The 71,268-nt window shown below is 39.5% G+C and overlaps 5 protein-coding genes across 6 annotated transcripts; 1 reads left to right on the top strand and 4 right to left on the bottom strand.

The window, feature by feature from the left end:
- Nucleotides 1–1,340: 1,340 nt before the first annotated feature.
- Nucleotides 1,341–7,435, bottom strand: pcsk1nl (proprotein convertase subtilisin/kexin type 1 inhibitor, like). 2 transcript variants are annotated; one of them, XM_072449414.1, is made up of 6 exons: nt 7,277–7,435; nt 3,721–3,931; nt 3,171–3,411; nt 2,951–3,040; nt 2,380–2,765; nt 1,341–2,335 (listed from the first exon to the last, which is right to left on the bottom strand). In XM_072449414.1, exons 1-5 carry the CDS (start codon nt 7,331–7,333, stop codon nt 2,414–2,416), a joined length of 951 nt encoding a protein of 316 aa, XP_072305515.1. In that variant the 5' UTR covers nt 7,334–7,435; the 3' UTR covers nt 1,341–2,335; nt 2,380–2,413. The 2 variants fall into 2 exon arrangements, with proteins under 2 accessions (XP_072305515.1, XP_072305517.1); XM_072449416.1 differs by having other exon boundaries at nt 3,171–3,399.
- A 3,196-nt stretch (nt 7,436–10,631) lies between these two features.
- On the bottom strand, nt 10,632–17,971 carry sypa (synaptophysin a). The gene is made up of 7 exons (XM_072449413.1): nt 17,883–17,971; nt 14,066–14,131; nt 12,804–12,928; nt 12,484–12,682; nt 12,109–12,300; nt 11,033–11,245; nt 10,632–10,721 (listed from the first exon to the last, which is right to left on the bottom strand). The coding sequence occupies exons 1-7, from the start codon at nt 17,898–17,900 to the stop codon at nt 10,653–10,655; spliced, it is 882 nt and encodes a 293-aa protein (XP_072305514.1). The 5' UTR covers nt 17,901–17,971; the 3' UTR covers nt 10,632–10,652.
- Nucleotides 17,972–19,339: 1,368 nt separating this feature from the next.
- On the bottom strand, nt 19,340–54,198 carry cacna1fb (calcium channel, voltage-dependent, L type, alpha 1F subunit). Its single transcript, XM_072449412.1, is given in 50 exon segments — nt 19,340–20,456; nt 20,542–20,639; nt 21,091–21,153; nt 21,451–21,610; nt 21,706–21,815; nt 22,412–22,584; nt 22,680–22,787; nt 22,934–23,156; nt 24,319–24,364; nt 24,462–24,572; nt 24,691–24,821; nt 25,094–25,195; nt 25,697–25,799; nt 25,994–26,090; nt 26,231–26,358; nt 26,547–26,706; nt 26,901–26,992; nt 27,081–27,146; nt 27,837–27,965; nt 28,058–28,141; nt 28,244–28,354; nt 30,672–30,830; nt 30,937–31,138; nt 32,808–32,954; nt 33,029–33,081; nt 33,767–33,874; nt 33,955–34,042; nt 34,128–34,234; nt 34,297–34,356; nt 35,187–35,316; nt 36,526–36,773; nt 36,907–36,952; nt 37,051–37,126; nt 37,327–37,447; nt 37,663–37,870; nt 37,983–38,208; nt 38,389–38,549; nt 38,624–38,650; nt 38,857–38,938; nt 39,300–39,374; nt 39,597–39,748; nt 39,835–39,938; nt 40,122–40,318; nt 40,655–40,807; nt 40,955–41,100; nt 45,809–45,948; nt 48,989–49,094; nt 49,295–49,395; nt 50,777–51,057; nt 54,091–54,198. Coding segments are annotated over 50 exon segments (6,297 nt in total). The 5' UTR covers nt 54,113–54,198; the 3' UTR covers nt 19,340–20,180.
- A 2,209-nt stretch (nt 54,199–56,407) lies between these two features.
- LOC140363083 (CXXC-type zinc finger protein 1-like) lies at nt 56,408–65,392 on the bottom strand. Its single transcript, XM_072449410.1, has 14 exons — nt 65,211–65,392; nt 64,391–64,548; nt 64,055–64,155; nt 63,448–63,581; nt 62,879–63,034; nt 62,208–62,378; nt 61,695–61,793; nt 60,901–61,109; nt 60,242–60,449; nt 60,055–60,165; nt 59,925–59,974; nt 59,556–59,652; nt 58,288–58,440; nt 56,408–57,082 (listed from the first exon to the last, which is right to left on the bottom strand). Exons 1-14 carry the CDS (start codon nt 65,211–65,213, stop codon nt 56,936–56,938), a joined length of 1,797 nt encoding a protein of 598 aa, XP_072305511.1. The 5' UTR covers nt 65,214–65,392; the 3' UTR covers nt 56,408–56,935.
- A 1,056-nt stretch (nt 65,393–66,448) lies between these two features.
- On the top strand, nt 66,449–69,764 carry LOC140362438 (myoD family inhibitor). Its single transcript, XM_072448543.1, has 4 exons — nt 66,449–66,491; nt 66,866–66,969; nt 67,132–67,323; nt 69,492–69,764. Exons 2-4 carry the CDS (start codon nt 66,867–66,869, stop codon nt 69,752–69,754), a joined length of 558 nt encoding a protein of 185 aa, XP_072304644.1. The 5' UTR covers nt 66,449–66,491; nt 66,866; the 3' UTR covers nt 69,755–69,764.
- Nucleotides 69,765–71,268: the final 1,504 nt, after the last annotated feature.

The following is a 71,268-nucleotide window of genomic DNA, read 5'->3' as shown; positions in this document are numbered from 1 at the left end:
ACTTTGTGTTTTTGGCCCTCTATACAGTAATAATGTTCAATTTTTGCATTATATGCTTATATGCACGGAACATGCAAGAGATGGGGAACGTATTCGTGAGCTACTTAGCGCAAATGAGTGCTTTATATGGGGATGACGACCGCGAAGCGGTCGTCATCTCAATGTAAAGTGCTCGTTTAGTGCGCACTTTTGCACGGGCTTCGCCCGTTTACAACGGTAATGTTCCATTTTCCTACTACTAATTAGTATGCACGGGGCGTGCATGAGTGAAGGAGTGCGTTAGTGAGTGCGCACTTTCGCAGCCGTGCTTCGCACGGCCTTACGAGATTAATAGGCCTCTCGCCAGCTTGTGGCGCTCGGGCCTAATAATATTTTTAGCAAAAACAATATAGCCGTTTCCACTATAACAACAAATGATACATCGTTTGAAAGCTCTAAGCCTTCCCGATGCCGTCATGGGGTGGAATCATCATTACGAGCGCTTACGCGCTCGTCACTCCCTATTCCGTCGGGATGCCCCGCCCACTCCCCATAGACTTCCATTGATTTGAGCAGATACAAGCATGGCCCATGCCTGCGGCATGGACTCTCGCGTACGGGACGATGCCAGGAGTGTTTTTGGAGGAATGCAGCGCTTTGCGCTGCTGTTGTCAACAATGAGTGAATGGGCTACGCCCATTCACTCATTGTTGACGATTTCTGTCATAGCAGGAGTAAGTATGCATGATCCATGCCTTCGGCATGGGCTAGTTCACTGTACTTGCCAGGGGCGACGGGGTACCAAACATGCGGGCACAGCCCGCATGTTTGGTCAGACAGTTGCAACGCTGCCTTCGGCAGCGTTGCAACTGCAATAGGCCCTCCGCCCTGCTGGGGCTCGGGCCTAAATATGTAAAATCGCTCTCTTTTAGTTAGTTTGGGGTTTGTACATGAAATAAAGTCAGTGTTGTGAAGTATGATCAGAGGATCGGAGAAGTATCTATTTTCATCTGGATAACCACATTTTTGATCACTTTTCAACAATGTTAACATGTTGCCATATCGATGTTGAAGAATTTCAGATACACCTCATTGGACCCAATAGTAAAAAATAAATTAAAAATACTACAATTAAAATTTTAGTTGGATTGGAATACAGTACATCAAATTGTAGTTTTTCTGCGTGTGACGAAGTTGACAATAATTTAACTGAATCTGTAAATATGCTTTTTTAATTTGTTATTTTTAACCTTTTCCTTTATATTTCTGTACAGCTCAGACATTTACAAAAATATGTAACACATAAATGTAGAATGCTTTTTATTTTTGACGATAAACATTGAGACAAAATAACCCTGTGATAGAGGTGTTGTACTGACTTTATTGAAATAAAGGAATACACATTTATCACTTATCTAATCTCAACGAGACATGAAAACAGTGACACGTGAACATGAACGGACCAATCACAGCACAGAGAGAGAGAGTCTTATATGGAAACAGGAAACTGGCTCTTTTCACTGTGTAAAGCTTTAGGTTCAGAGAAGGAAATGAGAGAAACAGGTCAGAACTCAGCCAGTCCCAAGCGCAGGCGCTGGGCAGAATACATGAGCGTATTTACTATAGTTTTGGTTTATAATATTTGTGTTAATCCATCCAAATTTAGTTTAGTCCCAGTTTAAGATGTATTAAAGCATAAATACTGTATAGCAATACTGTGTTGACTGCACTGACTCTCAGAGCTTATGGGTCATATTCAACCTGATGCCCTACCGTCGTAAACAGTAATCTCTACACATTAAAATGCCGTTTCACACACATTTGTCTTTAGAACGTCAATGATAGTAGTTTTGTCTGATGCTGAGAAGATGCTGACAGCGTGTTCACTGACAGCTTTCTCAGATTCATTTACAATTCCATTACAATTAATACTGAGATAAAACAGTGAAATGTCTTCAGTTATGGCGGAAACTGGTCTGACCCTGCTCTTCTCAGCTCCAGCTCTGGTTTTATGCAGTTTCACCAAAAGCAGCAACGACAAAATTGAACCTAAAACAGGGAACACGCACCATCCTTCTCCCTCTTTGAGCCTTGTCTCTTACTGCACCTCCTTCCACATGTTTAACCACTTTGAAAAAACATCTACATGATCTTATTTGAGTAGTTTGGTCTGGTTTCCTCTTGATTTACTATGTCAAGCATTTAAAAAAGGATCAACATAAATGTGTTTGTTTTGGACATGGATTATCTGTCAAGGTCTAATTAATAAATCCAAACATGAAACTACTCAAATCAGAATCTAGAATCAGATCTAATTCTGTAGATATTTCTTTTGACCTCAATCCTCTTCTCACCCCTCCTCACCCTCCTCACCCCTCCTCACCCCCCCTCATCCTCCACCCCTCCTCACCCCTCCGTTGTGCCTCCTTGTCTCCTACTCCCTGATCAGCTCCAGCGCCTGCCTCAGAAGAACCTGAGGGTCATAGTTCACTATGGCTCGCCTCTTCCTCCTACGACTCCCATAATTCTCCTCTACGTCGATGCGTTTGATTCGCTGCAGGCCCTGAGATGGGCGGGGCTCAAGCTCATCCTCCTCCAATCGTTTCACTCGTAGCAGTGGCGGGTCGTCGCTGGGAGGTGTGTCCTCCAGGGAACGCCGGCTCCTCCTATAGGAGGGACTTATGGAGGAGGGGGCGGAGTCAGATAGATCCCTCTTCATTCTGTGAACTGATGGCCGCACAGCCTCGCTCGGACCCAGACTCGTGAGGATCTGACCAATCAGACGCCTAGTAAAGAGAGAGACAACAAATAAAGAACATGAAAAAGGCTCCTACAACAAAAATGCATATGAAATCAATGGATTGATTTTGTAGTAAAACTAAGGAGATCCCTTATAATGCTACAGTGACAAGATTTGCGATTATTTCAGAGCCAAAATATAGATGATATTTGAGTTGCTTTGTCTGCAAACCTGAGTGTCTCTGAGTCACTTTCTCTTTGTCCGGATCTCTGTGTTTGTTGGAGTTTGTTCAAAAGAGCTTCAGAAAAATCGGGGTCCAATCTGAAAATAGACAAAAACAGATCAATTCCTCCAAATTTCAATCAAGACCCACTAGTTATTCATCTAAACTTGTTCAGATCCACCTAAACCTGTTCAGATCCCACTGAGTTCCAGGGTTACATTCACTGACCTCTGGAGCAGTGCTTCTGCCAGCTGTGGTTCCACTAGTCTCCACCAGGGGGCTTGAGAACGGCTCATGGTCAGTCTTGGGCTTGTCTCGTCGTAGTCCGGAAGAGTCTTGATCTCTGTGGGATTTAGGTCTTCCTCCTGGTCCTGGTCCAGCTCCACCTGCAGCTCCGGGTTCACGAGGCCTGCTCTCTCTGCATCCGCGAGCAGTTGCATCAAGCTGGACATGTACGCTACAGAGACACCTAGAGATCAGGCTCAAGTACTGCAGGCGACTATTTTGAGATCGGAAAAAATAGACTTTCAAGAAGTCTGGTTTCTATAGCCATGAATCTAAAAGATATCTAGGAAATGTACACTGACATGTAGGGCTGGGTACCTTTACATTGATAGCACTTGATACCATGTTTTCAGTAGTGGTCCCTGACACTGCGGACACAATAAGGAAGTACTGAAAGGAGTCAGTCTGTGCTTGAGTAAGTATAATAAACGAATAATAACTTTAATGCCCGCCCCATCAGAACTTTTCCACTACAGTATACCATGGAATATACCTGCTCTCTGCTGCTGCTGCTGCTCCTGCTGCTCCCGCCTCTGGTCTCTCTCCACCAATCGCTGCAGGGCCTGCTCCAGGCCACGCCCACCCCAGTCTGCCTCCGGCACAGAAAGTGACATCATGCGGTCCTCGTAGGGCAGCGCGTCTCTCCGCACACGCCTGACTCCGCCTCCGTAGTCCAGGCCATGTCCTCTCCCAGCAGGAACACACTGAGACAGAATAACATAGGCTCATGTCAGAAATGCAGTTTCTTTATTTTCGGGCTGTTGATAAACTCTAATTTGGATATGCCAATGACTGATATATTGGCCTATATGATTCTTGTTTTAAATATTCATAGCACATGTCGGCTTTTGATCTTCAAACTAGGCGAACATTTATTTGATTGTTTAGTTTTTTCCAAATATAAGACATTATTAGACATGTGTGTTACATGATAATAATGATTACATTTACTATTACGCAAAGGAGAAGAAGGAAGTTGATGAGCACTATATCCAATCTTAAATTAACATGTTAATATGTCCATGTTGTCTGTGAAATATCCAAGCTTACAAACGAGGTTTAACCTGTAACATTTTCTCATGCAGCCTCCAGTGGATGCTGTCCTTTTAAACCTGTTTCTAAACCTGTTCAGTGACTCCCATTCACAGTCATTATCTCGTACCACATAGACTAAACACGGGTCCTGGCTGCTTCTGTTGCTGAACATTAATGCTTGACGCCCAAAATGTGTGGTATCTTTTATCACCATTAGTGTTTTATGGCCCATAGAAAACACACTTTTGCTTTGGGACAAATTGGCCGTTAGACATTGTTTTTTTCCCACTGAAATACCAGGAACATCCACTTGTTGCTGTAGCGACAAAGTAAACAGATTATAGTCAGCCTCATATCAGATTCTATTGATTTGTCTAAAAATACCTCAGAGTGCCATTGAGAGATATTTGAGATAATTAATATTGATTTATGGCCCTACAATACAGATATAGTTATTAGATAAACACAAGGACTCATTATGACTCTTAGGTCAGTACACACAGTATGTATTGTTGGTGTTTTATCCAGCATAATCTCAAAGTGGAATCTTAATGTATTTGATAAATTGTACATCAGCAAATAAAACTGGAGGTACTCTCAAGTTGATTTTATTTAAAGCAAGTTAGCTTTCAGTTTTTGTATCATCTGATTAGACCTCTGCTCAGAAGATCCACTCGACCTGGTTTGGATCAGATAATTACTCACTGTTTCTCTCGACCAGTCAATCCGATCGATAAGTGAACAGACCCCGGTGCAACCTCCCTCGTGCTTGTGCTGACAGAGTTCTTCTGCTGTCTCTATATCAAACCCCATCTCTCTAATCACTAATTATTATCTACATAAGTACTCAATAAATCTATCAGTAAACAACCTGTGATATTCTGTGGTGAACCTGAGAACCAGTTTATCACAAGTCGACACACACAGAAAAGATAAACGATAAAATTGAACACTACTGATAAATAAAGGAGGTTTATACATTTTTTGTGAGAACATAAATGTCAATAAATGAATGCTGATACGTGATTTAATGTCTGTCAATATGATAATCATTCATAATAACCTACTGCACAAATAGGAAAAGAAGCTCTTCCATGGTAGAAATCAAGGTGCATGTGATGAATATTGAGCACATTTATTGAACGATGAGTTGCTTATTGCGACAGGCCTTGCCAGTTTCAATTCTTGGACCTTTTGGAGTTTGCAAATTAGGGCAAAATGAATCACAATCGAATCAAAATCACAATTTCAATGGGCGCAAAGCCTGACATTTTTAAGTACCATCATTTCCGTCACAAACAAAATAATCCAGTGTTTTTCTGCATCTGTATGTGAAATACATGTGATTCTTTTATCAGTTCATATCTATGTAGCTTTTTTCATTTTTATTTTTAATCAGCTATTTTGCAGCATTTCTACTTCATAAATTAGCTGATTTTTTAAACTCTTTTTGTTGTAGAGCTTTTAATGCAACAGTTTAATACTCAATAATCAAATTCTTCAGGATATCTTCAAACCAACATTCACAATATTATCCACATGTTTATATATTGCCCACCACTACTTTGAACAGAATCCTATTATTAAACCATAAATTGCAAATCTATTCGCAAGTCTTGTCAGAAAAATCATAATTCGATATTTTTCCCAAATCTTGCCGCCCTCTTGCACATTCTTACTGCCTGGCCCTGTGTCCATCAACATTAAACATGCTCAATCCTCCAGCGAGGTGTTCCTGATAGGACTAGAGAAAGTGATGCTCACGTCACTGTCCTCACTGGGAAATCTCTTCTATGGGGACTTTTCTCCAGGTCTGCGTCAGGCACTAAAGGACGGCAGTAAATCAGAGCGCGCTCCATCAGGAAATGACCTCCCATGGCCCACTGCTTGTGAACGCACCACTGCACCCGCACGATCCATAATTATTATATGTAGTTATCGCTAAGGCTTTATCCCCAGCTCACAAATTAATCTGTTTCGTGAGGCCTAAAGGCAACGAGGAAGTGATGCGAGTCACCACGGTTTAATCATGTTTGGTTTCATGATTTGTTTTGTTTTGTTTTTTAACTGGAGCAAACTAAACCAGAATAGAGTAAATAGGAGAATGTTTCAAATGTGTCACAATTCCAATCTGAAACCTAGTCTAAACCAGTAGGTTACAAATCCAAATCTTTGATAAGGCTTCAAACTGTTTCAAAATAATCTACAGTAATGTTGGTTTCATCGTGTTCATATATTCTTTTCAAAAACATTTTGTATCAATATAAGATGACGTTTTAGTCCACTTTCAGCATAAATTATGTGTGTTTATGATGATCGGACATAAACTGTAATAGGAGTACAGCGTCACCGTGGAGACGAGCTGCTGCCGTCGCCCTGGAGATCTTTTCTGAGTCACCACGGCAACCGCATCACATCACATCATCCCAGAAATCCTCATTTAAAATAAGACTAACCGAGGTTTAGAATTAGGACTAAACCAGGACTTGGCCGAGCCAAAACTCAACATTCAAGAAAGGGTCAAACCAGGACTGAGCCACGATCAAAGATGAGATTTGAAGAGAACATGAGAACATAAGCACTAACCCTAGACCAAAGCCCTTCTAAGGAGAGACTAGGCCAGTCCAGGACTAAGAGGCCTTAAGGCCAAAGGCAAAAAAAGAATAATAAAAGCCTTATAAAATAAACCAACATTAACAAGACATGGAAGAGACTGACTCATGTTTAAATGATGAAAGCAAAATCAGGTCTACATAGACAAAACCAGAACCAGTTAAACTAGACATAAACTGGGCATAAACGGAGAAACCAGGACATAAACAAGAGCCCAGACCAGGACTAAATCAGTGCTGAACCTCGTCATTTCTTATGTAAGACAAGTCACTGTTTCTTTAAGAACAAATGCATCATTTGCCAATATGTAAAGTGCGTAGTTTTGCCTCCGCTCATATTAGCCTCTGCATCTGCGTGTTTTTGTCCTATGTTTGGTATAAAAAGTGAAAACGTCGTGATACCTGCGCGGAGTGGAGCAAAGCGGCGCTGAGGAGCACCAGGACACGAGCGGGCTCCATCTGCTGTGGTGTCCAGGAGCGTGTCTGCGGCGAAGGGAGAGCGAGTCTGCGGCGTCAGGCTGCGGAGGGAGCGGATAAACGTGAGATCAACCGGATACCGCGGGCACGAGAGGGGCGGGGCGAGGAGAGAAGAGCGCGCTTTAATTAGGGTAAAACAGCACTGTAATGTACGTTTTACACATATGCATATGTTATATTGGCCTATTGTAACTCTAAGCAGAAGGATTCTTGAAAATGAACTAAACAAATTTAAGAGGGCTCAAGAGATCAAGAATCAGGGCTAAAACTGACGCTGTCCGTGGTGCTGAATCAGACACACCAATGGTGTTATTGCGTTGAAAGTAAGAAAAACTCATCATAGAGTAACATTTATGAATATTTACTTAGAGACATAACGTATTTTTACATAGAAAATAGACTAAAACAAAAGCATATCTTTAAAATTATAATTTTTTATAGTTTTTTATTGCACTACAAATGTTTACAAAAACTGTGTCCCCGTGTGAGAAGGCACAAATCTGACTTACGTTGGCGTTCCAGGAAATGTTTAAGGACATGTAGTAAGGGACATGTCTTTTAGTTAATATTCCACTCAATGCATGGAGAATGTCAGAGGTACATGGTTTTAATTGTCTATTTCCATTTTTGCAGAATTTTTCACCTCTAGAAAGTTACATTCTGTGCCTTGAAGAAACGTTAGGACTCAAGTACTCCAGTTGTTATTATTATTTTTTCCATCAGTTTGTTGTTTATTGAAAGTTCCACTGAATGTACACATCAGGAGGAAAAGGGGTGGGTCTCCATAGCAACAAGTCACACAAACCAATCAGCTGCAGTTTATCAGTGACATCATTAACATACATTTCAGAAATCAACACATCAGCTGCAGTATTCAGTGACATCATAAATATTAAAGAAAATAAAATTATAATAAAACACTTTTACCATGGTTACAGATGGAGACACAGGAAATGGAATCACACATACACCAAAAGTGTAATGGAAGGAAAATGTTTGAACTTGATTTGCAATAGCGTCCATCACATGCTCTTGTTAAAATTGGAAATCTTATTTACTTTCTTTACAAAAAGTAAAAACAAAACATGAATCATTGATTGTTTTGATGATGAACAGATAAATAACTTCCCTAATTAAATTAATTACAACCTAATATCTTTAAATTTATTCAAAACATATATTATAGTTCCTTGCAAAGTAAAACATCTTAAAAACATTTTGAAGTAAAATAAATGAAGATGTGTCTCTCAGTCAGAGGGAAGGGGGCAGTTCACTGACACTCTGAAACTTTACAACACGAGCAGAAACACAGCACCATGCACCATCACTTCCCCGAAAACCATCCGGCGTCAATCACACAAGCTGGAAGCTGATTGGCCCAGGACTCCACCAATCACAACACTGGGTTTGGCAGAAACAGGGATGTCCCACTCAACAAACTTTTTGTAAATATATTTATCAATAACATAATGTGCAATGAATGATACAGATATTACTGTCTTGTTGAGTTTGTAAACATAAGTATTTTTAGTTTTCAAATCTTCCTTAGAACAACTTTGTCCGTTCTTGATATGTTTGTGGATATTTTTATTTTCTTCCAAGAAAAGTTCCTTTCATAAAGACAATGTTTCAGATCTTTATCATTCTTTATCTTCCTTCTGTGCTTCTTTCTGTGTTTAAAGTGTTTACTTTTTTCTTAAACCATTGTTAAAAAAAATTGCTCAGTTGCATCATTCTAGTTAAAGTTCAAGTTCTCAAAGAAGATGATTGTAGACTTGAATCTTTATATAATAGGTTTTTGTACTTTGAAAGTAGTCTCAATTCATAAGTTATTTGATATTATAAAGCTAGTATAATTTTAAGTAAAAATAAATAGATTCTGTAATCGTTGAGCGGGACATCTCTTCAGAGGAATGTAACAAACAGCAGAGACAGGGAGAAACTGTGAAACCAATGGCCATTTTGGATCCAGCAGGAAGTCAGGATCAGACTGGGCTCAAGGTTGGGCTTAATGACATCACTTCCCTTTATATATTTACATGCAGCACACACGATTTATCTAAAACAATAAAATAAAAAAGCAGTTTGAGACACTGTTGAGCTTGTGTAAAATGTCTTTTCCCTTTTATCTCCACATCCTTTCATGCAGATATTCTCTTTCTCTCCTCTTGTCCAAACCAGTCTGGAAACATCTGACTTCATCTAGAAAAGAGCAACATAAGAACTCATTTCTAATCCTGAGACATCTCCAGCGCTTCTCGTTTTGAACCCAGTCTGACCTACTTCACTTCATTTGAATAAACCGGGCTTTTTGAAATAAACGCTTCTTAGATAATATAGAACATCTGTCACAAACTTACATTCGCCCACAATTCATATCAATAACATTATCATCTATACACACACGGGGCTGGACTTTTGGTGCTTTTAGTCATTTACACATTGATTATAGTGAACATCTAAAGGTACCGCCCAAGGCAAAACCCAAACCCTGCCCAAACCAATTTGTACCCCCCAAACCCAAACCCCACCTCCCATAACCCCAAAACCCTCAGTGACAGACAGAACAGAGAGGAGCAAAGCAGGTTGCAGCTTGGTGGCAGTTCTTCACTCCAACGCTTTCTGAGAAACATAACAAACAGGTGTAAATGTTATTAACGTAATGAAAGAGCATATCAAGAACAAAGCAAGGCAAATACCAGGGATAAACCAGAGAGAAAAAAGGTTTAAACAGGAATTGTGGAGTGTTACTGTTGGTGGAGCTGAAATATTGTTCTATATTTTTACTTAACCTGGCTAATGCCATGGGAAATTCTCGCGATATTTGTTTCACAAACTCTTGAGAATTAATCTGGGTGGCTGACCAATCACAGCATTGGAGTTTGGGCAGAAGTCAAAAGGACAAACCTAAACAAACATGGTGACGCCGTCAGACATACTTTGGCCAATTTGATCAGATTACAGACTGTTTTTTATTTTTATTTATTTGCAGAACTAAAAAGAGTCTACTACAGTGACGCTGTCCATGGTGCTGAGGAAGTCACTCCAATTTATCAATGATAATGATAATGCTTTGTGTATCATTGTGCAGCAGTCTGTTGTTAAGAGTGTATTCTTGATATATATATATTCTTGCATTAACCTTTATATTTATACAAGTCCTTGTTCCATTTGAGATTAAACTTCAATTGAACAGACATGGATGTGCTGTCTATGGTGCTTAAACACTCTAGGATTCTCTCTATACTGCATGAATACATGAATGTAAATGTTTGCTCACCTGTCTGTGTGAATGTTGGGCTCACATCTGATTGGAGAATGAGGTGGGTGCCCCCTGCTGGCCATAGCCCTGACCGTACTCTGCAGCATCCTGCTACAACAGAAATAAACAATACATCAGTGAAGACTTGACAGTAGATAAAGTACCGCTTCTACAGGATGGGCGTTGGACAAGTAGGAAGCAATTAACAAGCTCTGATCAAGTTGACTACTTTTTGTTTTTTTCTATATTGTATGTTGTTCTTCAAGTAATACAACATTTTCAAGCTTACAACAAAACAGGACCAGAGATGACAGGATCACTCAAACAGAAAGAGACAATAATATTTAAACATAAAAGCAAGCTCGAGAAAGTTATTTGGCTGCATATAGCCCTTGTAAAGCAGAGGTAGCATCCATTACCTGGTTGTATCCCTGCTGGTTGTAGTCGGGCTGGTATCCCCCCTGTCCTGAGGCATAGGGGTCCGGCTCATATGCCCCCTGTTGGGCGTATGCATCTGCAGCAGGTTTGGTCTGAGGAGGAGGAGCTCTCATGAATGGGGCAATGATCCCAGTCTCCTTAAAGACAAACCAGAGGTTTCCAGCCCACAACACCAGGTTTATGAATCCAAATGCCTGAGGACAAAAGAAAGGGATAAACCAAATGAGCAAACAAGACACAGGATGTTCTCCTGATTCTTCTAAAAGTATAAATACATAATAATGTTTCTCTTAGAGAGTACACTGTAAAAGAAGCCCTGACAAAATTAGAACGTATTAGAACAAAGAAGTATTTACCCAGAAAATTATGAATCACAATTTTTTAAATCCTCTTTTAAGATTCAGATTTTCAGCTTGATTTGATTTTGTCTTAATAAAACCAAATAAAATATCTGTTAACTGTGAGACTTTTTACAATTGTCATTTAACACAAAAAATATTGCATTTTCTTCCTCCAAAGTCTGAACTCTGCTCCAAATCAAATGATTTTAATGACAGAGTATTGACTTTAGACCTATCCATTAAAAAGACCCAAGCATTATAAATACAAATGACTGAATCTCAATCTTGATTAAAATTCTTTAAATAGCACAGCCTTACGTGCAAACACCCAAAAATAATACATGTGAATATTATCAAAGTACAAACGTTGTGAGTGCCAGGAACAAGTTCGATTTAATTACACACTCATTTTGCAGTTTAAAAACCTAGTACCTCCTCTTTAAATTATTAATTTATAGAAACATGTTACCATAATTTTATATTTTATAGCTTAAAATACTGTATACAAACAATTAAACGCAATTCAGTCAGAGCAGACGTTACACTGTGGAGTCAAATGAGGATTAAACACAAGCTGCTTCCTTCAAAGTTCAGATCTTAGTGAAGGACATTTGAGTGCTGAAATCATCAGAATGATCTAAAAGCTGATCATAATAATAATAATAATAACAAAGCATATGTTAAATGAAACAGACAAAGGAATAAAAAGTACTGACCACAGAGGTGTTGAGTCCGGACATGACGGGGTCGTGCACCTCTTTGCAGCGGTTGGCCTCATTGTCACAGGCCTGGATCAGAGTCACCACCTTCTCTGGGTCTGTGGCTGTTTTCACATCGGACAAACCCTTGGCCCACGCTGCAGAGGACACCAGCCACATGAAGGCAAAGACCGCCGTCACACCGAGATCCTACGGGACAAGAGAGGACACGGCTGACTGTCTAAAGTAATCTAACATTAGCTAGCATGAAGAGAGACAGAGGCACAAGCAACAGTAAAAGGTGCTTCTGTGATTAAAAGATTGGATCCATGTAAGATTCACTGTTTTTGAAAGCAATACAATATTATATTTCGTTTAAAACATGTGACTCACAATGAGGGGTCCTTTGTTGTTCTCCTTGTACTTTTCATAGAAGAACACGTAAACACTGAGAGCCACTGTGGTATAGAGGAACGCAAACACTCCGATCGTCACAAAGAACTCAGCTGAAGAGGAGTAATCTCCCACAAGAAAATATCGCTCCGAGTTCCCCCCCTGACAGGAGGGAGCGTCAAAGTAAACCTGGTGCAGTCTAGAGCAGAAAAGCAGGACAGGTTACAATCTAGTTTGTATCTGAAATACTTGGGTCACTTCCAGACAACACTTCTGGTTGGCCAGTGTGTGCAGAAGATTGACAGGAGGCTGTGTCTTACCTGAACGGATACTCAAACTCCACCTCGATCTTTAGGTCACTTTCTGTGCGGTTCTTACACTCCACGGCCATCCGGAACATACCCGAGTAACTGCCACAAGTGGAGAAGGCAAAGATCGCAAAAAACTGCCAAAAAAACAACCAACAAAACATACATGTTAATAAAGTACTTATACAGACATAATAAGGAACGGGTGTGACTGGCGAATGCTCCAAACAGAAGAAAGGATTTCAGAAAGTTTATATTCTAGGACTAGATTAGATTAGATTAGATTAGTTAAAGTATTCTGTATAGTGTGTACTGTGTTTCAAACTGAATATTCTGTAAATGAAGCAAGATTCTTTCAATTATTTATTTTGCTGACAATTAGGTAAAAATGTCTTACTCTACATAAAGAAATATGTTTAAACAGTTAAAAACTAAATAAACCTTTACAACCTGTTGTTCACAAGCAGCTGATTCAAGTCTAAAGTTTCAGAGTTTCTAAAGTGTGTTTTAGAGTTTAGTTCTGCAGAATCATGAGTCATCACCTCCACACAAAAGGCTGAGTCACAGTCTGTGTCTTTCACTAAATATAAAGCCACATGGTCACCAGAGCTGCACCCACAAACAGCTGCACGTGGAGGAGGAATCGCAGCCCCAAATCAGGATCAGGACCATGGACAGCAGTTTCTAAAGCAACAGACCAGGACATGCCCCTCTGATGCTGTTGCTATAGGAATGCTGAGAACCACTCCCATAGCCCTGGTGTTTCCATGGAGACTGCACTAGCTCCTCCTACTGTTGCAGTTACTGTTTAAGTCTGACTGGGACTATCTGTGCTCAAGGTCTGGGCCAGAACCGGTTTTGGGTGGTTTTCATCAGGTTCTGAGTGTGTTTTACTCTCTTTACCTGAAGAAGAGACTTCCTTATATAATGTATTATGAGTTAATGACACTTAGAAATACTGATCCAGGACTAAATCAAGAGGAAGTTTGCATTCAAACTTACATTTTAAATTCTAAATAATTCTAAATTTGCCTTCATGTTTTAGAATAGAAATGATACAAATGTTTACTATGTTATGTATGGTAAAAATGTAATCGTTATCTTATCTCTGTCTGTGACAATTTTCTATTTTGGATAAATTGTCATGTTGTGATGTGTGTGATTTTCTGTTTAATTCAACTGGAACTCAGACTTTTCCTGGCCTACTCATACTTGGGATGGGACAAAAGATTTTTGCCATTTTGAACTCAAATGTAAAAAGTCAAAACACTCACCCATTCCAGGACCTTGATGAAGCCCAGAGGAACTTTGATGACTCTGAACTGGCCCTGGGCCACCAGCTGGAACACATACAGAACATGAGTAATAGTAATTAGGACAATTGGCACAGCATGTAACAATTTAAAACAAAGTATTATGACAAGGGTGTCAGAGATATGGGCCACGGGCTGAATATGTCCCCCCAGACGTTTTATTCCTGCCTGCAAAACATTTCTAATTTATAGTTATTAATTTCTGATTGATATATAGTATTGACCTTATTCCACCCCGCACGCTTTTCCCTATTTTCCCACGTGATCGGCACTTTCATTGTAATGACACTTCCGATCCAGCAGAAACTCCTTAGGTTTAAATGGAGAACGAGGGAAAAGTCTTGCCGCTAAAATATGCTATAAAGTAGATTGATTTGTGTAAAATATCCAATGTTCACGTGACAAACTGGGCAGCCCAAAAACAGCTTTTTAATCTGTGTAGAACTTCTTTTCTCTTGAGGTCGGCAGCCTTATGTTAACTAACACAACCGGAAGAAGAATTACGCTGCGTATGGCGGCGCCCTCACAGGCCACTGGAATAAGATGAATAGTGTTTTTATCACTATAACTACAATCCAGTTGCCCCTCCCCCACGCAGCTCAGAAACGTTTTTACAGATTTAACTTCAGCAGAGTGGTCTGAGCAGGGAAAGAGATGAATGGATTTGGGAAACACGTGAAAGAAAGAAAGGAAACAGTTTTGTGGACATTAGAGCTTTGCTAAAAGCGGCGCTAATGTTGAGCTAACAACAAGAAAACACACGTGATGACAGCTTTGTGAGGAAAGTATCCAAACCAGTGCAAACCAGAACAGATCAGGAGCCACAGGTAAAACACAAGTCAGAGCGTAATAAAGTATGAACATGACAGAGTGAAGCTGCTGTGAGCTCTGACTGTGTCCACACTAATGTGACCGTGAATGCAAACACAATGCACTCATTTGATTCACTATGTGAAGGGTTTATTCTCACTAAGCTTAAACTATAAAAAAGTGAGCTCATATTGAGTTTGAGCAGCAACAGGTCATCTATATCAACATTTCATATCAGAATTATATCACAAGTCCATGTTTCGGTTCCTGCTGCTGCTGCATGAATATGGACTCCAGATTTGTGTAACAGTGTCCACAAATAACTATTACTTGGCTATAGAAAGCTATTTAATTTTCAGTATAAACTTTATGTTTTACCTCATTTTATGTTCGGCCCACGACCCACTCTGTGTGTCGAAACTCATCCCCCAACACAAAATGACACCACTGTATTATATCTGAATCTTGCATTAAACAGGAATGTAACACCCCTGAATAGATAACTATAAGGACCCATTACTGAGCGTCTCTTCATCTACTCTTTTGTGTTGCTGTTTTTCCCTGTCGCCCTTCGAGGCGACTGCTGTTGGGATTTCAGACGCTACTAAATAAATTGAATTGAATCTTTGGGGCAGTGGAAAAGAGATGACAGATCCTAAAGACTGAAGCTGCACTTTTGGGACCACTCATACTGTCTGGAAAGTAAATTACAGTAAAATGGTTGATATGACCACCATTCTGTCTCTTATCTGTCACCAAGAGGCAAGTGGAAGCACAATGACAGAATAGAAGCAATGCTTTTATGTGGGGATTAAACCACAAGCCTTTGGGTTTGACAGCTCATATCTCTGTAACTAATGCTCCAACATTCACCATTTTAGAAACCATTTTTTGTGAAAATGATGGTCCAGATGGCACATGCTGCAGCATGAACGAGGTGTAGAAACTGCACTTACATCTGATACTGAGCTGAGATTTGAAATTGAAAGCTTAACAGCCATTTATAGGTTTGTCTTTTGTTGTGTCATTTTGCCCCGGGCTAAAGCTCTAAACTGTAACTGTAAATAAGAAAATCTTGCGTGTGTTTCAATGAAATCACCATGAAATTCAAGTACAATTTCATGGTGAACTATTATTCGCAAGTAAAATGTAGTAAGATAAATGTATTTGCAAATGAGAATGCAGTCTTGATTGATTGTATTGACACAAAAGTATGTGTGTTATTGATTTCAGCTCACTTTCACAGTAAATACATTTATCTTCAAACTGGAACATGATACAACCACCACATCACTCCCAGACTGGAGTGAGACCATGTATATTTAGAAATAGACTTGATATAGTAGTCTTTCGGTCTTACTTACAGCTGAGAACATCTGGACTTGTTTTGATTCACTCAAGTGGAGTTAGTGGCATGTTAAGTTGTGAATTCACTATTTTTATGTGACTAACGCTTTCTCTAGACCTACAATTTTTTATTTTTCTTATCAGTAAAATAGTTCTGTTGGAGAGTCAGGATGAATGAAATGTTTGGATTAATATAATGTTTGCAATTGAAATACAAGGCACAAAATGGCTTCATGTTTGAGGAAAAGATCCACATTTTCAAACAGAAAAGCTTTGTCGTATATTGAACCCAAACACAATGCATTATGGATGGAAAAAGGACAAACCAAGTTACAGTATTTTGCATCATTATGACAGAAATGTGTTTAACTTTGATAAAAAATGTTAATGGTTTTAGGTTAAGAAGGAAAATTAAAAAAAACCACACATTTTGAAAAAGTATAATTACCGGTAGTGGTTGTTATTTACTGTAATTATTATGTGGTTAACAATTTCTTGAAGTACTTAAAAACAATAATCAAGATTATGCCTTTATCAAAAATGTTACATTTGAGTATTAATCTCTAATTAAATAAAAAAATACAGTAAAAGACACTGGTATATTTCTTCAAACCAGGCTCAGGCATCACATGTATAAAAATTGTTATAATTTGCCAAACCTCTTTTTTTCCCGTCATATTTTTTCATATTCTGGGATTCATCCAAATAATTCCATTTCAGAATTTTACATACATTTGTTTACAAACTTTAAAACGGTCTATACAATAAAGTGTTGTTTTTTAATTGCACCTTTAATGATGGCCCTAATTCTGACCCATCCTGAGCATGAACAGTTCTCATTATAGTTCTCATTATAATACCTACGTTCTTGTTTACTGTTGACACAAAATGGTGAAACAATATGATGCGTCTGTGGCTGTTTATTGCGTCCACACCGGGCCCTCAGAACGCAGAACGCCTCCGCGACCCACGGTCCGACCGCGAGCACGTCCACGCGTCAAACAGCACCGCGGCCTGATACATTTATTACTACGCGCATTACATAATCCTCGGTTCAAGCGAGGTTTAATCTGAGAACGATCACGAAGACGGAGCGCAGCATCAGCACCATCCCGGTCCGACTCCGCCCTCTCTCCCTCTCCATCCTCTGCGCGCGTCGGGGGCCATTTTAGAGCGCGCGCACTGTCACACAAACGCAGACGATTCTACCATTAAAAACACAATGTCGGTCTCATTTGACAGTGCCGTTCCAAACCGGGCGAAATGAACGGTTTCAAATCCAAACCACGCCAAAATCGGTCCGGAAACCACGCAAAGCTGCCTCCCCTTTTTCCATCTTCCACCGCGAACGAGCGGCACACGACTGTTGCGGAGCGAGATTGGCACGAATTGGCTAAATGCCCAAACGATTTAACGTCGTGGAATTTTTGTGGCAATTCTACGTATTTTCTTGATGTATTTGATGGTAGTGTGGGGGTTTAGGTGCAAGAAATACGCGCTCTCAAATTGCTCTGAAGAACAAACTGATAGACGCGCGCGAGAGACGACGAAGGAATGAAAGGCAAATGGCGCATTACCAAGTGGAAAAGAAAAAAAAACACATTTGGGTTTGGGTTTTTACCTGATTTACGACGTCCATTCTGCCTCGAATCTCACAGCACACACCGAGAAAGAGACGCGGGTCGGGGCGAGAGGCGACAGCGGGAGGGATGGAGGCGGGTGAGTGAAGCTGGGGGCCGACCGGAAGTCACCGATTCACGGATCAAGCAAAACGTCAAAGAAAAATATAAGCTTGTGTTTTAAAACGTGATGGTGAAGATAAGAGTGGCGAAATGTGACGGGCTGAGAGGGATTGTTCAAATTACATTTAAGAGGATGAATTGGAGTTTGTGAAATGATGTCCTCAGGGAGAGCGCTTGCGTCATGACGTACGTAGGAGGTGATGCCATAAATAGAGAAAATGTCCAGGAAAAATACAAGATAGCAGGCCTGGAAGAGAGAAATAGGAGCAGGTGCCAAAAGAGCTGTGTGTCCCTTCTGTTGGATATGCTTTGCTATAAGAATACAATAGATTTGGAAACTGCATAGACATTTAGGATATAGGAGTGCGTTTTCATAGGGTATCCCTAAGGTTAATGCAAACTTATATCTAATTGGCTTTGTTTCATGGTTATGTGTGTTCATGTGTTTTGTGCATTTCTAACCTGATTCTCCAATGCCTGTGGGGCTATTGTTGTTGTGACCTGGATCCTGCAGGATCCTTTTCTGATCCAAGCTAGGATCGACCTGGAAGATTAGTCTGCACTGAATAGTCTGAGTTTAACACCAGATTAATGCCTTATTTTATGGTAATTGTACATACAAGCATAAACTCTCCGACCATTGTTTCATTAAAGCAGATTCAATAGATTCAACAGATTGCATAACTAAAACCATTGACAAACCTCTCGAAGTCCATTCACTTGATGGTGGTGCCAAGTTATATATCATCAGACTCTCACACTCACATATTAATTTATAGGCAAGTAAGTGAAGTGTCTTGCTCAAGGACACAACAGCAGCACACACTAGTTGGAGCTGGGATTGGACCACAGACTATCGCGTTGGTGGGCGAGCCACCAATCCAGTGCCTCCCTGAAAATGTATACCTGGCTTTAAAACAGTGCAGTCATGCAGGGATATAGTGAAGTATATTGTAAGGTCAGTGCTTCCTATTTATATTATTCAAATATACATAAGGGTATATTCAACGCTCACTGATGGATGTATTATCAATGTAAAAACATTGTCTTTTAGAGCGCGCAATGGGCCACACGCTAATGTGTGCTATGGTTAGATAACCAATGGAACATTTTATTTGTATTTTTCCTCGTTATTTCCACTATTTCCTGCAGTTAAACAGATGTGGTCCAGATGTTATTGTTATTATCTTAATGGGTGTACTCCAGCTGCAGAGGCAGAGCAAGACCTGCAGAGGGCGCACTATCTCTACACACTCTGGAGAGCCACATGAGATAAATACTGTAATATAAACTCATTTTAGATATGATTCCTACTTCAAAGTACATGGGACAGAAACATGTTGATGTAGGTTTTATTTGAGGTAACAGGTTGCGTCCGTCGTCTCATTAAGAAGAACAAGTTTTGAAAGAGCCCTTAATTTGAACCTGAAGGATTCTCTTAAAACAACAGAGACACAGAGGGATGTGAAAAACATGAAGAAACATGAATGAAATATAGAAAACATTCTTTTAAAAAAAACAGCATCACAGATTGGATACATATCAGACAGAAAAATAGGTCATATGTTATTTTCCTATTTGATTCTTAAACTTTTATAAATTCCTAAAAAGCTGGAATGTTCAAAGTTTTTTGTATTTTTAATCCAGCTTCACAAAAGTCACTTCGGTTCATCTGCACAAAGTAAACAAATAAGATGACCATCTTGGAAATCTTTGCTCTTCTGGCTATGATGTAATGGTTCTTAATATTAACAAACATCATTGTGTTTATTGTACATTGTGAGAAATCGTTTAAAAAAAATATCTGGGTTTACTAGAAACATTTTTTCATTTCAAATATTGCTCTCTCAGAAACAAATCTTATTGATTATAACAGTCTTTCCAAGCCTTTGATTGGTCCTTTTCATTAACTCTGCCCTGATATGTTTATCCAAAAATATCTTCCCTTACCTGAACATATTTCAAGGCCCTGATTTTGTGAACAAGAAAACAGGACCATTTCTGTATCTCTCTTCTACGATTTATCCATTTTAAAGTTTCTCTTAGAACAAGTCACTCTATCAATCAGACCACTTCCTCAGAGTCCGTCCGTTCCGCTTAAATATACCTGTTCTGTGATTGGTCCATTCTGACGGGTCCACTTGAACCTCACTGTCTTCTGATTTGTCCATTTCTCCTCAGAATGATGTCACGCAGCTCATTTCATCTGCGAGTTCGTCCTCCTCGCGACTCGCTCTGATTGGCTCATCGTCGCTATAGATAGAGGTGAGGTCAGGGGTTGTGGCTGCAGTGTTGTCGTCGAGGCCGTGGTTGCCGTGGGAGCCAAGCAGGTCGGAGGCAGCAGACTCCATCTCATCTACCGTCATGTGGCACGCATCGGCGATCTCACGCTTTGCAAATGCCACAAACTTAGGATCCCGAGCATAAAGTCCCAGACCCTCTGAGATCAGGACCTGGATCAGGACCAGAGAGAGACCCGGGTGAGACCAGAATGAAGCCGGAACTAAATCAAGTTGACCAACACAGGTCAATACTTACGGCTTCCACCAGACTGTCGGCAGATCCTCGTTTCTCTGTGAAGTGTGAGAGCTGAGAGGGGACCCGGAGAGTGGTGTAGGCCCTGTACGGGGGAGGTGCTAAAGGACAGAGAAAATAATGGGTTCAAATGACCAAACATCTCCAAATAATCAGCCAAAAGTAGTAGAAAATCAACCAAAAGTAGTGCTATCCTGACTCGCTTCAAAAACCATGCAGCCCAAATCAACAAAATCAACCCAATTGGCTCTGTGCACAATAGCAAATGGCTAGTTCACTCTTAGCGCCACTGCTTGTCCAGTTCTATGGGGTTTAGTAACTACTGACCGATCAGGATGTGGACAGCAAGTTGTGGGATGTCACTGACAACATGCTAAAAACAAGATGAAATCTTGGAGGGTAAAGTCTTTTTGTCACTAAAGCAGAGTTTGAGGCACAATAAATATTAAATTACGCCACAAATAATTGGTCAGTCTTTAATTGAACCAATTTAAATAATACACACAGTTCAAAAACAAAATGTTCAAGTTTAGTTTGAAATAGATCTCTGACCTGATGTCCCTCCCGGGCCACCGTACCAGGTTGGACTGGGAGCTGCTCCGGTCACACTCACACCTAACAAAGAAGACCAAATAGTTTTGTGCGTATTATTCATGTGTTTCAGAATTATGACAAATCCGTTACCATAGCAATTAACAACTTAGACCTTAACATTATATCTTTTAAATGAGAAAACGTCCTCAAATATTGCATATAAAAGGAAGCTATAAGGATGTTATCAGGTAAAATAAATTACATATTACTTTTTAGAATGCTCATTTTGTAATTTCAATACCGTAGTTTAATTGAAGTTATTGATTAAAATTCCTTTACAATCCTCCTACCATGACATTTATAACTAGTAATTCTGACCTGGAGGTTTGAGTGCCGTGCCCCCTTCGAGCCCTCTCTCCCAGTGCTCCTCCTGCTCCTCCACCAGGATGAGAGGAGCGTACAGCAGCCGCCCACGACGAGGGTTAGGGTTGGCCCAGGACGAAGGGGCAGAGCGGGGATCAGCACCTCCGAACGAACCCTGACAACCACCAGAGAACCAGTGAGTTACGTCAGGACTAGAGAGTCTGAAAGGATGGAATTGAAGAGGAGCGAAAGCAGGAAGCGGCGCAGTACCTGTGGTCTGGGTCGCCGTGGGGGGGACGTGGGGTGGTAGGTTCCAGGGAGAGGCAGGTCGTCACTGTCTTGTCGCCGCAGACACTGGAGGTTAAAGGAGGCTTTCCGGCCTGAAAAACAACCTTTTTGTTATTAGCCCTCTGAAGAGAAATACTTTAATTTACACTAAACGATTGTGAAATTCTTTTGTTTCCAACGCAATGCCCAGTTGATATAATTTAGATAATCAGCATAACTTTTTCCCTTTAACATGCCATTTCTACTAGTGTCTGCCTTTTAAACACTGACTCCCAACTTGTAATTTTCTCGTGTCCTCGAACTTCTATTATAACGTAATGTGTGATTTTATGTCTAAGGCTGTGATTGATTGCTTTAGAAATTGACACGCTAAATGATTCAAGATTGTTATGATATTTCTAACAATTTGCTCCTTGTGCAAGTTTTAGAATGAGGCAGAACTTTTCACGAGCGTTTCCAACATCAACATTCCTAATTGTAGGTGAGAAACCAGGACAAAACCAAGTATTATCTGGAAATTAAAATCCATCAATTTGACACATGCCATTTGACTAGCTTCTCCTTTAAACACACGACCCTCAGAACACAACACACAGCTCTCAACACAAACGCTTTAGTACAAGTTCCTGAATGTGGCATTAGTGTAGTGGCTATAGCAGGAGCACTAGTAACAATAGCAGTACTTTACCTGTAGGTGTGGCCGGGAGCAGTCGTCTTCGTGTCCTCCCGTCGCTGAATCCGTCACCATAGTTACTGTGCGTGTCTCCATGGTGACCGTCTCTGTACCCGTTGTCATAGTGACGCTCTCTGTAATGTCCGTTGTAACGCTCTCTGTACATTGGCGGCTCATCCTGGTAACGGCTGAAAAAAGTATAGGATATGATGTGGTATTTAGTAACGTCTCACTCTGTTACTTCACCGTGGTTCAACATAACTGAAGTACGTACAGCACATACCTGTCTCTTTCTCTGGAGATGATGCTCTCCTGGTCCTCCTCGCGGCTGTAGAGTCTGTCTCTGCATGGATCCAAGTCGTTACGGCTCAAACGGTCCCTTGAGTCCCTCCTGAGGAACAGAACAATTTATAAAATAGAAGCTAACCTTTTCATTTGTAAAAAAATAAATATATATATATGCAACGCATCTGTCTGTCTTCCACCTTCCTCACAGCAAGGCTTTAAGACCTGGAGGAGGACCGTCTAGACCCTTACCTGTACTTATTGTATGATCCCCTTCGGACCTGCTCCATGCCATTGTTCTTAGACCCCCTCCGGAGCAAGTTCTGGTGGTTCTGGTGATTAACAGTTTGGCGGTCTCCATGGCGACCCAGGTCCTCGTGCTCAGAGCCTGTTGGTGTTTTGGTGAGAGATCCGACTCTATGGATCAGACCTCCTCCATTTGAGACGTTGCTGTCTCCAACCACTCCTCCTGAACCTGTGACAGAAGTGTCATAAATGACGAATGTCACAATCTGTGGATTCTTTGCTCTACAGGACAAGGCCTTTTATTATTTAGAATTTTTTTTAGATTATATAATAATTATAATAATAATAATAACAATAATAATTACAATAATAATTACAATAATAATAATAATTAAAGATTGCTCTCGCCACCCGCGCGACCGTGTCTTGATCGCGATTGTCCCGACACTGCATTCTCTTAGACTTTATTCTTTAGACTTTATTCTTTAGACTTTATTCTTTAAACCCCCTCCTCCCTGTACCTCCGTCACCTACCAAAGAGACCCGCCGCTAATGCTGATGCTAACGCTAATGCTAAGACCACGGCACGAGAGGAAATGTTCCATCAAAATAAAAGAGGAAGTGAAGGCATTCATTGCGCCCCTGCTGGCCAATTGTGAAAATACACATTATCTGTAATGCACTTTTTTTCATGGCGTCTCGAGGAGAATATAAACCATGAGTTTCAAACAAATCAGACAATGTTGAGTTTTTCACACAGTGGGTAGGGGGCGCTATAGAGTCAATTTGTTACATGGGTATTTATTTCCAATCAGATCATAAAAACGCATTAGTGAGTGAAATATGAGCTCTGTAGATCAATTCCATTAGGCGTTACTTGTCCTAGAAAAAACAGGAAATTAAGCCTTTTTTGAGGCCGTAAGGAATATAAAAAAATTGGAATATTTATTACATTTCAATGTCTTTCGATGAAGTACGACTTTGAAAAAAAAAAAAAGTCAAACGTGGCGGTGCCACTTTGATTTGACATGGCTGACTTCCTGTTTATCATAGAGCGATTCTGCCAGGTGCGTTTTACTCGTCAAAGGTCAGAGGTCAAAGGTAGCTCTATCACTGTTCCAAGTCTCATGTGCCTAGGCCAAAGATTAAGAGTTTCATGTGTTTTCTTTTTTGAACTAGTCGGCACTGTTGAGACGGCGTTCTCACAAGATCCATTTTATTCTAGTTCGGGCCGAGCCGATCGCGTCTATGAAGAAACATGGCAAGAACAAAGACTCGTCGCTTTCCATTCCATGGAATGGCTCGAGCCAATAATAATAATAATAATAATGGCATAGATTCCAATTAGTATCACAACCGTTACGATTTGATGCGTCTTTGGGAAGTGTTACCTGTGGGAGTGAGCGTAGAGCCTCTTCTCTCTCCACTGTGTGTACTCTGTAAAGACACAGGATTTAAAGATTGAAACTATTAAAGCAAATAAATCCAGACAAACCAGTTCTGATCATCCAGAACAGTTAAAATCTGATTTTACCAGTCTGGCCTCCTCCTCCATCATGTCCTCATCTTCATCCAGATCTTCATTCAGAGCCAAACGCATTTCAGGTCCAAGGTCTTGCAGGGTCTTCAGTCCCGCTTTACACAACTGTGACGTGCAAAATGTATTTACAAAAAAACAACGATAATTGTTTTAACCATTTTTAACAGAATCTACAAGTCAATGTACAGAATAAAAAATAAAACAGTGTTATAAAACTATTCACCTGAATAGCAGAAGGGTTGGCATCCTCTGCCTCTCCATTTAGATCTCCTTTCTCCTTCCTCTTGCGGAACTTTCTAAAATAATCTTGGATCAGAAACGTGGCGTAGAACTTCCCGACTGTCACTTCCTCTCCTAGACACAAGAAAACAAGGGGTAAGAGAGAGCTAAGCAACTATTTCCACTTTGAATGTTGTTTATTAGTGTTAAATAGAACTGTTAAATAGTAGTAGTTAGTGTTATATTAGTGTTACAGGTGTTATTGTTTCAGTTGCATGCATTGTCAGTAGAAGTTAGAGAATTTAGTAGAAAAAGCGTTATGCATTACCTCATGAGGGGCCTGACCTCTGGCCCCAGTGTTAGCAGGTGTTAGCAGGTGTTAGTAAAGAAATAGCCAGTACCTTTACCTTCATGTGGAGGAATCACCTCATCTAACAGTTTAGGTTTGATTCTCTTCCAGATCTTCCTTATGATGACACGCAGCTCCTCATTCTCCACATCTGGGTTTCCTACAGAGAACCACAACAGAGTTAGTCCTGGTTTAAGTCAGGATTAGGTTCTGATTAAGTCCTCTCTTTTGCTGCGGTGAAATCATGCTTTAGTCTTGCATGTTTTCTGGAATTGTCTTGATTAGCCCTGCTTCAAATTACAGGTTTAGTCCTTGTTTCGAGGTACTTATTTTAAAGAAGGCACATTATGTTTGTTTCTGGTATTCAACTAGAACATCCATAGATCATTGTTCTATCCCACCTCTTCATAATGGCATTTCACGTCACATTTTGCATATTATTCCACTAATTTTGGAAAATAGATGTGATATTTTTTAACCATACATGTATGCCCTATCAAAATACATATCTGAGTAGACCTCTGATGATGGAACACTGCTCTAACATGATTCAAAGCTTATAAAAGTATAAATATGTCCCCTTCATTCCTAATCTGCATGAGGCTCAGGATTCACACATACATGGAAGAGACTTTTCAATCTGGATGAGTCAGAATTGTACCTTCTGTCTTGATTTTCAGAGCAGTTCGCACCAGGGCGAAGAGAGTAGCGTTATATGTGACCATCCCATCAGCGTTCAGAGGCATGTTCATAGCCACTAGACGCTAAAAAAGAAATCATATTACAACATTTGGAAATATTAATGTCTCGGACTGTTTTGCCACAGCAGAGAGAGAACAAGCGTGACCTATGACCTGAGATTAACAATATTTTTGCAATTATTTTATTGTACCATTAATTATACAAAGATAGTAGTCATAGTCATCGTGACATGCCTAATTGCAGATGTGGCTGTTACCTTGCAGGCGACCCGGTGAGGACAGAGTTTCCCAAAACCTAGAGGAGGCTGGATCCTTCTGAGCAGAGCCACCACGTCCAGATGTTTAATACGGCCCCTTGGATGAGACAAATGCAAAGTCACGTTCAGATCAGATTAAAAATAGTTCCAAATAAAATGGTAAAATCAGCAACAAAAGAACAAAATACTGATATTCTAAAATTGTAAGATAAATGCAGCTTTGTTAGTTTTTCTTACTTGGCCTCTGGGTCATACTCAGACCAGATCCTTTTGAACTCGTCCAGATGATGTGGACCCAAAATTGACCAATCACGTGTCAGATAGTCAAAGTTATCCATGATGACAGCCACAAACAGGTTAATAATCTGGAAGAGAGTTTAGACCATACACTGCTTTACTCCAGAACTAGTCCTAACTTAGTAGGCTTAGTGCTTATCTAGTCTTGGGCTAAAGACCGACTTAGTCCTAGATTCAAAGGTATCCACTGTACTGTACGTTTAGTCCTGCATTAGACGTGGCATTTGTGCAGTACATTTGGTAGTAACAGCAGTACCAGAAAAGCGCAGAGCATGAAGAAGCTGATGAAGTAGACAATGGCAAAGTTGCTCCCACAGCTGAACTCCTCTCCGTGTTCGTAGTCTGATTCCGGGTCACAGCGTTTCCCTGGTAAACTGGCCAACATGATCTCCTGCCACGCCTCACCTGTGGCACACCTGAGGCACAAACACAGCACAGTGATGTCTCTGCTCCGTCCAAACCGACCCATCGCATCCTTTTTTCTTACACGCAGTTTTGAGAAGCAGTGAAATATCTAATGCTATTTATAAGGAGATCCATTATTGCTTAACACGTTAGCCAGAGTCAGCCTAGTGGCCGTCAGTGGAACAACACGAGACATTTGGTGTACCTGAAGAGCAGCAGAACAGCCTGAGGAAATGTCTGGAAGTTGTTGTTCCTATTGATTTGAGTGTGGCTCTGCATTGCGACTTTACCAAACGTCTGATTCAACAGGAGCAGCAAAAAAGAGGAAACACAGAACTTCAGATGATGATGTAAATAAAAACATGTTTAAATTAACTTGACCTACCTGCATGCCAATGACAGCATAGATGAAGAAGATCATGGCGATGAGCAGAGCAACGTATGGAAGAGCCTGGACATAAACAACGGGTTTAGGTTATGTAGTTTTATTAAGTCAGACTTTGTCCTGGCTTAAGTATAGTTTAGTGAACAATTCATTAAAAGGGACACATTATGCAAATGAGATTTTAACCTCGTGACAACAGTGTTTCCTCATTGTTAGTTTACTTAAAGTATATATATTTTTGTTTGATTCCTGCATGTTTGAGTAATCCGGTATTGTTGAGTGCTTAGAAAATTCCTTTTTTCACCTACCCCTTATTCCCGCCTACATCCCTGCACTTGGTTGTGATTATTTGAAAATGTAAACTTTGAGTAACACATATAGCATTCTAAAACGTCCCATAGCCACTTTTAAAAATAAAAAAACATGTAAATGACAATCTTCTGCTTGTTACGGTGAGATGTCACTATGAAGAGGCGGAGCTTATCAGTTCTGCAGTTTTGAACAGGAAGTCATTGGGCCGTTTTACGTTAATATTGCAGTTTACAATGCACACAATGCAAAACAATGATCTACTTTTGTTATAGTTCAATATTAAGCACTTGCAAAATATATGTATATGACAAACTAATTATGTAAAAGAACCGTCCTGGTAGTTTAGTCTTGGCGTAGTGTTGGTGTGGTTTAGTTGTGGTTTCAGACCCGGTTGAGTACTGCTATAAGACATTTGTAGTTCTGGTTTGATTCCGGTTTTCTCACCTGTAGAGACTTGACAAAGGTCCAAAGCAGTGTCCGGATCCCTTCTCCTTTACTGAGCAGTTTGACGAGCCTCATCACACGGAACAGACGGAAGAATGTTATAGACACACGCGAGCTGTCCTCCCCACTCTGTACAACAAAATATTTTAGCAATTCAAAGCACTTCAGCAGAGATTTAGTACATGTTTGTGTGGGGGTGAAAGTAGAATAAAAAGACTCACGCTAAATTCTGTGACCACAATATCCACAACGCTGCCCACAACAATAAGAGCGTCAAATGAGTTCCAGGCATCAACAAAGTAGTGCTGTGGAAAAAGCATAACAGACTTCTTAGCAAAGGTCTTAGATAGTGATGTTATAAATGAAATTAAATATTGTAGATTTTGAATTGCACTTTGAGCTCATACCCTTAGATTGAGAGCCAGCAGTTTGAGCAGCATCTCCACAGTGAAGAGTCCAGTGAACACCATGTTGAGAATGTCCATGACGTAACTGAAGGACTTGGACTGCTCATAGTGCTACGAAAGAAAGAGATAGCATCAAAACATATGGAATAATTCTGATATAAAGGGATTTAGTTTTATGCAGTGAGAAATATTATTCAGTAACCTTGTATTATGTTTTCTATACAACATACAATTTTGTCGGTGTAATCCCTCATTCGTCCAGGCGTGTTCCATAGTAGAAAAAGCTTCAGTTGTAGTCATCTGGACTCAGTTTGAAAAAGTAGACGTTTCGACTCTCATCCAAGAGTCATTGTCAATAACAGAATTTAGGTCGAGAACTCCGATATTAATACTGTTCTGTGGTAAGACCCGCCCATTGGGAGGAGCCTTCCTGAAGTAGAAAGAGTTGTTGGTTTCAACAGAAACTCCCCCCTTGTATCTACCGAGCTAGCCTATTCAGAATCTTAATGGGCTGTTAAAACCTCTTTGTCTTAGTGAGACCCTGGCTCAACCACCCTGAGTACCTGATTAGCATCTGAATGTCCTGGTCCTTTACCTTTCCAGGGGTTCAGTAACCCATTATAAATAACAGGAGGATTAAACCTAAGCCCTGCATTTCTGTTTAAAGAAGGTCTTTCTTTTTTAACAAAAATAGCTTCCTTAACTCCTCTTTCAAACCATCTTTTCTCCCTGCTTAAAACCTTCACCTCCCCGTCTTCAAACGAGTGATTAGAGGCTTCAAGGTGGAGATGCACGGCACTCTGTGGACCTGAACTAGTATTTCTTCTGTGCTGAAAAAGCCTCTTGTGTAGTGTAGTTTATTCGATCCAATGCAGTGAAGAAAGCTGTAAAGAACGTTACATAGGTGAGACGAAACAGCCTCTACACAAGAGGCTTTATCAGCACAGAAGAAATACTAGTTCAGGTCCACAGAGTGCCGTGCATCTCCACCTTGAAGCCTCTAATCACTCGTTTGAAGACGGGGAGGTGAAGGTTTTAAGCAGGGAGAAAAGATGGTTTGAAAGAGGAGTTAAGGAAGCTATTTTTGTTAAAAAAGAAAGACCTTCTTTAAACAGAAATGGAGGGCTTAGGTTTAATCTTCCTGTTATTTATAATGGGTTACTGAACCCCTGGAAAGGTAAAGGACCAGGACATTCAGATGCTAATCAGGTACTCAGGGTGGTTGAGCCAGGGTCTCACTAAGACAAAGAGGACTCTAATAGCCCATTAAGATTCTGAATAGGCTAGCTCGGTAGATACAAGGGGGGAGTTTCTGTTGAAACAAACAACTCTTTCTACTTCAGGAAGGCTCCTCCCAATGGGCGGGTCTTACCACAGAACAGTATTAATATCGGAGTTCTCGACCTAAATTCTGTTATTGACAATGACTCTTGGATGAGAGTCGAAACGTCTACTTTTTCAAACTGAGTCCAGATGACTACAACTGAAGCTTTTTCTACTAAACATACAATTTTATAAGGAAGTATTCTAAAAATAAAATTAATTTGAAAAGTAACTATTGAAATACGAACTTTCATTCTAGGTTTTTTGTCAGATCCGGGTCAGTGGAGTAGCCAAAAATATTACTCAAGTCAGAGAAACTATTAGATTGGAAATCACACAAAAATAATATGATAAACTTATCCGAAGTAATAGCAATAACATGAATACAGATATGTCGGTGTAATCCCTCATTCGTCCAGGCGTGTTCCATTGTAGAAAAAGCTTTAGTTGTAGTCATCTGGACTCAGTTAGAAAAATTAGACGTTTCGACTTTCATCCAAGAGTCATTGTCTTTTATTGACAATGACTCTTGGATGAGAGTCGAAACGTCTATTTTTTCTAACTGAGTCCAGATGACTACAACTGAAGCTTTTTCTACATTAATACAGATACATTTTCAATAATAAATAGACTATTTATTATGTATAACTCATTAGTAATGCCTTACATCACTTATTGCATTAGGTTTGGCAACACATAAAAGACAAAACTAATCTTCACCTTGTAAATAAAAGCTATAAGAGCAATCTCATTTTCAACGTATAATGAACCAATCAATGCGCTTAGTTTTACACTTTCATTTCAATTCTATGATCTAGTGGACCTATACACACACTGAAAATCATGCTCAAGTCAATATGAACTTAAAGGTAAGGAGATGTTCATACACAGGACCAGCCAAAGCTTCAGCTACACCTTTTTGTCTTTCTGCTTGTCAAATGTTACTGTTTCTGACATCATATCCAAATACATCTGTGACCGACATAAACTAACAATAAAATTACATGTTACTTAAACAGTATTACTACTACAACATTAAAACTTATTAATCTTAAAGACGTGGATGAAGCTCATTACTGCCCCCTCCTGGTTGTATGTCTCTCACCTGCACTGCCAGAGTGACAGTGTTGAGTAGGATCAGAAGAAACATCACGTATTCGAAGCCTGTAGAGTTGATTATGGACCAGAACTTGTACTGAACCGGGTTTTTGGGTATGTACAGTTTGAGGGGCTGAGCTTTCAGAGCATACTCCACACACTGACGCTGAAAGAGAGACAGAGGGAAGAGATTATTTAAGAATACTAACAGAAGAAAGGTAGATTTAGCATATTTTAGCTTGTTTTTGCCTGTGTTTTCCTGTTGTATCTACCTGATTCTTGTCCAGCTCACAGTTCTTGTACTCCTGCTCTCCTTGCTCTCTGAATGTGATGATGACAAAACCCACAAAGATGTTCATCATGAAGAATGCGATGATGATGATGTAGACTATGAAGAAAATAGAGATTTCCACTCTGTAGTTGTAGATGGGGCCCGAGTTCTCACCGTTAGCGTCAATAGCTTTGTACAGCAGCCTTTAGGGAAACAGAGAGTATGACAGATGAAAGCAAACTAAGACAAAGCCAAAAGTAAAATAGGTGACTCACACGGTTAAAAAATGTTAGCTCATATTTTCAGATAAAGGTCAGAGGGCCAACTTCAGGGGCGATTTAGAGCAATTTAAAGAAATATCCAAACATCCATGCTAAACCTTATGAACCTTTTTAGTCAGAAATTGGGAACTTTCCATAATGCAACAACAGACTACAATTGTGTTTGAATAATGCTTCCATGTTTAAAATGAGCATTGGTCAGTTTTTCTAATCAGTTATAAGGCATTTATTACTTGGCTATAAATAACCATTTATAATAAGCAGCTTATAAATACTATTTGAACATGGTTTATAAACACACATATGTTTTTTGTTAACGGCTTAGTAACATTTAGAGTGGCTTACAAAAGTATTCATACTTTTCCAAATTTTGTCACGTCACAACCACAAACTTTAAATACTTTTATTGGCATTTTTGTGAAAGAGCAACATGCAAAAGTATTCAGTCTCTTTTTCAACCAGCTGCTGTTGGAAGTTTCCTGATGACTGCTGAAAGATTGAACGTTGACCTAATGATTAAACAGAGTGTGTGTAATCTCTCTAAATGCAGCTGTTCTGTACTGTACAGATGCTGCTCTTTTCACTAAACAATCTGGAAATCATATATTTTTTTCTTTGACTTCACATTTGTCTATCGCTTTGCTTTGCTCTTTCACAAAGAATACCAATAATAATGTATTTAAAGGCGCAATGGACGATTTTTCGGCGATTTGAGAACGCAGGCGGAAGTGCGCATGCGCACTCCCTCGTGCGGACTGATACAACACACACGTGCATTTGTTTATTAGTGCGACGGATCGTATCGCATCTCTCGTCTCCCGTAGATTTCCGTCTTCTTATGAGTCAGCTCGAACAGTCTTTCTCCGTCTTCATTTTGTCCCGTACACTGAGGGAACTATATTACAATAGATCCATCCGCTTAGACACGCGGAACCGTGCTGCTCGTGGGGATGAGCCGCACGAGCCTGCAGGTGAGCGTTAGGTGCGTTTTATGATTGATACGTGGCAAGACTAATCGGCAGTCCACGCCACGAGGAAATAAGACTCAGATTTTGGACAAAAAAATCGTCCATTCAACCTTTAAGTTTGTGGTTGTGACGTGAAAAAAATTGGCTTCTATAAGGTATTATTAGTCATCTACGAATGCTACTAATTGTGTTCTAATTGATTCTGATTCTAATCTAATACTAATTGTGCTACTAAAAGTGCTCATAAAAAAATAAGTGATTATGAATGGTTTGTAAATAGTTTATAAAGGAGCCTTATTTTGAAGTGTTGCCGAAAAAATATGGTACAGTATAGTTGACAAAAACATATTTATATTAGACATAATATGAACTTCAACTAATTAAAGATATTAACTGTGAACATAGAGGAAAAAATGAGCAAATTTAGAGAGTAAAAAGACAAATACTATGATAGGAAACTCTCCATCTCAATATTACATTTTACTATCACAAGAGCGTAACCTAGGGACTAAACCAGGACCAAACAAGGACTAAACCAGGACTAAACAAGAATGACTCTAGATATAAACCAGAAAGTTTGAGCTAATCTAGACTTTCTGTGCAGGAGAGGAGGTATTACTCACGCGGGCCAGCCCTCAAATGTGGACACAGTGAACAGAGCCATCATCCCCATCAGGACATTATCAAAGTTAAAGTCACTGTTGTGCCAGATTCGTTCCCGGACCATCGGCAGATTCACGTCTCCGTCTTTGTAAATGACGAATGTGCCTCTGGAGGAGAGGAATGGGTTAAGGATTATAATTGTGTTTATTATAAAACTCATGGATAATAAAAGAGAACTTACTTGCACTGTTCTGGAGTGTGTTTGGCCTCATCTGTGCAGCGATAGAATTTCCCCTGGAACAAGAACAGAACAAAGACAAAGTTGCTAAAGCGTGCTTAACAAGTTAGTGGGGTCAAACTGTTTGGGTCAGTTTTTTTCTGTGTATTTAGAGTGGGACATTTTATTATTATGTAAATCCCATGATAGACTAAGGGATTACAACTGCAGATGTATAAGGTGGTTGGAAGGAGCGTGTATGATTTCAAATGTGGTTCAATAGTTTAAACTTGGTTTATTCCGAATTTTTAAGATAAGATAAGATATTCCTTTATTGTCCCACATGGGGAAATTTCATTGGCGCAACGCAGGTAGATACAGAGGTAGATACAGAAGAACAGATCACTTATAGGAAGTCTGAAAAACACTTTCAGTAGAAGATCTCCTATAAATAAATAAAAACTCCCATAGACAAATGAATAAATAAATACATAAATACCATTGCATGTGATCACGACAGTAATTGCACATGAATATGTGTCACGACAGCACATAGATTGCACATGAATTTCATAGTAATTGCACATGAATTGCACATGAATTCCAACAGCAATTGCACATATGACAGAATTGCACATGGTTAGGTCAGTATTGCGAGTGTTCAGTACTAACAGTTTTTGTTATAAAGTCTGACAGCAGCAGGAAGGAAAGACCGTCTATTCCTGATTTAGACAGAGTTTAGTTTGCTTTTTGTCGTCTGACCTTGAACAGCTGCACTCCGATGCAGGCGAACATGAACTGCAGCAAAGTGGTGACGATCATGATGTTTCCAATGGTCCTGATGGCCACAAACACACACTGGACCACATGCTGAAAAGATGACACATTTTAATATGACAATCTGAAGTAAATGATAAGTTCCAGTTCAATTTAATTTGAAGCATGTTCACCTTCAGCCCTTTGGCTCTGTTGATGGCTCTCAGAGGACGCAGCACTCTCAGAACTCGCAAGATCTTCACCACCGAGATTGCACTTGAACTGGAGACAAAAAAAACACAACATTTAGACAAAAAAAGGCGTTTACAACTTTATTTTGATAAACTTTACTGAGTGGGATACTGACTGGAGGAAGAAAGACACCAAGGACACGCTGACAACGAGAAGATCCAACAGATTAAACCAGTTCCTGCAGAAGGAACCCTGGTGCAGGAACGCCCCGTGGACTGCCATCTGGAAAACAAAAGCATTATTATGTCTTCATCTTCTCTAGGACTTAATGACACATGCCGTACCTTGAGTAGAATCTCTACAGTAAAGATGGAGGTAAAAGCATAGTCAGCGTAACCCAGAATCTGTGGACAAATGAACATTTTAGAAAAGTTTTCGTTTGCAATAGAGGAGCATTCTGGAATTTCTAATCATTTCTTGTTGTAGTGTTTAGGTTGTTAGCACAGATTTGCTGACACCACACTGACACTTCTTTTTAACCCTTGGTGGCAGAGATAATACATTTGTCAAATTGTTTGGGTCCTTGGTACAGTAATGTAATTTCCCATGTCACGGAGGAGTGGAATGAATAATAATAGATAGAAATTTCAACTTGTTTTGTGTTGTGGCTCACTTTTTTTGGTTGTTACTACACCACAGTAATTAAACATTACCAAAACAGAGCTTTGAGTAAAAATCTGTAATATCTGGTTCTTTAAAGTTGGCAATTGTGAATATTCTGCTTTGTTTTTTATATGTGTAAGTATGATCAGGACACTACAAAATGGTGCATTTCATTAAATCTATTTGTTTGATCTTATCTAGTGTTCCCAGCACACTGATTGAATATCAAGGCATTAGAATATAAGCTTATGGCACATGTTTTAGGTTGATGGGGAGACCAGATGAAGCCCAAACAGACCAAAATATTACACGAGAGAAGAATAACCCTCTCGCAATAACATGAACGTCAACACTGGGTCTATCAGTGGAATAATGTAATTCTCTGTGAGTGAAATTACAGTGAAGACTCGGTGGAGCGTGATCCAGCTGCTCTACTCCGAACACATGTAATGTCTACAGTACTCCAGAATACAACCCATTTATTCACTGACCCACTTCACGCTGAGCCACACACTACAGCAGATACATATGACACCGGGTCTGATTGGACAAAAAGCCCCCAATGACTCACATTGTTCCTAAAAGAGTGCGCTCTGATGGGGTCTTCAGCGGCCAGTGAGCAGCTGCTGAGGATGATGAAGACCAGGATAAGGTTAGTGAAGATGTGATGGTGGATCAGAGTGTGACAGCCCACTCGGATACTGCAGGAAATATACAAAATAGAAAGACAAATTTTACTTGGATTTAAAAAGGAAATTGAAATAACTTAGGTTAGCAGGTTATTTTTTCACAAACACAGCGATAACCATATTGAAAGCAAATGTTTCGAGATTTTAGTTCTTAGTTATGCATATGTACAGTCTCAATGAGCCGCTCAGAGATCAAATACTAAATAATAATAGATAATAAAATTTGACAGTTATATCAAAAACGTTTCCAGATTGACCAAAGCAAACTTATACATGTTCAGACTGATCAGGGGCGACCTGTCGATTCATTCTGCTCATAGTTTCATGCACTCTATGATTTTTCACACTTAATTCACTGCTACAGCTCCAGGGCAAAGGCTGCAACTCCTGTCAAGCCTCTTCAAATGATTTATAAAATAGAGCCATACAAATTCTGGAAACCAATTAGTGTGTTAGTTTTAATCATTTAAATATTTGGAAATAATGTCAAAATTGCAGTTACAAATGCTTGCATCAACAGGTTCTGCAGGTTCTTGGTGACTTGATAGTTCCTCTCAGAGCAGAGGGTTCAGTTACTGTAGAGTCTCAAGACTAAACATTTTGGAGAATCAGCTTTCACTGCACAAGGCGGAACTCTTCACCTGTAGAACTGAAGGGAGCGACAAACTAGGTCCTTTTCAAACAAGAACAGGAAAACGTTTTAATCTGAGGTCAGATGTGTAACCATCTTTGACCTGTTTTTGAATTTAAAGTGCATTGTCTTATTTGTATGTGTATTGTATTATTTGTATGTGTTATGGTACATTGCATTGTTTGCACTGGTTAAAATAGTGTAGTGTGTGACATGAGCTCATGAAACATACTTGCCTTTATCAAATAAACATAAATCAATAAATACAAGAGCTCTCCTTTAATCAAATTATATTCACACTATTTTGGCACCAAAATAAATGCCTTTCCTCTTGAAATGTTCGGAATAAAAAGTAGAAGGTTTTTCTGTGGCGTTTGTTTTATTCACCTTATCTTATTATCACCTTATCACCTTATTTAGCCTTATCGTCATAGTTAGTTAAGTTTATTTGCCATTTGTGGTTTGAAACACATTTATACAAATTTGCATGAGCTCAAGGTGCACTGCAGTAACTCATTCGAAACAGCCACATGAACAAACAATGGACAAAGTTAAAAAAATCAAATGGTCAGACGAGTAAATGTACGTACGGGTTGGTATTGCTGAGGCAGAAGAAGGCGCTGCCCTCTGGGATCGGAACCACCTTCTCTTTGGGCGGAGTCAGGTCGGGAATTTTTAACTGCCCTGCTTCTGGGCCAGAATGCAGAATGAAGGGGGAAATAAATATGTATAGTGAAATATTTCTAGATTAAATTGAAATAAACTCACCCTCTTCTCCTTCAACAATCTCTACCTCTTCTTCCTCGTACTCCGTGTCTTCATCAATGTCAATGTCCACCTGGATCACAAATATTTTTTTTCAACAGAAGTTCAAAAGGCACAACACTAGCCTTTTCAATTAAATACGAGTAAGGATTGGTATATGGTCAATAAAAATCTACAAAGATGGTGTATCAGTCACGCACTTTGACCTCTCCCTCAGCGCACTCCTCTTCTTCTCCTTCCTCCTTCTTCTTACTGTAAACAGGAAATACAGATTGGAAACAGGAATTCAGAACTTCCACAGTAGTCGTTGTTATTTTTCCTGATTATTTTAGTTTGTGTTTGAGACTGACTCTGTCTTCTTGTCCTCGCTGTCACCTCCGGCCAAATTGTCCACTGCAATGGCCAAGAACACGTTCAGCAAGATGTCTGAGTCTCTTATAAGGAACGCAACAATTCAAAACATAGATCATATTTTATTTGTATAAGATCTTTAGACTTTTTGACTGGTTTCAATGTATTCATATACTAGGTGTTCTAGTAATTTCTGCAATTCATTCTTTTCTTATGTAGATTGAGACTTTCCCCTTTGTCCACATGAGGCAGTTACTTGTCCCATTGGAGGATACAGTTTCCGCAGATGAAGAGAATCACAAAGTAAACACAGACAATCATTCCTGGAAACACTGGTCCTCCATATGCCATAATCCCATCGTACATCACCATATTCCAGTCCTCTCCTGTGAGGATCTGCAAACAAAAAAGGAGTCGGATTTTACAAAGAGTAGTTGCATATAATGTTGGTAAAAAGGGGGGGAGAACATTGGAACAGTTGGTTACTGGACTGTGGTGCTTCACACTGAGGTTGTCTGCTTACACATTATGGATTGTGTCACGACTAGGATCTCTTTATCTTGCATTTGGGCAGTTTTATATAGTAGTTGGATAATGTATGTGAATGTTACCTGGAAGCAGGTGAGCAGGGCCTGTGGAAAGGCATCAAATGTGCTCCGTTTGGTTTGAGTCTCATCAAAGTTAAACTTTCCTCCAAACAGCTGCATCCCGAGCAGCGCAAAAATGATGAGGAACAGGAAGAGGAGCAACAGCAGCGACGCAATCGACTTCATGGAGTTCAGCAGAGATGCCACCAAGTTTGACAGCGCTGTCCAGTGTCTGAGCCAGAGATGTACGTTATTTTCACATTTATGAGGATTACAGCAAAACAATGCAACATCCACATAATGTAAATGAGTAATGCAATTGGTAATAATGACAGTGTCTGTACCGTGTGACCTTGAATATGCGCAGCAGCCGGACACAGCGCAGCACAGAGATGCCGAGGGGGGGCATGATTCCCAGTTCCACTAGAATGGTCTCCATGATGCCTCCACACACCACAAAACAGTCGAACCGATTAAAAAACGCCACAAAGTAATGAGCCAGACCCAGACTGTACATCTTCAACAGCATCTCCACGGTGAAGAGGGACAGGAGTACTTTGTTTGCAATGTCTGAGGAAGAATATTTCAATTATAATTATATATCAGTTGTTATTTAAAAAAAAAAAAATAATAAATGTCAAATTCAGGCTTGTTCTTACTCTTTCATTTCAATTACCAATAACAATCTGACACCAATTTCATGTCATTTTTTCATTTTAATGTCTTATTGCGCAGAGACTAGAGTCATACCCTGTAGTTGTGTGAGCCACTCCGGTTGGTCGTAGTGCTCTGAAGCTGACAGGGACGTGTTCAGAAAAACTAGCAGCAGAACCAGCCAGTAGAAGGTGGTGGACTTCACTGCGGTGCGACAGTTTCTGCGGCACACGCGGTTCCAGCGACGGAAAACACGACTGTACAGGAAAATAGAGATGGATTAGGGAGGATTTGGAGAGAGAGAGAGAGGGTTTGAGATAAATTAACTCACCAGCAGGGGATCTTCATCATACGAGCGCTGGAATCACAGAGGAAAAGGTCAAACTAAATCTTAAATTAGAAAAGGACCAACCCGGGGATAACATTGATAAATAGTCAATCAACATTTATAAGAATCTTTTCCAAGTTTGCAGCAGCAGAAACACTTTGTACTACACATACTATATCTACTGTGTGTACTGTTCTATTATTATTGATTGATGATGAACACATGAGTCCAGTTACCAGCAGGTCTGACAGCAGTTGTAGTGCTCCTCATCAATGTTCTCTGTGTTTTCTGAGCCCGTTTCACTCGCTGGCAAACTCGCTGCACACAAATCAAAGATATAAAACATAAGATAAAAAGGGTATCAAAGCACTTTACAGGACTCAATTCTTACTCTTCAATCACAGTATGGAGAAGTTGACATACTTCTGTAGCACACAGCTGAGACAAACTGATCACAAATCACATTAACACAATACAATGGCCCTTACACAGCATTGTCGATCTGCTTTAAAATGGGATATTTTCCTTCATTCATTCAATTAGAAACAGGTCATTTTATATAAGGCAGACCCATATTTTATTGGCACATTTCTATGATTAGACCCACACACCCTCAACACTATTATTACCCTCATCATTATTATAGACTAATAAAGTGACAGAAATAGCTTAAACTTACCGTGTGTCTCATTGGAGTGACTGAACCATCCAAACTTCCCTTTCTTCTTATCAGACAAGTCACCTAAAGATGGATCTGACAGGCACAAAACATAAAAAACTGTTCATTTTGGAGTCTTTCTCCGAGATGGCAATTCTCTGTGGAAATAACCTTTGCTAAACCAGTTCAAAACCAGGTTTAATCAGGCATCGTAACCAGGACTAAAACAGGATTAACCCAAGTCTAAAGCATGACTACACCTAATCCAAACCAGGACAAATATAATCTAAGACAGATCTAAACTAGGACTAGACCCACGTGATTTCCCGTCTTCGTCCAGTTCGTCCATGTCTTCAGCCTGTGTGATCCAGTCCATGTACCCACACAGGTCCTCCTCCATCTGCTGCTTCTCCCGCAGCTTCTGGAAGTCCCCGCGAGCCTTGGCCTTCTCTCTCTCCTTACTGAACTCTCTACAACAAGACAAATAATACTCTAAATCAAATGGTTATTCATTTATGATCCAAGCCAAGAAAAGTACCACAAAGGAGTTACAAACCCGCTGAGGACTCCCAAAACCAGGTTTAGGACAAAGAAAGATCCAAAAATCACCAAACTGACAAAGTACACCCAGGGCAACTCAAAGCCTATGGCATCGTTCATCTGAGGAAAAGAGAAAATAGAATAAATGATGGAATATGATTAGTCGATTTTGTCCAAGGTTGACATGTATGATAAAGTAAGTAAAAATGGCCTGTCCCTACCCACTTCTCTCCCCTATCTGATTGGTCAATATTGTCCCGCCTTCCACTATGGTTGATATATAGCATTCATAATAGCACATACCCAGTAAAGCACATCAGTCCAGCCCTCCATGGTGATGCATTGAAACACTGTTAACATGGCGAAGAAGAAATTGTCAAAGTTTGTTATTCCTCCGTTCGGCCCATCCCATCGGCCCCTGCATTCGGAACCGTTCAGCATGCACTGCCTGCCATGGCCCGCAAACGCACATGGGACGGGCTCATCCTCCACATATGTATCTGCGGGAGGGACAAACCATAAGAATTAAACATAAAGGTGTCAATCTCAATAAATGCATTTGTATACGTTTGTCTTCTGTACCAAATATTAACATTGATTTTCTCAGGTGTTCAAATACTTATTCACAGCAATAACATACAAATAAACTATTTAAAAATCATACAATGTGATTGCCGGATTCTGTCCCTCACAGTGGAAATGCTCCAACGATGAACCTTTCAGACCCTTCCATAATTTCTAAGTGGGAGAACTTGCAAAATCTTACTTATTTTCCTCACTGTAACTCCTCACACAAGGAACTAGTTCTTCTCTGCAAACAGTTAACCACACTTTACCTGAGCTCATGTAGTAGCAGGTCTTGTGCATGCGTCCGATGAACAACTCCAGTCCAATGATGGCATAGATAATAATGACAAAGAGGACGAGAAGTGCAATGTGCAAGAGAGGAACCATGGCCTTCATGATGGAGTTCAACACAATCTGGAGACCTGGGGAAATATGGTTGAGTCAGGAATAAACCAGGATGGAACCAGGTCCAAACTAAAATAGAAGTATGCAGAAGCAGCAGAAATAGCAGTAGTAATATTAGTAGTAATATCAGTAGTAATAGCTGTAGTAATAGAAGTAGTACTCACTGGGTACACCTGACACAAGTCTCAGTGGTCTCAGCACTCTAAAAGCTCGGAGGGCCTTCACGTCCAGTCCTCCTGGTTTCCCCGGCATGTGGTGGGTCTGTTCCCCGGACTTATGCGTCATGGTCTCCAGAACCACGCTGAACAGTCTAAAAAGTGAAAATAAAACAAAGGTGATTTCCAAGTGCCATCTCAGAAAATGTATTTAAGCTGAAAACAGGAGCAAACAATGACTTGTAGGACTAGACCAGAACTAAAACAAGGCTAATAGACTTTGTCCTTGGCACTGACCGATCCATCTTTCAAACGGAATAACTAAGTAGACATATTCTGCTTAGGTTTCCAAATGGCTTGGTGGAATAAGAGTGTGGTATTCATTTCAGTAGAAAATCCAATGGCTTCTTCAAACATATGAAAGAACATACACTATTCCAGAGGTGATTTCAAATTATATTTGATAATCCATTATTACTTGAACTTGATATTCTGAATGATAATATAGTTCTGCTCCAACTTTATCTGTTGGTCTTCCATATACTACAGCACAATCCAGGCTCCAGAAATGTGTTTACTTCATTTGGGGTGGCAGTGGTAGTAGTAGTAGTAGAACCACTTGAGAACAAGTACTCCTGAAGTCACAGTTTAGTTTAGTCCACAGTGTCAGAGAGAAAGAGGCAAACACAGAGAGAGCCAGGGCTACACTCAGGCTGGTGGCTGCGTTTACGGCTGTCAAATATTATATTGTGTTGTTGAAATGATACAATGTGAAGCCAAAGGGAACTGCTGCCACATAAATACAGGCTCACACGGTACATGACTTAGAATAACCACATTTGGGGAACATAACATTGGTACAAAGACACTCTGGGCCATACACAGCCACGTTTAATGGGACTCAGAACCAAATTACCATAAGTATAAAACAAAAACATACCAGGATCAAGAACATCTGCTGGGAAAATGTGATAAAATGTGAATATATGATTATATTTCTGTGATGTATTTTATCTGCATAATAGAGAAGAACGGGTGTGTGACAAACTGCATTTGTGAAGGGGTCGCAAAGATGGGCCAAAGAATGTTGCCCCAGGAGGGGGGGTGACAGCCCAGAGGAGTTTGGGTAATGTTTACCCAAGGCTTGATCTCTACGGAAAAATACCAAGTGCCTTGATGTGAAGCTGACCAATGAGAAATGTGACCCGCCTATTCCAGAATATCTAATAAAACCAACCAGCATGGAAAAAAACGGGGTGAGACGCAGGAGGATCACGCAGGCTGCGTACCACAGCCTGCGTGATCAGTCCCGGCGTTTTTTCCCAAGCTTGCCATACAAATGTCTGATATTTCTGTGTTGTTTCATATTCTAAGTTGAATTGTGTTCTCGATGTGTTACGGAATAGCATCGGTGTTTGTCTAATTCCATGACAGAAAAGAAAGAGTGAAAAGGAGCCTTTTGCCTCTAAGTGAATATATATATAATTTTAAACTTAAAATCTGTTCTTCTGTTTGAAGAAGATCAGACCGGACAGCATTTTCTTCTGCACTTTTTGACTCTGTGAAGTTTTGTGTATCCTTTGACAAATGTATTGCTTATTTTTCATTGAGAAAAATAATATGCATTTTAAGAAATAAACAAATGTCTTGATGGAGGTTCCCCATGCCAAATCATTGGTTCTCAACCTTTTTTATGACCCCAATGGAAGTAGATCCAAACTGTGGCCAAATTTTAAAAAGCCTCCCTAATCCGGCTAAGAAAGAATGTCCAAAAATAGATAGTCATGTACATAGAAATCATATTAAAAATAATAAGTCAATGGCAGATGTTTTTAACAACTTTTTATTGACTGTGCATGAACTTGTAAAAACATTTAATAAAAGTCCCTCTGGTTTATCAGGACAGGACTAAAAAATGTGCACTCACCAGTAGTACTAGGGCAGTTCTGACAGGACAAAGTACTTTTGGCTGAGTGTTTGGTCGTTAAGACAAACTACGCAGGAGTCTTTCTCAATATGTGCTCATTAAATGCTCTCAAGAAGAGAAATTAAGTTAAAACTGAACACATGAACATTCTCTGACCAGTTACAATTCCAGAATATGACATCACATGCAGACTTGAATATGGACCTGATTAAGAGCTATACTTTCAGCTAATTGGTATCATGATTGAATAAAACGTTTATATATTTTTACTTGTAATAACAATAAGTCAATATAGTATTAGTTGGGCCAAGTAACTCTAAAGAATTCTGTTTTATTTGGTGAATAAAAACCCAAAGCTTACATTTATTTTTGTGTGGAAGCTGGATAAAAATACTATATGCTCTGTTCATTTGAGTGTTTTTTTTTAGATGATTTGAATGATTATTTTGAAACTTGAAAGTTATATGTACTGAAGCAAACAAGAGTTTTAATGTATTTGGAAAGTATTTGTTCTGGATCCTGTCCAGGTGTTTACAAATGTACAAAAATGTATAATATTATAATAGTATAATATTATACGGTTTAAGTTATAGTAGTTAATATGTTTAAGTTAAAAAATACACAATACAGCAGATAGACTCTCATTCACATTATGGTTTGAATCGTAGCTGTTTACATGGGATTACCTCACTCACTTACTATTGAAAATATTTAGCGGTTGCACATCTTAATAAAAAAAACAGTAGGACAAAGATGCTCACATAACTTTTTATTTGGCTACAATAAACAAGTAAACATTTTGTGTTTCGGCATGAAGCCTTTCCTCAGAGTATTTTTGTCCTAAAAAAATATTTAAATGAAGATGTGCAATCCCTAAATATTTTTAATAATTGTTATCTTTTTGGGTTTAGCACACAAGCCTTAAAGGCAGTATGGACGATTTTTTTGCGATTTGAGAACGCAGGTGGAAGTGCGCATGCGCACTCCCCCGTGCGGACCGATACAACACACACGTGCGTTTGTTTACTAGCGCAACGGAGCGCATCACATCGCTCGTCTCCCGTAGATTTCTGTCCACTTCTGCGTCAGCTCGAACTGTATTTCTCCGTCTTCATTTTGCCCCGTACACTGAGGGAACTATATTATGATAGATCCATGCGCTTAGGCACGCAGAAACGTGGGGACGAACCGCACGCGGCTGCAGGTGAGCGATAGGTGCGTTTTATGATTGATACGTGGCAGGACAAATGATTTATCCACGCCGCGAGGAAATATGATAAAAAATTTGCTGAAAAAAATCGTCCATTCCACCTTTAAGGACGCGCAACCTTCACCCTTTTACAAAGTCACTTACTATGCGTGTCCCCTCAGCGCTCTGAAGGGACAAGGCAAAGTGTTGCACATGTATTTGAGCAGTTTGAGTTTGTATCTGAGCCACAGGGAGAACAGCCCTATCATGACTCAGAGATGTGACTGTAGTTAACACCAACTGTTTGTCCCTAATGTGCCCTGAATGTGTCCAACTCCACATATCACCTGGAAATACTATTCTTTCTCTCACATACACCAGTACAACTACTATATTGTCAGTGACCGCTGCAGACGGGGAACACTCCACAAGAGCTGCAGTTTAGGAGACGTTCCTGTTAAGCTCTAGTAAATAACAAAAACTGCGAGTAATACATAAACTATTAGGACACATGTTCATGTGTGTATATACACCTCCCTCTTACCAAGCCTTCATCTTGACATAGTTTTGCTTTGAATATTTTATACTTAATAGTGATAGTTGTCACATGATGCTGTCATTTTCTTTTTTTACAGCTCTGACAGAAAGACAATGGACCAGGGGTGAAAACAATTCTAGTGTAATAATTTTCAATTTCCAATTTTCTAATTGTGGTCATATGTCACTTCCTGTGCCACCTAAACGTCCCCGTCCCCTTTTGAAAACAAACCGATAGGCGGGAGATTATAAAAAAAATAAAAAAATAATTGATACCTCAACCATGGACGGAGAAGTTGGTGAATATTCTAATTAAATCCCGATATCCCATCGGGATCTTTATGAGAAAAACTGCGAGGAATAGGGGTCGAGAGATGTCTGTTTAGTTTACCACAATCCTTTTGCCAAAATGACCACACACAGGGAGGTGTATCTACAACTATCCAGCAGTCATGGATGGAGAAGTTATATTTTATATTTTAATTCAATCCCGAGGGATGTAGATGTCGGGATACAACACCTGCTGCAGATTTGTGCAACAGTGTCTACATAAAACTATTACCGATTCGAGGTTATTTTTATTTTTTTATTTTTTTTATTGTGTTATTTTTAAGTTATGTTTGGCCTGTGACCCAGCCAGAGCATCGAAATGCGGTCTGCAGCCCAAAATGAGTTTGACACCCCTGCAATAGTTTTAAGCTGACATATCTGTGTTTATATTTTTATACACTGTTTGTATTTCACATACAGTATAACACTGTCTTAAAATACATATATTTATTGCTCTTACATTTAAAACACACAAAAAAAAATACGGATCCTCTTTTGGCTTAGGATAAGCACCCAGAATATAATATGTATAATACAGTGTAATAGTATAATAAAGTACCCACACAAAAATATAAACTCAAATAGACTGTAGCCTAAGACAAAAACATTACTGGATCAAGACTTTCTTTTGAAATTATCCTTCATATTTTATAGTTGAATTGTTCCGAACATGCAGTCACGAGAAGTAAACTAAAACTCTATAATTAGAGATGTCAGCAATTGCCACCGGGTCTAAACCAATAAGCTGTTTATTGATTAATTATGATAATGACTGTCACAGAAGCATGTGCCCTGGGGAGATGCAATCATGCAACTTATAGCTTTTATAGCAGAAAAAGCCTTGAGTCCATCTAAACTTGTGCGTCCTTAGCTTTCTTACCCGACAATGACAATGACAAAGTCCAGCAAGTTCCAGCCGTTCCTGATGTACGAGCTGGGATGCATGACCAGTCCATAGGCCAGGATCTTCAAGAACGTCTCTATGGTGAAGATGATGAGGAAGACGTACTCTACTTGCTCCTGTAAAACACAAGACAACACAAGACACTGAGTAAAGACAAGAACCAGGGCCAAGATTATCAGGAAGTCGTTGAATATAACAGTTGATGAAGATTATGAGGAAAACTACCGTAACTTAGTCATAAAAACTAAAGCATTTTAAGACCGTAAGCACCAAGATAGCTAGAACCAAGACAAGAATAGAAAAACAAGTACATGTCATTTAAAAATATGCATCAATATGTCAAATGTATCACAAGTTAGATTTTTATTCAGCGTATTTCTTAAGAACATGTGGACTGTTTTCTGTCTGTTTCGTGACTGCCTCCAGACTCATGTTCACTCTGCGATAAAGCAGTGTTTCATGCTCAGTAAAGTAACAGCGTGTGTTTGTGTGTGACCCGCTGAACAGAATCTAGAGCATCTCTCAGATTAACTCTAATCTCTCTGTCTCTGCGAGCACATCCCACCATTGCCTCTGTGCGCCTGGACCACTTCTGCAAATACGAGTCATTAAACAAGATCGACACTTCAATTGTGGCTTGGTATATTTTGTCTTAAATAAAACTAATCCTGCAAGACTGTTACTATTCTGTTCTCTCTGTAAAGTCTAACGTCTAACGGTGTGTGTGTGTGTGTGTGTGTGTGTGTGTGCTTTTTAGCTCAAATGATATTGGTGGTGTTTTTAAGTGGGTCATTGCACTGTTTAAGTGTGTAAACTTGTATGTGATTAATACATCTAAATCTAATCAGAGCTATGCAAAGTGAATCCCATGCTCTATCTAACCCTCTCCTAGTTTTATGTTCTCAGAAAAGTCACATAATTCTTTCTTTAGGGAGGAATGATTTGGGGAATTTATGCTTTAAAAATCCGGATTTCCTTCAAAGAGCATTAACGTTTGAGAGAACACTGAAAACGGCTAAACTAATATAGGAATCATGAATAAAAAATGTTTTGCACAGGACTAAAATAAATAGGGAAAGTATCACAGATTTTTTACATAATATGACAACAAGATATGATTTGTTGTTGTTTGCAGAAGACATAGTGTAGCTTAAATATTTTCAGGCTTTGCTATTTGCCTTAAAGATTTGATTGTGATTAATCTTTCAGCCCCACTCTACTACTGATTCCAAAGCTTTGCATTAAAATATTTATTCACTGTAATATTTCATCTAAAAATATAACAAACCAGTTATTTTAATAGGTTCAACAAGTGTTTCTTGGTTAGTTAGTTTACTCAAAGTTGTATTTTGATTGATTACTGCATGTTTGAGTTATTGTCCTGCAACTGAGGCTCGAGTGCTCAGAAAATTCCTGTTTTCACCTACCCCATATCCCCGCCCTTATCCCTGTGCATAGTTGTGATTTTTTGAAAAGACCCCCAGTGATAAATGTAGGGTTCTGAAATGTCCCAAAACCACAAAATAAAAACGTGCAAATGACAATCCACTGATTGTTTCCAGTGAAATATCACTATGAAGAGGCGGAGCTTATCAGTTGTGCAGTTTTGTCAATGGACAATGAACAACATTTAAAATTATGATCTACTTTTATTATAGTTCATTACCACGTACCTGACAAATACACAGTATGTCCCAGTTGGCACATTGATTTCATTGCAGTTCATTTTGTAAACAAATTCTAGAAACGCTCTGATTACTAAACTTAGCCTCAACTCATTTATTCACTATCCATCCACTGTAAATGAGCAAATTATGTCATCTTAAAAAGACAATACTAGTTTGATTAAACGTGATAAAGGTAGAAAGTGGATAACAAAATGCAATACTGATAAAAGAAACATCACTGTGGCTGGAAAAGGCTAAGAGTTTATTTTACATAGAGCTGTCACTTCACACTATACAGCTCTGAAGGACGGGCGAGAGACACTCATTCACACAAGAGAGAGAGAGTTACCAGAGCGTGATCCAATCACAGCTCAGCTGATCAACTCTAGTCCTCCACCTGTCAATCATACATACTGCACGACCTCTGACCCGTGCTCTGTTGTAGAGGGATAACACAGAGGGGAAGGTTTAGCTTAGCTTTAGCATCGCTGACAGCGTATGGACACAGAGAGCAGGGATTAACAGACACAAAGTACATTTGGAAAGAGTCTCCACGGAAACATTACATGGGAAAATATCATGTGAAATATAAATATTATAATGAGTTGTGTTTTTTGTTGTTTTCATTAATTCATTTTCTACCGCTTTCTACCGCGGGGTACACCCGGGACAGTGGCCAACACAGAGACATAGACATTACAGACACACCATTCACTCTCACATTCATTCACTTGGGCCAAGTTAAAGTTGCCGATTTTGCCTAACACATGCATGCCTTTGGACGGTGGGAGGAAGCCTCAGAGGCAATTGTTGTTGTGATTTTGGGCGTTACAAAAATAAATTGAATTGAATTGAAGCCGGAGAACATTTCAGACAAAAGAATGCATCTACATTGGAATGTGTAGATTTATTGTCATTGAACAAAATATAAAGTATCTGAATTGATTAGTAAATATCCATAGGTCATTTTTTTTTTAAATTACATTTTTAATCCCTTTTAACCTGCTAACCTAGTTTTAAACTAATAGTACAGCCCCAAGCACAGTTTGAATCAGAGAATCAGCTTTAACTTGTTCTGTAACGTCAGCATGTCTCCTTTAAGACGACCCAAGCCTGTTGCTTGGACAACATTTGACAGTAAGTGAAAACTCCAAACTTGGATAACCCCAACTTTGGAAATGTCATCAATCCACTTTTATCCAACAGGCAAAACACTCCAGCTAAGGGGCGTGTCTACGGCACACAGTGCTGAAAGGGTTTTAACGAATGGTCAAACGCAGAGTACAAATTTCCCATTGAGGCAGTAATGTTCCATCCTTATCAAAACAAACATGTCTGAGGGAAAAATAAAATATATAAATATCACAGGGATGAACTGATCGTGTTTTCTTAACTGTTTCTGTTGGTCAAATCAACCATTTTGTGAAGCCGTGTGAGGCGACTGCTGCTGTTATTTTTGGCTCTACAATAATAACTTGAATTGACTCACCAGGTCATGGTTTGTGGAGTTAGAGTCGTCCTCGGGGAAAGGTTTGGACACTCCCAGAGCCACACAGTTTGCAAAGATAGCCAACAGGATGAAGATATCGAATGGTCTGAAAGGAAAGGCTGAGGAACACTTTTGACACATCACTTATGAAAAACTATGTGGTTTCTACTTAATCCTGCACCTTACAAGTTATATAGAGACAATCACAATCATAATCAGAAGCAAATAACAACCAACATGTTTCAAGGTTTGCAAATTATGTTTGCGATAAATATATTTTTCAATCATTCAGCATTTTCAGGATACTTCCACTCGACGATGTGCAGCGCAGCCTGTCTGATGGGATTGTTGAGTCGGAGGCAGAACAAAGCTCTGGGCGCTCTCTGCACCTGGTTTGTGCCTTGGACCTGGAGAAGAGACCAACAACATTATCACTACAATACATTCTATCATAATAACCAAACTGAGACAGGTGTCATGTATGTGTAATATGTGTTGGCTTTGAAAATACAGAAACTGAAGGAGTAAAGTATCACTATTGTTTGCTCAAAATAGCAATAGCAAATCTGTGAAATTGAAATCAGAGTTTTAGACAAAAAAATAAACTGTTAAATGTATGTATCTGAATTATGGACACCTCTAAATACACTCAATATCTGTAATAAATTTGTCTTAAAGAAAATTGGTCAAGGATAGTTCCAATGTCCCTTAAGTTCTGTCAATCAGTGCTGGAGAATGGAAAGAAATTAAAAGTGTTTAGCCTCAAAATTGTTGTACATATTTTAATTTAAAGTATAATTGGAAGTAAAATATGTGATATATCTATAGGTATAAATGCGGGGTCAACACTTCTGTGAGTCATCCATCACAATCTTCAATTACATTAACAAATGTAAACAATGTCTTTAAACCAGCATCTGATGTTGTGTCTGTGGTGCTTTCATTTACCAAAACGATCTTCATTTTGTACATTTTGTGATATTCTGTGGTTCAGCCAAGTTTCTCCATTGAAATCACATTGTTCCATTTTACTTTTGCTTCAATTCGGAATTTAGAATGTTTTTTTTGCAAACATTTAAATTGTCAATTGAAATGGACAAGAGCTTAAGGTCCTGCATTGAAAAAACAATAAGATGGAGTATTTCTCTGCAGTGAGTTTCTTCACTTTTATTTGTTTTGTATTTTATTTTTTCAGTTTGCAAAAAAATACTTAAAGTTTATTGTGGAAATGAAGCCAGTTGCACAGGATCCCTGACACTTAAGGGCAATCAAAAAAGGTTTCACACAGTAACAAAACAATGCAAATTGCTGACATAATATTGTCTTTCCTTTATTAATAAAAAATATATTTCATTAATTTATATAAGTATAAAATAGATCATTAAATCTTCGGTAGTAATTATGACTTCTATGACTGTAATGGCAAGTAGGTGCACATTTTACAAATGATTAAATAAAAGAAAATATTGGATAAAACATTTAAACTAGTTTCTTCACTTTTGTTTTATGAAACATGCCTTTCCTATGCTCTTTTATAATTGTTGTTGTAGTTTATGTACCTACTTTCCAAGCATTTAGCAGACGTTGCAAACATTAACAAACACACTCTTCATCTGACATGGTGATATAATGAAGGAGAGAGAAGACAATTAGGTCTGCAGGTCAAATACAAGAGACAGTAAACTAAAAGCCGGGTCTGGAGTGCTCAAAGAAGTGGATGTTTACCTTAGAGCATTTGGCCTAAGTCCCGCCCCTTCGCTCCAAAGCCCCGACCCATAAGCCCCTTACCTGTTTCTTGTGCGCCTGGCCCCTCCTTCTCTGCGTTCCAGTTGAACTCGTAGTCGAATGTAAAGTATCCGTCCTCTTCATCCTCATTCCGTCCGGTCCTCCTTCAGGTTCTCCGTCCAGCTCCTCGTCCCATTGGTTGGCGGAGTCTCCACCCCCTTCCTCCTGTGCGGACTCCCATTGGTTCTCTGTGTCCCCGCCGTTGCCGTCCACCTCGCCCTCCCCTTCTCCCGCACCTGGAGCAGAGCCGTCCATGCCTTTGGTGTAGCCGTTTCGAACGCCGCCTGAACGCGACACACAGAGGAAGGAAAAGTTAGTTCCTGAACAGCTCACAGAGAGCAACACTGGCTTATGGCTGAGTCTTATAACTAAGAGGTTCGAATCCAGCTCTTGCCCGTTTATACTGTTTTTGTGTTCTTGGGCAAGACATTTCACTCGCCTTGCCTGTGTGGAAGTGACATGCTTGTGAGTGATTAGAGGTGGTTGAAGAGGTCAGTCTGCCCTGGGACTAATTAGAAGTATTACAAGTATTAGTATTAGTAGTACAAGTATTGTTTAAAGTAAAGCCATTACTATACCTAAATGTTCTTAATAATAACAATATTTTATGATAACATGGACTTTAAGAAGACATATGTAGATAAGGGTTGAGTACTCCCCTTATCCCCACCTTTAGTACTTATTTGGGATTATTCAAAGAATGTAGACTCCGGGTTATACGCGCAGGGTTTAAAAATGTAATGTAGTCATTTTTTTGAAATACATAAAATTATGTTTTTTAAGGTGAAATGACACCATGGAGATGTGGATCAGTTCTGCAGTTTTGAAAAAGTAGTGTTATAGAATCTATATCTATTCTATCTAAGTAGTTTTATTTAGATTCATTACAGTTTATAATGAACAAAATGTAGTTAGGATGTGTTCATGTCAAAGAGAGAAAAAAAGTGAAAGTAAAATAGTTACTGGAGATAAACCATGGACATTTGTTGTTAGGAGTAGGCTACTATAGTTAAAGAATTAACCTGTAAATGCAAATAAAAGACTTGAGGACGAAGATATGGCATTGTGATGAAGCCACCAAGGACCAACATTTTATTTCCTCGTGTTCTCTTTCAATCCATCCATAGTTGCTTTTCGGTCTTCCTCCCTCTATGGCAGCTTTGACCTCAGTATCAAGGGTCATGTCTTTTGACTTTCAACCATCTGTGTCAAATTGTAAATGTAAAATGTGTGTAAAATCTCCTGTTCATTTGCTGTAGTGTGAATAAATATGTTGGAACCATGTGACCAGAGAACAGCTGTGACCTACATCTGACTCCAACCATCACTAATCACTATATACCTGATATTTAAACCAGGACTAAATCAAGTCTGAACAAGGACCAAAGCAGGACTAAATCAAACCTGAACAAGGTCTGAACCAGGACTGAACCAGGACTATTGAACTGGGACTAAACCAGAACTAGCCCAAGACTAAACCATGATGGAACCAGAATGAAGCGAGTCTAAACCAGGTCTTAACAATCACTAAATAAGACTTAAAAATCAGCTGGGTTCATCCAACCAAACCAGAGCTAAACAAAACTGGACATATCTGTGCTTTTTGGTAAAACGTGTAGAGAACAGAAGGAACAAAAAGAACATTCAGATGGTCACATGAGAGGAATGGAGTCACATGACCCGCTGAGGGGCTGGTGGAGCCTCAGGACCAGACAATTATCCCAAACACTGTCTTCACTCAGTCCACTGCTTCGTCTGCTCTCATCACATCACTGACACAGCCCTTTGACGACAGCTCCAAACACCACAAGTCAAGTGGGACTGAACAAGAGAGAGGCTTTTCAAAGATCCCGATAGGGATGTCAAGATTATTAGGTTCATTGATAATCACGATTATTCAGGTCGTAATAATAATATTCTAAGCACTTTAAAAAAAAAAGTGACAATTTTCGAAGAGAAATTAAATGTTTTTAATTCAATCTTTAGTCCGAAAAATTATCTAAACATGAACATTTCTATCTGGCTGTTTCAACTCCATTTTGTTACTCAGAGAGTTACATTTTGTAAAGCTGGGCACAAACGTGAGGAATATTATGTGTTAGACAACAGGAATGAAATAAATTGAAAGATTTCACACTTTCCACACAGTGGTGTTGCTGTACACAAGGTTTAAAGAAATCTATTGGCAATATAGACAGTACAAATTTTCTTTATTCTTTTTCGGACATTTACTGATGTTTGCATGTAATGCAATTATTGGTATTTTACACATAAATGCATTTTCATATCCATGGTAGGTAGTTATCTGAACAATGGTGTTGAAATCAAGTCTGTTCAACTTCTATCCAGAAGTCGATAGTGATCTGAATCAAAGATGATGAATTGATGAAAAACAACATACACTTTTTACTATTGATGTTTCAGTTATCTAAGGCAAAAAAGTTTCGAATGTATGTTTTTTTCACGTGCCAATCCTCGCCTTAATAAACTTACAGAAGGTCATGGATTGTCTTGAATCTGGCTCCATATTGCTCTGACTTATCTCCTACAGCCCTCCTGAACTTTATCTAAATTGAGATGTTAATCCCTAAGGAGGATCTGAGCCAAAATGGCAGTCCCTGTCTATGGTGCTGATGAGGTTGTCGTGGAAACAGAGCTTTAGACCTGACCCAAGATGACATGACTGCCACTGTGACAATGAAAAGGTAATCCATGCCTTTGTCACACACATCCTGAACACATCAGACCTGGTCATGTTCGGGTTCTGTCCCTCCATCACATTTCCATAAAACGCTCCGTTCTGATCAAACTGATTATTTGAACAAAGACAGGATTAAATACACTCTCTGGGACTAAGAATAAAAAAATAGATGATTATAAAAAGTTTTCGACTGAACTTTTAGTATCAACTGTCGCCATAATCAATATCAAAAGGCTCCTGTGAATGAGAGTTTGACCTTCTTTTGAAATGTCAAGAAGAACGTTGACATTGTAAGTTATACAATAGCCAACTGTTTCTTCATGATTGTTCTCCGTGGTCAAAATGATTGTGTTTGTATGTTTCAAGCCAAAACGGGAGACAGGGTTAAGGTTTATAACAAGACTAAACCAGGACTTATATCAAACTAAACAGGATTTAATTTGAGAGAAAAAAGAAGAAAAAAACACTCAGAATTAGCAGAATTAGAACATAAAACATCGTGCAACGCTGTGATTTGTGATATAAACCATAAACGCGGCCTATATAATCTTTGACAGAAATGTTAAAGGAGAAAACTCTTTCTTTTTTCTTTTTTTTTAATCAAAACGTGTCTTACTTTTCAGGCCCTCGTCGTACATCTCTCAGTTTCCAACTCTCAGCTCCGGACGCGCGCTGCTCTCTCCATCTTCACTTCACTTTTTTTTAATCCAACCCTATTCCATCCATTCCTCCGCTCGCTTCAACAAATTATTCCCATTGTCTCGTTTCTCAACACAAGTGCATATAATAATCCACATCCACGCGTCAAAAATGGAGAAAACACAATATTCCGTCCGGTTTGGTTTGGTCCTCGCTCTTTGCTCCGCTCGTGCGTTAATCTGGCTCCGCGCGCGCACCAGAGAAAGAGCGGTGCGCACGTGCGTGAGAGTGCACGTGAGACTGTGCACGCGGGATTAGAGAGAGAAAGAGAGAGAGAGAGAGAGAGAGAGAGAGAGAGAGAGAGAGAGAGAGAGAGAGAGAGAGAGAGAGAGAGAGAGGATGGAGCGATGGATGCGATGGATGAGGTGGATGAGAGACAGAAGCAGGACCGCGCTGTTGGTTCTTGAGGCGATGGAAGGCAGTGAGGGACAAAAGAAGTCTGTGGCTGGATGTGTGAGTATGTTTATCACGCAACAGGTTTGTTCATTCTAAGCACGTGTCCATTCATCTTCTGCATCTGTTTGTGCTCAGATAAAATGACAACAAACCACAGGAAAACGAATTGAACACTCGATCTGGATTTATTGTCATTTTAAAACATCGATAGGGTCTCAACTCGACACTCAAGGTTAAACTCTTCCAAAGCTCTAAAGAAGGAAATATATTCTTTATAAACCTTCTGTAATCCTAGTGTTCACCTCAGTGGTTCTCAACCTTTATCAGTCGCGACCCCCATAATAACAGTAGTTGGCGTTCACGACCCCAAAAACAGAAAAATAAACTCCCTACAAAGTGAACAATTAGCTTTATTTGTATGAATTGGTTTGATCAGGGCTAGATAGAGGTATTAGGTCAGTCAGCAAACAGGAATATACATTTATCACTGCATTTGAAGGGTGTCGAGGCTTATTCAAGACCGTTACATACATTTTCAATAGTCCCCACGTCATTTGGGGAGCCTCTGAAATAATTTGAAATCATCCTGACCCTCAGGAGGAGAAACACTGGTTTACCTCGCACAGGATCTCCTTCTGGTGTCCTCTGCTCTGATTGGATGTTCTGTAAAGCAGGGAGTTACATGTGCTGTACTTGAGAAGGTAAATTGAGTTTGGAGGAGACTGTGAAGGTCAAGATCTGTTCTCATCATGTCATATGTGTCAGAGTTGAAGCAAGTGATGTGCTGGAATGGAAGAGGAATCACAATTTCCCGTTTGCTTCAATTACAAAGTATAATTACGTCTGATTTGCCCTAAATCGTCTGACTAAAATTACTCCCAATTAAAACTTGCTTCTGATCCCTTTGGAAAATAAACCAATGGCTGCACTTTGACTAAAGCTGACACTCTGTTATTGCCGACTCTTTCTAAGTGTAAATGGTCAATTATGAACAGAGGATTAAATCTTGCCACATTTTTTGGGGTAAATATTGGCTATGGTAAAGCTGCTGTTGGGAGCTTTTGTTGACCCTTGACATTCTGAAATTTGACATTTCTGAACTTGTTATTGAGTAAACAAGCCCAGGCACAATGCATTTAAATCAAATTAAGTCATATAGATTTTTATTTGTGGGATTAGTGTACAAATTGGTATTTGGACTTCCCAGACTTCCATTGTATGATTGACATAAAGGAAGACAAACGTTTTAAGAGATTAAATGTTTCGATTATGTTCTCTGCATTAGACAATCCTTCAGCCAGTGCTAGTGGCAGGAGTGAGTGTTGTGTTGTGAGAAACTCAAAACCTGGGCCAGGATCCAAGTCAAGGGCTCCAGTGGTCCCAGTGGAATCCATCTCAAGAGCTGGAAATACAGAGTATCCAACAATACACAGTGGTGTGAATCCTCATAACTTTTCAACAAATAAAGGCTTCACTCGTGACAGGTTTTAATGGCACTTACAACATATTCTCTTCCGGCTTTCTGGTGTTTCCTCTCTGCGACAGGACCACTCTCTCTGTGTTAATCCACATTAATCCTGCCCTAATCCAGACCTCGCTCCATATCACTTTTCCTTCAACTCAGACAGGAGCAGGGCAGAAACTGAGGAGCAGACAAAGCAGATCTGAAGATGTTTGTTCTTCTTTTCTTGGACAGCTAACGTTATATATCTTTTTTTTAATTAATACGGTCAGATGTGCCCATTTTTGTGATTGTGGCATTCAGTGCAGTGTAAATTATGTAACTGTCGCTTCTTGATGGAACAAATGATGACACTAACACAAACAAATTAGACATCTTTTAAAATGCTATTTCTTTAATGAAACATCTGTTCGATACAATGGTAAACTTAAACAATACAGTATAAAAAGCATGATATAAAAAATATAAACAAAACCCGAGGATAAAGGTGCAACGGAAACACGATTTAAAATTGTAACTGCTTCAGTTCAGAGTGCATTGTGGGTAGTGTAGTTCTGCTGAGTATATTCGCTGGTGGTTGAACACTGATTTAAAATTATGACGAGTCCGTAAACAATATCTGTAGAAAAGGTCTGAGAAAAATAAAGCGTATTGGAATCATCACTTCTGTTTAACAATAAAACATCTATAAAGTAGTAACACTGAAGTCTAGTCCAACTTTAGTCTCTGTGAACAAGACTGAGCCAAGATAGCGTAGTGTGATGAAATATTGTACACTATTCAACTGTCTTTTAGTCCATTTCCAGCTGCAGACGTGACCGATGGACCGAGGGTTGTGTAGTGCTGGTCCCGGCTGATCTGGAGTCAGTTCTGCCACGTTTCAGGCTGCTCTCTGGTGCCCTGTTCATCTCTCTTTACCTGTTCTGAGGTCAGTGGTTATGGGGTCGTGCTGTATCGTCTGGTGCAACATTAAAGCCAGCATGCCGGCACGGTTGGTCATGGCGGTGCGCAGGTTCCTCTCCTGCTCAAACAGCTCGTCCAGTTTGTACCACTGAAAAAAACGAAGATTATTACAGAAATGTAAATGCTTTAATATTTCCGTGAATGGGCCAAGCATTATGAGGAGATGTGATGTGATGTTTTAAATATATTTTTTACATTGAAAAAGGAGCTGGACTGGATTTTTAAATCCAGTCCACTAAAAAAGATAATCTTAATGATTTAACTTTACACGCTTTGCTCACCTACCTAATGCATTCTGGGCATCCTAATCATTCACCGTGATTAGTGTGTAAATGCTTTTCACAACATTCTGTGTTCACTTCCTGCTCCATTCATTCTCTCTGAGGAATTAGCCACGTCAATAATTTTTTTATCATCAGAGCTAAGGGACAAAACCACTTTTATAAACATACCGTATTTTCCGGACTATAGGTCGCACCTTTTTTCATAGTTTTGGCCGGGTTGCGACCTACTTATATTTATACTTATACTCCGGAGCGACTTATATGTGATATTATTTGTTATTTTCACACTTGCAACCGCATTTCATACTCCAGTGCAACTTATATATGTTATTTTCTTCTCTATTATGCATTCTTTGGTTGGTGCGACTTATAGTCCGGAAAATAAGGTGTATAGATTTCTACAGGTGAAGAATTTACATGTTGCCTATGATTATCAATCTGATACTCGCTCTCTGCTGTGAAAACCTTTTTATTTTGCAACCATCACTATTGTGAAACGGACGTATTAGATGCAGGCAGGACACAGCAGTCTCATTGTGACGTTAAGAGCGGCTTTTACAATATATCTGTACTGGGGCAAAAAGGTATTTCTCTTTATTGAAATTTTAAAACATGAAATTGAAAACATGAAATTTCCGAATGTGTGGACAATAAAGGATTATCTTAACTTATCTTTTATTACATGAAATCAGATATATACCGTATTTTTGGGACTATAAGTCGTACCTTTTTTCATAGTTCTGGCCGGGGTGTGACTAATACTCCAGAGCAACTTGTATTATTATGTGATATTATTCGTTATTTTCACACTGGCAACCGCATTTCACATGTTGATTATTTTCACACTGACAACCGCAAGAGGGCGCTCTAGGCTCTAAGCGGCGCAGAAGAAGAATCTGCCCTTCCTCTACCTCCGGAGTTTGTGGAGTGACACAGAGGATGAATAATTCAATGAATTTATTGATTTGGGGAAATGGAGTGCACATTGTAGGTTAAATATATTTCTTACCACTCGGACTCTCTCCAGATCCACCTCTGCTCTCCTCAGTTTCTCCCAGCAGTAGTGTTTATTACACTTCCTTTTTGAGACTCGACAGAACTCCCCGGTCGGCTCAAAAACGTCTTTGACCAGAGGACAGCCACACACCTCGTCCGCAGGGATCTGTAATCGACACAGATAAGTCAGGTTTTGCTCTAATATTATTATTGTATATTGATGTTATTGGCTCTGGAATGGATCGAGACATTGTTCTTGCCATGGTTCTTATTATTCTTCTTCTTGCATGGTCATTTTGCCACAACTCTGGCATTTTTGACCCCCTGAACATTGATGAATGTCACAAATGGGGACATAGACGCGATCGGCTCGGCCCGAACTAGAATAAAATGGATCTTGTGAGAACGCCGTCTCAACAGTGCCGACTAGTTCAAAAAATAAAAAACATGAAACTCTTAATCTTTGGCCTAGGCACATAAAACTTGGGACAGTGATAGAGCTACCTTTGACCTCTGACCTTTGACGAGTAAAACACACCTGGCAGAATCGCTCTATGATAAACAGGAAGTCAGCCATGTTGAATCAAAGTGGCACCGCCACGTTTGACTTTTTTTTTTCAAAATCGTACTTATCCTAGGTTTTTTGTCAGATCGAGCTCAAAACAACACCTTTTGCATCTAAAGACATTGAAATTTAATAAATATTCAAAAGAATGTTTTGGCGTAACACGCCTATTGGAATTGATCTACGGAGCTCATATTTCACTCACTAATGCGTTTTTATGGTCTGATTGGAAATAATTAATACCATGTAATAAATGTACTCTATAGCGCCCCCTACCCATTGTGTGAAAAACTCAACATTGTCTGATTTGTTTCACACTCATGGATTATATTCTCCTCAAGACGCCATGAAAAAAAGTGTATCGCAGATATGTATTTTCACAATTGGCCAGCAGAGGCGCAATTAATGCCTTCCACTTTCTCTTCCTCACATTTCCTCTCGTGCCGTGGTCTTAGCATTAGCGGTAGCATTAGCGGCGGGTCTCTGTTGCTAGGTGACGGGGGTACAGGGAGGAGGGGGTTTAAAGAATAAAGTCTAAAGAATAAAGTCTAAAGAACAAAGTCTAAAGAATAAAGTCTAAAGAATAAAGTCTAAGAGAATGCAGTATCGGGGCAATCGCGATCAAAAGGCGGTCGTGCGGGATGGCAGTCTTGCGGGAAGGCGGTCGCCCTTCCCGCAAGACTACCTTCCCGCACTTTAATTGATGTTGTTCTCACCTTGGGGTCCCTGGAGTGCTCTGGGCACAGCACCTGCAGCCTCTTACAGTAGGTTTTACTGTGAGGGTTGTACACATCACAGAACAGCCTAGTGGCTCTGGAACGCAAACAGCAGATACGTACAAATTAAACATAGTAGTTTTTGTTCCCTGTAGACGTGAAGTGAAACAGAAGCAGTGAGCACATGAGCATGAATCCACATTTATGTGAATCTGGTCCTAGAGTTTCAACAACCCTTTAGATTCTGCTCTTTCACCCTTTGCATCTATTTTCAACACATTTCTGACATAGTTCAATACATGGTCCGATGATGGCGAGTGTAGCCGTCTGTGGGACATGATCACTTCCTTCAGAGAGGATGAAACTCACCCTTCGATGCGAGTTGGATACATGGATCCGAAGGAGGTCTGGCTCTCATACTGAGGACACACGGGCACGCTCAGTCAGCACACAACATGGGACAAGTGCTGAATTAAATACTCTGCGGGCTCATACACACCTTGGCATAGCACCTCTCCATGTGCCGCAGCGCCACCTTGGGGTTGACGGGATGACTGCACGACACACAGAAGATCTGGAGGTCCGTGTCGTCTCCTTCTCCCTCTGGCAACTACACAAAAAAACAGGGCAATTAGACACAAACGTATGCGGAAAACACAGAAAGAGTCTGGACGATTACGTGCTACCTCTTCGTCATGCTGAACCTGCTGTTGTTTAGCATTAGCGATGATTCCCTCCAGTTCATGAAAGCGCTTCTCCATTGCCGTTAGCTTGAGCCGCGCGGCCTGCTGCTCTCGCCGGATCCGTTCCAGCTGTCTGCGGCCCATCTCCTCCGCCACACACGGGCTCTGCTGCCACTGCTGGATCCGCTGGGGCAGGATCTCGTAGATACGACTGGACAGAGAAAAGAATATGAGTTTTTGGTTCATCATGGCATAAATGTAAGCGATGATGAATAATGATGATTAGTGCTACTTCTAGCCTTTTGTGCATCTTGAGAACCATTTTACAAGTTTATGGTAGGCAAAATTCAAATTACTCAAACAATTATTTCTATTGTCCACCAATATATTATTAACCATATAAAAGGCTGAAAGCTTCTAGATGGAGAATATTTACAAACAAAGTGTATTATTAATGAAAATCCAAAATGTCTTTTTTGACATTTAGATTTAATAATGCCACTGTCTTTGTTATAAAATAAATGTGTTTGTCTGTATAGTCCAGACAACGGTTAATATTAATCAAAATACGACTAAGATTATTTTAATAGCCGACTAGTCACGATTAGTTGATTAGTCGAGGGCATTCATATTGTACTAAAAATATCCCAAACAGTACTCACTTAGCAGCGAGCTTCATGCCACAGTCCTCGGAGCAGTATTTGGAGTTGTTTCGAGCTGGTACCACACATCCAGGCCCAAGACACTGCCTTAAGCCCAAAGTGGAGTCTTTAGCCCCTCCCTCTCCCCGTTCACTGTGCCGCACTCTCACACGGTGGCGCTGTTTCCCCTTATGTTTGCGCTCCTCCTTATGCACGGACTCCTGGGACTTCTAATGGGAAAATATCAATGAAATCAGTGGCGGAAGAAGTGCACAAATTTGTGACAAAAGTAAAAGTACAGCTGCAGGAGCAAAACAACGTCTCAAGTAATTTTATCACATAGTAAACGACTAAAGCAAAAGTATTGAAGTATGTGTAACATTTTACTTTTAGAGTAAAAGATAAAAGAAGATTTTTGATAACTATTAAAGAGTGGAATATGGTGATCTTGATAACAAATTTATTTGATTTTTAGTCAACCAATTTCTCAATGTAACCCCTAATTTTATTTGCTCAAAGCCAAACCTTTAGGCAAGATGTCACCATAAACATGCTGAAAATAACCTCTCAAACCAAAAGTTTGGGTACATTTTACTTTTCAATCCATTTAAAAAAGTAGAAAGAACAGATACTTGCTCTCAGATATACTGAAGTAAACGTAAAAAGTATCCACTCACTTAAGTAAAGTAGAGATACCTTAAAAAAAACTACTTGTAATAAAATAATAATCACCATAAATAATGCTAGACTAGACTAATTTCACAAGTAGCAATAGGAGTAGCAATAAGTAGTTGTAGTTAGTAGTTAGTAGTTACCTTTTTTTCTGGTTTCTTGTCTCGTCTCTTCACATTTTTGACCTTCACAGCTTTCTTCAGAGACTGTCCCTCCTCCTCCTCATCCTCGGTGTGCCACACCTACAGCATTCAACAAGGCACAGTCAACATAACTGACCTGATCAAACTGGGTCATCCAGGAGCCTCAAGTCCTCTGGGCAGAATTTGCTGATGGGCCCTAAAACTTGTGTTAAAACTCGAGGAGGCCGGTCTCTTAAAACTGTCGCACTTTGGAATGATCTCCCTCTCTTCCTGCGTTCTTGGTCTTATGTCTTTAAAAAGCATTCTAGCCTTACTGGCCAAGCTCAAATTTGACTGTACACTGCTGTATACTTTATTGTATTTTGAATTGTATTTCTTACCTCTGTGAGAAGCACTTTGTGACTGTATTTATGTGAAAAGCGCTATACAAATGAAGTCGACTAATTAACTTACTTACATTAACATCAATAGAAACATATATACCTTTAACATGATTCTAAATGTGTTTCTCACCAGATTCCTGTAGCCGGCTGCCTTGTACTGCTCATAAAGCTCCAGTTCACTCTCGCTGAAGGCATCATCTTCATCTTCATCCTCTGTATGAAGCCCTTTCCTCTGCAGGCCCTGCCCCCTGACAGGCGGACGGTCAACCAGCTCCTCCTCTTCACGCACTCGGAGCATCTTCTGCTCGGAAGAGATGTAGTCATTAGTTACAAACAGACAGAAAACAAGTCTCTCCTACTGTATGTACTAACTGGCTAAAGTCTCAGTTAAAGCCAGTTTATGATTAGCTCAAGTATCAAGTGTAAGAATATTTATTTTTGTAGAGAAAAATTACCATTTGCTTCTAAAATCCAGATTGTTTTTTTCTTGTTGTGAAAAAGAATTCATGCCCATGGATTTTTTTAAGACACAAGGGATTAATAAATGCGTAACTACAATTAGGGGATTGTTTACTATTTTAAGAAAGGGTTTCACAGCATTTAATACTGAACCAGACAAATCTAAACCAAGACTAAACTCTATTTCTCAGGGAAAATTCAATTGAATAGATTTGGTTACCTCAAACTAGAACAAAACCAGCTACATTTGAAAAACAAACGTTGCAGTTTGCAATGCCCGCCCCTTTTCATATACACTCTCCTGATTGGTCAGAGCAGGAGGGTGATTGTGAGTAGACTCACCCTGGCTCTGACTTCACACTGCCGCAGCCGACACTTCTGCCTAATGCGGTTTGGACCTCCGAACTTCTTCATGTCTTTGCAGAAATCGCACTGAGCACAGTCTTCTGTTCTGAGGCACGCGTCACACTCACCGCACATGCGCGCCGAGCGTTTAATCTGCTGAAAATGAAGAGAACTAGGACTAAACCAGGTTTGACCAAGGGCTAAACCAGGATTAAACAGGAATCAAACTGGAATAACACCAGGACTAAATCGAGACTAAGCAAGCACTAAAGACGGTCTAAACAAGTGCTAAAGCCAGTGTAACCCAGTACTAATCCAGGACTAAAACTAGAACTAAACTAGACCTAAACTAGAACTTAACTAGAACTAAACCAGGACTAAACCATGACTAAACCAGGACTATTCTGGGTCCAAAGACACTAATTTAGCATGAAAACAGAACTAAAGCAGACGAGGCAAACCTGGGCAGGACTGAACAGGACAAAAGTAGGTCAAAGCAAACAGGCTCAAACCGGTACTGAACCAGGAAGTAGGAAGTGTCTGATGAGAGGGAGGAGCTGCATTACCTGCTGTGAGCTCCTCCTCTTATCCAAGTGTGAAGGTGGCTGATGAAAATCCTCCATATCTAGTTTCTCCTGCTCTGGATCCTTCTGCTTGGACTTTTTAGGACGGAATTTAATCTCTAATGATGGGTCTTTCTCTGAATAAACAAACATATTTTAGCAGTAGAGAAAAACTACTTTTTGAAAACTAAGAAGACTTATTATAAAGTCAAGTTTGGACAAAATACCAGGTACTTATATAATGTGAGCCTTGTTTACTTTATATATCAGACGATATTATGTCAATTCAAAAGAAATGTGTTAAAAGAAATGAGAAATATATTTTTATTACTTCTATTTATTAAACTTTATTTCTCTAGGTAGGTTGATTGAGAACTAATTCTCATTTACAACGACAACAAAATGTCGGTAAAAATAATCATTAAAGTGCAGAAATATCACTATATATATATATTTGCCACTTGTATTTTCACATTTGAGACGATTCAAGTTAAGGTTAAGGCAGACTACATTTTGTTTTCTGAATCTTGATAAGAAATACTAAGATGACACCTCTCCAGATGTACAGCACAAGATTGTGGTCAGGAGAGTAGCTGATTTTAAGACTCACCTCGACATGAAGAACAGTACCAGACCCTGATGGGTTTAGCTGCTTTCTCTGATATCCCAATACAATGTCCATGGAACCACTCAGCACAACTGTCACACCCTCTGAACAAATCCAACATAGAAATATTTCAATCTGTGAAAAACAATTGCTTTATCTAGCTTTTTCATATTTCACATTAAGTCTAAATGTTTTTGTTACTCTTAAAAGTTCTGTAAATGTGTTCATTGTTTGTTTATGTGCTTGTTTCCAATGGGGATTTTAACTTCAAATGTCAAATTAAACTAAACAGGACAAAGCCAGGATTAACTCAGGATTAAACCAGGTCTCTCTGCTCACATCATGAAACAGTTGATATCTGGTTTTCTGCAGAGACAGTAAACTGGAGACGGTGTGGTTTCCACAGCGACAGGCCTTTTTCGCTCTGTTGTTTTACTCTCTGGCTCCTCGTCCTCTTCTTCCTCCTTTGGATCATGTTCTGCTGCTGCCTCCGCAGCCTCAAAAAAGGCATGAAAGGCAAACAAAGGCAAAGTTATTACTATCTATGTTATATTTATATATGTTATATGATTTTTTTAATTTATTTTTTGCATATCGAGGTATACGACTTGGACTTGAGTCAGACTTGTGAGCCAAAGACTTGGGACTTGACTTGGACTTGAGGCCAAAGACTTACAAACAAGGACTTACAAAACAAGGACTTGGTCTCACCTCTGTTCCCTTACTCATTATCTGAAAAGTTAATTATCCTAAATAAACAAAATCTTGAATAGTTCAGATGTAAAAATAAAATAAAAATAATAATACTGGGTAAAGGCTGATTTCACAGTTTCATTACTTTATTTCTCAGCAGATACATTTTTCTATCGTTTCCAATACATTTGGTTTTGATTTTAAACTCCAAAATCTCCTCAAAACGAATCAGTTTTCGCTTCCAGCTGTGAGGATGTGAAGCAAAGCAAATAACTGTCTTATTACTATTCCTAAACTCGTATTGTGCGCTGTTTAAAACACAGAGCCACGTCCACTTCACGCCTCATCTGCATTATTTAGATTAGTCTAATTAGCGACTTATCACTGAGATTTAGCTAGGTTCACATCCTGCCGGAGGATGTTGCAGTTTGCATCCACATCTGCAGCAAACAAACAAAACACTCACCATCGCGAGGCAAGGTGGAATAGCGTTCTTTTCCTTTATTAATGCCCCTTTTCAAGTCCAATCGATGGAGGGTTTTGTAGATGCCAATTTTTGGGGAAATGGGGGGAAATTTGCCGAAATCGCTTTGTTTTCCGCCGCGTCTTCTTCTGCCATGCCTCTGGAAAAGTGGATGCGCTGAATTACGGCTGTGTCCGGTGCGCTGAGGACATCTAGTGGTCAATGTGGGTTGTACACCGAGAGTCGCCGTAACAAGGACAGTCATTTACGTGTTTTTATTTACTTAAGTGGGTACGGGACATTTTAGACCTCTACATGTGTCACTCGGAGTCACAACTGAGTAGAGAGAGATGTGGGCGGGGATAAGTGGTAGGTGAAAACAGGAATTTTCTGAACACTGAGCCTCAGTTACAGTACAGTAGTGGATTACTCAAACATGCAGGAATCAGTTAAAATACAACTTTGAGTAAACTGATGATGGAAACGGTTAAAAAGGTTAAAAGCGCAAAACAGTTCATTTAGCATAATATGGCCCTTTCAAAAGTTTCGAAATAAGAAAAAAAAAAAAAAAATTAAAATTATGAAAAATAACCTGGTTTAAAGACATTTACGGTACTTGACAATATTTGTTTATTCATCAAGGGATTATGAAAGACACTTGACTTCATGAATTACTGGACAAAGGTCAGTTAGAAATTGAAAATCCATATAATTTAGTAGTATATCTATATTTAGCAATGACATGTTGTATTGTCAGAAGAAACTTATTAACTAAGAAAGCAATGGTAAAAAGTAATCATTGTAACTTTTTAAATATCTAATTTTGGTTCAGAGAGGGACTTTGCGGACAGAACTGCAAAGTATTCAGAGCGTGTCTTTGTCAAACAGATAAAAGCGTTTCAGAGGAAACAGGAGGAGCTCAGTCGACCACACCAAACCATAACGGGACAAAAGAGACCAACATAACCTCCAGGTCCAAACCAGGACCAATCTGAACTAAATCAGGGACTTCTCCACTATAAAACGGACAACCGCAAAAGAGAAGAAAGAAAGAGACACTGACAAAGATCTGATCCAGTGTTTAAGGAGCTAAACTGGGCATGAACAAGGACTAAACCAAGGCAAAACAAGGACACAAGATTATGCTGGAAACAGATTATTAATAGAAGTTTGCTCTTTTTTTTATTATCTTGAGATGAGAGAATGATCCAGGACTAAACACGGAATATGGCCTATAAAGAGAGAGAGAGAGACGCTGAGGAATAAACATTGCTGTTTTTGCAGGTGAGACAGGAGCATTCATGAACAAAGGATAACAAAGGCTGTGGGTAATAATGAGCAGGGATTTCTGTAAATCAGTTAATGTTTGTGCTTTTTGTAACATGTAGCAGAGCAGCAGAATCATCTTAAATTGAATCATGTAAAAAAATGTGTTGATAGTTTTGAGAAGATACCAGTGAAGTACATGTGTAATATCAAACTCATTATTATAATTTTTGCTGGCAATATTTTAGTTTAAATAATACACTGAATATTTCAATGGTCAGATTCAGAGCCGATTTAGAAAAAAAAATAGAGAATGTGTTTTTATAATATGTGTTTGATTATACAATCATTAACTACATAGTTATAAGTAATTACCTTTCTGTACTTTTAAGAATGGATGAGACTTTAATCAAACAGAAGGAGACAAGTCTGGACCAATCAGAATGCATTGTCACTCAGCCGACAGCCAATGGAATCCTGCCACATCACGACGCGGGTGAGAAAAGTGGTTAATGTGACGGTAGATCAGTGACTTGTGTTTTTAATGATGAAATAAAACGTTTTGTAAAATGTGTAAAAAGCCATCCATGAAAACATTTGAGCTTAAGTGGGTGTTAAAAAAGATACCTGCCTTTTTGTGTCTCCGCCCTGTCCTCAGCCCAGGCTCCGCCCCCTCACCTGGACGCAACAGAGGACCGTGACAGTTTATCATCCAATGGGAATGCTCGGCTCCTTCCTGGCGCCTCCCCCCGCTCCCTTCACCCTCTTCATCAAACAGGAGCTAATCAGAGAGCGAAAAGCCCCGCCCACATCACAACCGACGCCCACATCGCACAGGCAGCAGGAGGAGGTCAAATGTTTATGATTTTGTTTTGTTTTTAATCAGATTTTCAATGTTAAATGCTGGTGAATTTACCAACTCTGGATTGTTTAACGCTTAGAAAAAACAGTTTGAATTATTGTCTACTTTAAATGTCAGTCGCAGAATTTATGCAGTGTACATTTAGATTGTGCATTTATGTGTTGAAAAATCCCAAATGAAAATTCACCGTTTACATTTTCAATGCATAGATTTTTAAACCGTTTGGATTGAAAGTTTAAAATTTGCAGTGAATTTAGCAAACGGATTAGCAACTGATCCAAATGAGTCGATCTTGGCATCTTGAGTCCTTGCTGGGGAAAGTTTTCAATGCAAAGATTCTCTCTCAATTCATAAAGCACATTTCATGCACAAGCAACGCAAAGTGCTTCACAAAAGATAAATATACAGTAAATGCTGAGCTGAACAGTTATGTCCCAGATTTAAAAGCAGACAAAGTTGGGACGGTTCTTCATTGTTGAGAGCGTTCCACAGACGAGGAGCAGAGAAACTAAACGCTGCCTCGCTTTGCTTGGTCCTTTGAAGTCTTCAAAATCTATGCATTAAATTGTCAAAAGGGGCATTTTCATTAAAAAAAGAAATTAGACTGAGAAAATGTACACTGCAGCTGAAATTCGGAATAAAACATAGAAAGAGTCAGGAATCCGGCAGTATTTAGAATTCAAAATCTAATGAAACAAATGATCCTACATGGTCTCGCCTCACAACATGAAGTTAATATTGGTTTCACTGGTTTTCCTCATCGACCTAAAACAAGCACAAGCTAATTCTCTGTTAGAATCTACTGACCAGGATCATGGCTCACAGCTGCAGAAAGGTCCAGACTCCATGACCAGGATTCTGACTCAGACCTCGTCCTTTGCACATGACAGGTTTAAACATGATGTGGGTCAAATTAAGAGGATGCATTTGCTCATTGGACGTTATATTTTTATGCTTTTGTGTTTCTTTATGACCCTTTTCTCCCGTGAGCTCCGTGTGGACCTTCTCCAGTGCAGGCACATGTGGCGATGGAGATAAGTGTTTGTCTGTGAAAGATAAACACAAGTATTTTCAACTGTCACCAGAACAGAAACATTTATCTCTCTGAGTCAGATTCATGCTCCACACTGTCCACCTTCAGAGCAAACAGGAGAGACATGCTGGCTCCATGGAGATGTTATTGCTTTGCCTAGAATGTTCCACAGTATGGCATTAAACTTGTGTCAATGCCAAGTTACAGGTCAGATCTGCATGTTTTTCAAGGTGTTTTTGAGCAATAAAAAAACATGTACCGTAATCCAACAAGCAAAGCATTAACATCTCCATGGAGACAGGCAGAGAGCAGATCCAAAAATGTTACAAGGCAGGAAATGATAAGGTATATTACACACAAATAGATCCTTCTCCAGGATCCTGGTTTGTAGTGCTAGTTTTTTAGAAGAATACAGAGAAATAACAATATATGAGCCGCAATTACTTCGGATTGTTTTATCAGATTTAGAATTTTGAATACTTTTCTTCTAATCTGCAGTGAACTTGTACTTTTCTCAATTTAAACATTTAAATTAAAAAATCACCTTTTAACTATTTAATGCATAGATTTTCAAGCCTTCAAATTCAACTGTTAGAAATAAAAAATGGCATTGAAAATGTTCACAGCAAAGATGAAAGATGTCAAGATTTGCCCTCGCTTTTCACTATTGAAAAAAATAAGTTAATTTGAAATAGTGAGGCAACTGGATGTGAGCATTTTTGAGTTCACTCAACTTTTAATACAGTTGCAATTTATGCATTGATTCAACTTTTAACAAGTCAAGTGAATTGAACTAACAATTGTGAGTGGTAACAAATTGCACTTTGTATTTAGGTCTTTGAAATCTCTGCACTGTCTATGTAAAGATGAATGTTCATTTAGAATTATTAAACTGAGAAAAACTGAATGAAAATGTACACTGCAAAATTCTGCAACTAAATTAAAAAAATATTAAATAATTCAAACATGATATGTCAGGGTTAAAAAAAAATCGTAGTTGTGAATTTGCCCGCATTTAAAATAAAAAATCGGATTAAACAAATAACGTTCCATAGTCATGAAGTACAGTATACTAACTGTAGTACTGTTTGTCGTTGACTGCTCTGTGCATGTTGTTTTGCAGACTGTTGCGTTCACTGCCTGCTGGCCTGTCTGTTTTGTGAGCTCCCTTCTCTGTGCTCAGCTCTGGCTCAGTGTCTGCTCTGTGGAGGGGGTGCGGCCTGTGCGGAAGCGGGCGGGACCTGTTGCTGTTCGGACGCTCTGGTTGGCTGTTGTTGTCTAGACGCGGGATGCACAGAGGAGTGTGGGGTCATAGAGACCTGCTGTGGGTCTACAGACTGTTTAGAGATCTGCCTGGAGTGCTGTTCTATCTGTTTCCCCTCATGAACAGGACTAAACCAGGTCTAAACCAGGATTAAACCAGGTCTAAATCTACCACTCCTGCAACTGCAGGAGTGGCAGATTTAGACCTGGTTTAATAACACATTCACATGCCAACACCCCACCCACCCATGCTCTTCCGTGAGTCTATGCTCTGGCTGCTGTGAGAGCTGAAGGGAAAGGCCTGTGGTCAGGAAGGCAACGTCCTGATGCATTATTTGTCTCTCAGGATGTTCCTGTCTGTACCAGAGGTTTGTATCTTTGATGTTGCCAGAGGTTGAAGGTCACTGCTGGCATGCTGTACTTCCCGTTTCCTGTTTGGACACACTTCTTTGACCACTTACCCCCTTAAAGCTTTAGTGAGGAGAGGCAGGTTATGTCCACTTTGCTCACTCTCCCCTGTGAGCGTGAATTACCTGTATTTCCTGTATTTCTGTCTAATATAGGGACTGTGCTCTCTTTTGCACGACCCTATCAAATATATTTTAGTTCCACTGTAGTTATGATTACTTTCCCCTTTCTTAAGGTTATACAAATAAATGATAAACAACTACTTTCAGATCCATCTTTACTGGAATAGGCATCATTCTGTAATTTCACTCAGATGAATGAATGCAGAGAAGCGCTCGAAGTGAAACGTATGAACAGCTCAAATAAAACTGTGGCTTACAGTGCTTTTGGAGGGTTCTCATCATAACAAACTTGTAATCACATCCAGCTCTTCTCCAGCTCCTTGTGACATCTGCAGTGTATCGCTGATATGTTCTGCAACACATTCCAGGTTAAAGCATCTTCAATTCTCTCAGATAATGGCCATCTGCACTTACAAGTGCTTAGCATAGTATAGTGTGTATAATAGTAAAATAGTTCTAGATTTTTTACAACTAACTCACATTTCTGTTCTCGAAACAAACAACCTGGAGTGTCACACTCTTCGGAGCCTCACTGTCATGCTCTGCTCCAGTCTGGGCCTAGTGGTCCCACTGACATGGTCAATGTTACAACAAAGCCACCCTGTGGTATTAAGAAGCAGCATACAGTTATTAAACATTTATATTTAATTAAGTTAACTTGTTTCTGTTCTTGTAAATTGTAAACTAAACTAATGTGCCATAAAATCCCCTGTGTTTCTAGTGCAACAGAACAACTATGAACACGTTACTAATGTCTCAGGTGTATTTATTTTGTCTGTCTGACTTTCAGAAGAGTAACATTGACTTAAGGACTTGACATGATCCAAATGTGTCGTCTCACAGGGACAAATAACATGATTAGTTCAGAGTCAGTCAGTGTTGTGCTGATGCACTTTTACCTGGTCTGGTCAGGAAGTCTTAATGAAGATGACCCGGGATGGGGTAAGGTGTGTTCTTGTTTTTTATTATTATATTTTCCATTTAGCCCGTTTCAACTCCTAAACGCTTTAACCGATCGCTTTCACAGTATTATGTGTGCTATTACTTTTGACATTTGAACAACTTGTACTTTTTGCAGTATTTTCAAAAGTTGTTGTTGTTGTTTTA

This window comes from Eucyclogobius newberryi, unplaced genomic scaffold, assembly GCF_026437365.1.
Source record: "Eucyclogobius newberryi isolate DKJ021-1_F unplaced genomic scaffold, fEucNew1.0.hap1 SCAF_17, whole genome shotgun sequence".
In the NCBI taxonomy this organism is placed as follows: Eukaryota; Metazoa; Chordata; class Actinopteri; order Gobiiformes; family Gobiidae; genus Eucyclogobius; species Eucyclogobius newberryi.
The sequence above is the reverse complement of the archived record's forward strand: the minus strand, read 5'-3'. Positions and strand labels throughout refer to the sequence as shown.

Bases quoted from the DNA above. Each gene is read 5' to 3' on its own strand.
- pcsk1nl (XM_072449414.1), bottom strand. From the start codon at position 7,333: ATGGAGCCCGCTCGTGTCCTGGTGCTCCTCAGCGCCGCTTTGCTCCAC. The intron at 3,932-7,276 runs GTATCACGACGT...ATTCTGTCTCAG, and splicing joins CTTTGCTCCACTCCGCGCAG to TGTGTTCCTGCTGGGAGAGG. The intron at 3,041-3,170 runs GTCAGTGAATGT...GTCTATTTTCAG, and splicing joins GCAGAAGCACTGCTCCAGAG to ATTGGACCCCGATTTTTCTG.
- LOC140362438 (XM_072448543.1), top strand. From the start codon at position 66,867: ATGGATGAGACTTTAATCAAACAGAAGGAGACAAGTCTGGACCAATCA. The intron at 66,970-67,131 runs GTGAGAAAAGTG...CCCTGTCCTCAG, and splicing joins CCTGCCACATCACGACGCGG to CCCAGGCTCCGCCCCCTCAC. The intron at 67,324-69,491 runs GTCAAATGTTTA...GTTGTTTTGCAG, and splicing joins CGCACAGGCAGCAGGAGGAG to ACTGTTGCGTTCACTGCCTG.
- sypa (XM_072449413.1), bottom strand. The intron at 12,929-14,065 runs GTGAGTGTTTTG...TTTTTTTGGCAG, and splicing joins TCATCAAGGTCCTGGAATGG to TTTTTTGCGATCTTTGCCTT. The intron at 12,683-12,803 runs GTAAGACACAGC...TTTCTGCTCTAG, and splicing joins GAGTTTGAGTATCCGTTCAG to ACTGCACCAGGTTTACTTTG.
- LOC140363083 (XM_072449410.1), bottom strand. The intron at 63,582-64,054 runs GTGAGTCTTAAA...TTGTTTATTCAG, and splicing joins GTACTGTTCTTCATGTCGAG to AGAAAGACCCATCATTAGAG. The intron at 58,441-59,555 runs GTGAGAACAACA...TGTCGATTACAG, and splicing joins AGCACTCCAGGGACCCCAAG to ATCCCTGCGGACGAGGTGTG.